The sequence below is a fragment of the Merops nubicus genome, unplaced genomic scaffold (genome assembly GCF_000691845.1).
Source record: "Merops nubicus isolate BGI_N331 unplaced genomic scaffold, ASM69184v1 scaffold5669, whole genome shotgun sequence".
Taxonomy (NCBI): domain Eukaryota; kingdom Metazoa; phylum Chordata; class Aves; order Coraciiformes; family Meropidae; genus Merops; species Merops nubicus.
In genome coordinates, this window is record NW_008631625.1 from 59,326 (window position 1) to 120,860 (window position 61,535).

The 61,535-nt window shown below is 40.8% G+C and overlaps 1 protein-coding gene across 1 annotated transcript; it reads right to left on the reverse strand.

Annotated features, from left to right (window-relative positions):
- Nucleotides 1-55,095: 55,095 nt before the first annotated feature.
- On the reverse strand, nt 55,096-56,345 carry LRRC3B (leucine rich repeat containing 3B). Its single transcript, XM_008947633.1, has one exon. The coding sequence runs from the start codon at nt 56,184-56,186 to the stop codon at nt 55,407-55,409; it is 780 nt and encodes a 259-aa protein (XP_008945881.1). The 5' UTR covers nt 56,187-56,345; the 3' UTR covers nt 55,096-55,406.
- Nucleotides 56,346-61,535: the final 5,190 nt, after the last annotated feature.

The window sequence follows — 61,535 nt, forward strand, 5'->3', positions numbered from 1 at the left end:
GGTTGCAGCAACAAGATCAAACAAAAGTGCTTTCTTTGGCAGCTCTAGTCATGCTCTTCAACTGGACAGGGGATCAGACTCTAATCAACAACAGGCAGAACCAAAGACCTACTCACCACTTCCCTCCAGTGACTCTTGTTGCTATTAATACTCTTCATCTGACATAAAGGGCAAGAAAGCCTTTAGCCTCAGATGAGTGGTGAAAGTTCATTGACAGCTGTGTACTGAATAAGGAAAAGTAACATTTATCTCTCTCTCCTGTTAATGCATCTCTGAGATTCAAAAGTTATTAGAGCTGAATTTTTCTTTTTTGTACCACATCTTTTGCATTTGTACAAAACTTACTACAATGAAGGGATCTATTTCCAGTGGTTTAGCCCAAGCTGCCAATCTTTATCAACAACAACAAAACTAGTTCATTGGAATAATTGACAACTTCCTGTAATTTGCTCATTATTTAACAGACTGTGACATATTCAGCTGGACTCCATCTTAAAGGTCTTTTCCAAACTGAACAGTTCTATGACTCTATATAGTTTATGGCTTTCAAAAGCAACTGTGAGACAGTCTTGAAGGCTTCGGTTGCTGAAAATCAGACTTCTGTAAGGAGACTTAAAGTCTGTAATAACAAATCATTTTGGCCTATATAACTGACTCCCTTTCTGTAAGTGATTAGTGAAGAGTTTTTAACGGATATTCCTGTGATTTGTAGCCGAGAAGTATGACCAGGTATTCTTTTCCCCTTGCTTTTCTTGTACTATCCTGTTGGATGAATCTGCCATTACAAGGGGCCTGTTCTCTCCACCAAATCATAATTTCTTTTCTCATCAAACGAACTTCAGTGAGTGAACTAGCATTTGTTTCCTGAGGGCAATTACACAAACTAAATTTTTCTTGTGCAAATGTTTATGGGAAGCCAAACCAGGGCTTGACTGAATCAAAATGTCTGAAGAGCAACCAAGGCATCTGAACATCTTTCTCCTGATCATCACTTACTTTCGCTGTTGATTGATCTATTACAGTAAGACCTTGTGCATGGCTGGACTCCAGGCATCTTCTGGTACAGTGTTTATTAATGCGTTGCCAAGATGAAACATTTCTGAAACAAGATTAGCATCAGTATTTGCAAGCAGAGGGTTAGCTCTAGAAATAGCTCAATCAAAAGATGTCAGAGCAGGCAGCTATTCATGGAAAATTATTTGCAAAGGACATATTCCCCCCTCTCCAGTTTTACTTAATGTTTTCCTCCCAGCATCAGGTTCACTCTCCAGTTCAAAGCTTAGATGGGGTAAATACATGTTTGCTTCTTATAGTATAGCTCTGTTTATTTTCTGCTACCTTTCTTCCCGCAAAACTGCCTTTTGATTTCTTAACCTGTGTTTTTGTCTTCTAATGACTAACTGCTAAGCCTTAATCTGTGCCAATACTGACAGAACAGGCTGTGCCTAGACCACCCTGAAGCCGACATAAGAGGAATTTTTTTTTTAATTAAAATAATTTCTGTTCATCTCTTGCTAAGGAGACTGCTCTTGTAAACAGCTGTGTGGGGGCAGGAAGGATGGAAAGAACTGTCCTGGTAGAACAGAAGCTTTGGAGGCTCACAGAATTTATGCTGAGCCCATACACTTTTGGCTAAGACAATTTAAGTCCATTGGACTTTTCCTAAATAAGAGCATGATTTTTAAGTCTAGCCTTCTACCCTTGCAGGGTGTGCTTTTGGAAGATGCAACAGCCCTCTATTTTCCATTCTGAGGAAACAACAACTAGTATCTTGGCTTTCAGAATGGGTATACAGCCAAGTCTTATAAATGCAATACAGGTGATTTGCAGTGTCCTGCTGTGAGCCTAGTGACACTGTAACCTGAACCCATAAGGGGACCAAAACTGGCCTCAGGCAATGTCTTTTAGAGGAAATACACAAACAAAAAGCAAAAACAGTACCAAAACCCAACAGCAACCCAAAAGCAACTTAAAAAAATGCATGGGGGAAAAGTGAGAAGAAAATGGTTATTATTCCTTATTCTGTTTGAAACAGGAACTTTTGCTGGGCCCTGATCTGTATTCTGCCTCTCCTTTTACTTCATGAGTTTTGAAACCCAAGACAAAAGTTGTTGGTTTAAAACTATTTTAGAGGATCGCAATCTAACCAAGAAATATGTTCTAAATCTGACTTGCTTTTACTAGCTAAAGGGATTTTTCAAGGAAGACATGCTATGGCAAACTATATCTTCACACACATTGTAGCTATTTATCAGCTGAAGAGTTAACCTGTATAGAAAATATGCATAACATAGACTAGAGTTCATGTGATTTTCTGTTTTCCTGTTGAATATGGTATCTGTGAACAACGAATACAATACATTGCTGCTATTAATGCTGTAGCCTGTCCCTTTGTTTAATTGCTGCAATTAATCTTAATCTGCCTTTGTTTGGCAACAGCTAGGTTAGGAAGAACCAGCTGACTGCTTTTAACAGAGGCTGCTGTTTTGATCACTAAACTCACAGTCCTTTCTTTGAGTGATAAAAATATTCAGTATTCTATTGCAATCTGAGTGGATGCTGTATGGTTCTTCAAAGTAGAATTGTGTATTAGTAAGGGAGTGGGAAAAATATTTGCTACAAAGGAGTATTTTTGTAAACACATTAAAAAAAAGAATTCAGTGTGTCTAGAACATTTTGCCCTGTTCTGTCTCTAAAAATGACACAGCTGTGTTTCACATTGTATGAAGCACTCACATAAGTATTTAATTCATCCATTGTAATTTGAGCTACATAAAGATGATGTAATAATTAGGTCTGAAACAGATGGAAGACCTACTTTAGATAATACACTCACTAAAATAGCATACGCTGCCTTCCTTCAATTCTATACATTTTAGTCTGTAAAGCTGTACTTTCAATCAGATGACTGTTACTCAAAATAATAGACTAGGCAAGATTTGCACAAAATTTTGTGACACAGAAGCTCTTCAATTTTGCAGTACTGCATTTTTGTAGGCATAGCTGTATATTCATAGAGCTCCATGTACAATTTCTTGGTTGTGACTCTAGGAAAACACAGTGAGTACCAATCTCACTGAAACAAGCTTCAATTCTTTCATTGAGTGTCAATGAGTTGAGTTTTACCCCATCTAGGCTGAAGGGCTGTGAGCTGCTCTGGTCTCACCAGGACAATGATCAGCCAAGTGGGTCATCTGGTTTTTACCCTTGATTATGTGAAGAGCAAGACTATACACACAAAGAGAGGATGGAGCACGCTGTCTGGATAGTCACATCTTCCCTTGCCAATGCTCCTTCTTTCAAGAGCCCAGTTAAGCAAAGTTCTCTACTGTTTTCAGCTCCTCTAGCCATAAACAAAAGCTGATGTCCCACCTGGCATAACAAGTCAAAGCCAAGTATGAGCTTCACCTAGGACAAAGCTGGGACCTAATGCAACATTTTGCAGAGCAGGTGTTGCCTCACTCCATGCAGCTTCATCTCCTGAGTCAGGAGGAGCTCAGCTTCTGTAGATGTCAGAGACAGCCTTGATAAGGAAATACTGGGGGATGTTGACAAAGGCATCAGGTATTGCAAATGCTGCAGAATAAAGTTGATCATGGTACATTTGCCATTTCTATGTGTTCAAGAATTTCTAGGGTTTATAGGGACATGCCAGTATTTGGTTGTGCCAGCATTACATGGAAGTAGCTAGTGTGCTCAGACCCTAGGATCTGGACAATTTTCTTTTTGGAATGGATGTATGCCTGACGTCTCTCTATTCCAAAAGTATTTTAAATGGTAAGAAGCCTTCTGGGTCTCTTGACCTTTTACATGTCTGTCATGCTGATGGCCAGTCGTGTCTCTCACAGTTCAGCCTGCTGCAAAGTGACTTCTTAATATTTACATGGTGTGCTACTTGCACCCACCAGCATGCAGTTCAGGTCAAGAGTAGTGCTGGGGAAAACTGAAATGGTTGCATGGCTTGGTTTGGAAAACATATCAATGTCTGTAAAAGCAATGTGCAGAGATTTTCTCATGCATGATTTTGTGTTGACTGGGTCAGGCACGCAGGGCTGAAGAAACCCCTCTTTGGACCTGTAGTCCCAGTCCCTTGAGCAGGGGCTTCTCTGCTCCAGCAATTACAGTCACATAGTTCAGACTGTTGCTCAGACTATTGTTAGCATTAATACCCTTCAATTTAATCAGTGCAGAGTCACCTAGCTGTGACTGGGCAGCCATCACTTGCTCCCTGAAGGCCCATTTCAGCAATGGAATACATGTGCTTGTGTTTTACCAAATAAACTGTACTTGCAAGATGTCTGTGCTTGCAAGATGTCCTCCACAGGGATGCAAGTCTAAATCATGTATATACATGTAAAATGATTCCATGAGTAATTAGTTCAGATCTTAAGAATTTTAAAAGCGAGATGTGGTTTTGTTCACTTGAGGAAACATTGTTTATTATTACAAACAAACCCCAGCCTGTTATAATTACTATTTTATTTTCTTATTACCGTGTCAATCAGGAATACTGGAGAGAGAAACGTTCTGTGGCCCAAAGAGCTTAAAGCCAAGCATAAGACAAGGGATAGCAGATGAATGTGGTGGAGATGTCTAAGTTGTTTCAGCAGTGAACCTCATAAATAAATGCGCTTTTTTTTGTTTGATTGCTATTAAAAGAAAAAAAAAAAAATCTCAGGATTGAAACAGTATTGCATCTGGCCCCAAATGAGAGCTTGTTTTGGATGCCTTTAAAAGATACAAAGGAAATGAACAGCTGGATTTTTCACAAAGCTGCTATAGATCCTAGTGCTGGCATTTCTCTTATCCCCTGGCTCACAAACGGGCATCTTCCTGGCTTGTTTCTGGTAGGAGTCAGGGGGTCTCAGCTTCTCTTTTCTCCCTGCTGTATGTGATATTGACAGGTAAACAGCCCCAGAGACCCTGGTGCTACAGGCCAAGGAGACTATAGAGATATTTTGTGGCTTGCTCTTTCCTTTTAATATCTTACATGAAATTAAAGTATCCAAACAGAGGGCTTCTGCAAGCCAAATTCCACACTGAGTTGTCATCCTGTGATGAAACTGTTCACCAAGGAGGTGGGAAGGGGTGTCACCACCCTCAGCACCTGGGCAGCATGTCCACTGAAGTTTATTAGGCCAAATCTGCAGTTCAGACACCACAAGATACTGTGGGTAATTCTGATGGCAGAAAAAACATGAAGACTCTAATTTAGCAATTGTGCTATGGAGCTTTGTGAAGTAGGCTGATCCTGAGATGAAAACAAAAATTATATATATACATACATACACACACAGAAAGAATCCTTACTCCTGAGGCAAGGCTCTGTGGGCCTTTGTATTGAAAATAAGCAGATTGTTTGAGATACTGAAGTAGGAGCCAACAGAAGAACTCAAAGACAGAAGGTCTTCTATTGAAACTGTCACCTCCCAGGAGCACAAGAGCAGAGACAGCCTGTGAGGTTTTGTACTAGGATAGGTTTGGGACAAGGGTGTTACCCATAAGAGAGGCTGAAATCAGACATCCAGGTCAACCAAAACAAGTTTTCATGCACCTCATAGACTACTCCACAGCATTTCTGCTACATTTGTGATTCATGTGCTGCAGGAAAAAGTATTTTCTGTAAGCTTCAGAAAGCAATCTTCTCTATTACTGCTCTTTTTCTTCCTCTGCCAATTGTGCTGTTAATTGTAGGCAGTGTGCTCATTTGGCATACTGCAGAGATGTGTCCCTTTGTTGGTTTACAGATTCTTCACCAAAACCTTGTTTATTATTTGATGTTATTAAACAGCTGATTTTCCAGGAGCACATTCGAGCTCTGGATTGTTTGCCAGCAGTTTGTAATAAGCCAAGAAAGAGCAACAACATATAATCAAATCCGTTATGACTACATTAAGATTACAGTAGAGAAAGGAAATTAAACAAACAAAAGTATTGCGAAAGTACAGCTAAGAACAATGAAGATATCTGAGCAATGCGGTAAACACTTATTACTACTTACTTGTCTGCTTACTCTCAAGCCTGGGACTGAACAGACTTTCCTTTAAAGGCTGCCCTCAGATAAGCTCAACCTCTGTTAATATGGAATCACATCAAATATGAACTTGTTTCTCAGCAGCTCTCTTAGCAATACCAAAACCATTCCTTAAGTGGTCAAAATCTTCTTTTGGTCCTGGCAATTTTTATTACTGAGCAAACAACGGAAATGCAGGTAAGATGATAAACTAGCAAAGGAATCCATCAACCTTATGAAAAATAAATATTTAATATAGATAAATTCAAAATTTTAAAGAAAATACTGATTTTCATAGACACATAATGGAGAACTAGTATTTAAAATGCACTAATGTGGGTATGCTTGTCAATGAAGAAAACAGGTAATAAATTAGGTACAGTGTCACTTCAGGCCAGAATGTCACCGTTCTTCTTGATGGGGAGAGGAAACAGAAGGCAGAAAAAGTAAATAAATGCAGGCAAGCTACTAGCAGAGGTACCAGGCTCCACAGAAGACAAACAGAAATAGTTTTGAAAGTCAAATCTGCTTCCCAGTTCTCCCTCAGTTGATGTTTGCTGTGGGAGAGGGGCTGGAGATGGCTGACAGCACCAGCCGTCTGCCCTGCACACCACGCTGCTGGCTGGCCCACGCTCTGCCAGCAGCTTTGTCTTCCCAAAGTGCAAACGTGAAGGGCAGTTGCTGAGATGTGCAGGCTCCGACCAGGCAGAGAAGTATGCTGCTTACTGAAAAGTATGTTTTTAAGGGAATGGTCTTATGTAATGATTGCTATAAAAATCTGTCTTTCTCTGCCAGCATCTTTATGAAAATCTTAATAGCAGACTTCAGATTATTGGGCCATAAAGTTAATTGGGACTTTGTTCATCCAGCTATTATGCCATTGAGATCAGTGTCTCTCCCAGGATTGAGTTTGTCTATAAAAGAATTATTCATTGTGTTGTCAGAAGCAAGGATTGTATTTCAGTATTTTTCTAGAGAAGACTGCTGAGGCAGAAAGTGAACAGAGAGAGGGAGAAAATACATGTCATGCTGTGCAAATGCTATGGTCCTCCTTTATTCTCTGCATAATTCAGTCCTCACCAGTTTTTAACAGGCAGGCTGCACTCAGTTTGCCTTTCAGAAGCTGATGATTTGGAATGCCATATCTCACCTGTTTCCTTGCCACAGCTCCAAACACAACAACTGATTCCCTCAGAACTGGTACTCTGAATAGCTGGAAATCATTACTTCCCCCCAGGTTTCCCCTCTCACCATTTTTCCATTTAGGGTTAAAGAAAACTAGTTAACATCATTGCTTTAAAACAGTAACTGGTACAGGTAAATTAGACTTACTGAGAGTGAAGAGACCAGCTCTTTTCACCAGTACCTTTACAATGAAATAAAGCTGGTGGGAAGTAGCTGTGAATCTATCCCACCAGGGCAGGCGTGGTCATACCAGGGGGCATTTCTGTCTGCTCTCTGTGGGGTTTTCTATTCTCATGCACCCAGGCAACAAAATTAGTTGGAGGAGAATTCTTATTCTCCTTAGGCACAACCCTCTTGATTACAGCCAGTATTACCACTACCTTCTGGGGATTAAGTCAGTGCCTTCATTAATTAAGTCACAGGGAGTGTTGCTGGTTTTGCAGCAGTTTTCAAGATCTGAAATGTGTTCCAGGCTTCACAAAATGAAAACCTCTGAGCTTTTCTTCATACACAGAGAATGGTGTAATGGTGGTTTTTTTCAGTGCAAAACCTGAGAAGCTCAGCTAAGAACATAGGTACAAATTGCCTGTGAGAGGGGTTCTGATAGTCAGCTCTCCAAGGGGGAGGGAAAACAATTGGAAGTCTCATGGGTTGGCAGTTGGCCCCAAAGGGAGGTGTAGGAGTTTTGGGCATCTGCAACCCAAAGCCCTGCCTGGTCACACACAATCTGTACCAAAAGCTACAGGATTTGCTGCAGAAGCCCTCCACAGCAGTATAGTGAGTGTCCAGAGTATGCCTGAGCCCTATTTTAAGTGTGAGTCCGAACTCTGTTCATCCATTGTGAAGTACCTGGGTGTGAGTCCTCTGTGCAGAGATGCAGGGACAGGATGTATAAAGCCTTGGACTGTGATGTCCCCTGCCTCTGCAGGATCAGGACATGTGTGAGCAGCAGCCAAAGTTGTCATCACTTATCCCATGCTTGTGGGAAGCACTGGGTAGCTGATGTCAGGTATGGTGCCCCTCTAGAGAGACCAAGCACTACAGGCTGCAGAAGCACATAGGTGGCATAAAAAAGGGGCAACAAATGGGCAATGGAGATTGTCTGGCTTCTACTCATGTAGTAGCCCCTACTGCTCTGCTCTGTGACTGTGCGTTCAGACAATATTGGTATTATTGAGTATGTATAAATTAGGTTAAAAGTGGAGAGATAAAGCCTGACATACAGGATGAGGCTGATACAGACATCTGTCCCAGTATCCTGCTCTAGGACCAACTGCTCTGAAAAAAAAGGCTCACAAGGCTCAGTAAGTGGCATGTAAGGGTACAAAATCCTTCCTAGCTCCTTTGTCATGGAGATTCTGCTCTGCTTGAAGCTTGGCTGCATTTAGAGACTATTCAGATTTTAATTTTTTTTTCCAGGGGGAAGAGTTTTTGTGTAACATTAAAAGACCAACTAATTAATGAAACATTTTTATGATGGAAATTAATTTGTGCTTAGCTATGTTTGTATATTTTGTTGTGAATATAAACATAAGAATCCTCCTACACATATTTACATCGAGATTTGTACATACTATATATAGTGCAACATGCTCAATTTCTCCCTTAACTTGCTATGGAGATATCTATCAATCCCTCTCTTGATGTCCTCTCTTCCTCTCTCTCATATCACTTCAATAAAAGGCCAAAATCCAGAGGAAGATAATAATGCTGTGCTAACATTTGAAATGGGAAAAGAACTGAGAGAAAAACAGTTTTGCTTGCCCAAAACTGTGAGGGATAAAATGAAGACTCGTCAGCTCTGTGTGAAGAAGCAGAGATTTAGGTCAGGTATAAACCTTTCTCAGTGCTAAAGCAGATCAGGTTGTGGAATAAACTGCCTGAAAAGATCACTGAGTCACATCAAAGGAGGGATTGCAGAGCTGGAGGCTGTGGAAATTGCAGTGGCATTAGGATGCAGCTCAAGAGTCCCAATAAGGCTATATCAGCTGCCTGACCCTGCCACCTCCACTTTGAAGTTACTTTTTATTTCATGCACAATTTAACATGACTTCTGGCTTATCTGCATGTAACTTAAGCTTTCTGTGCCCTTCCTGGTGTCCCTAGAATGAAGTCTGAGGTTATGGCTAAGGTTATCCAGCCTCCAGTGGACGGGGAGCCGGCCTTTACTCTGGCTCCCTGGGGTCAGCGTTGTTCCAGCGTTGTTGGTACGCAACAGTGCACTCCCAGTGCCTCTCTGTTCCCCAAAAGCCAAGGAGGGGCAGGACTTCCCCTTTGTAGGCAGGGGTAGCAGCAGGGGAGAGAGGAGAGTAACAGCCCCTTTCCACCCCTGCAGCTGCTCAGACCTGAGACTAGCGCGGTGGTCACATGGAGCCATGCCTTGTACCACTGCTGTCCATGTTGACCATCAGCTAATGAGCTGGAGAGAGCAAATAGACACAGGCAGAGAACAGCTGGCTTGGCGTGGCTGCGAGTGTACCAAGCACAAACACTGATCAGTCACCACCATTTCCTGATGTCAGCTTCACCAGGTTACCTGGTACTGGCAGCCATGCCTGTGGGAGGAGGATTCTTGCTTGACCACCAGTGATGACATTGTCCCATCCCTACTGCCCAGCCTGGGCAGACATTGAAAGCATAGGCAGGGAAGGAAGGGGTGTGGTCAGGGCAGGCACCCTGACCATAGAGTTTCTGGCCCTTGTGCCTTGCAGCAGGATAGATCAAACATCTTTACTTCTCTTTGGTACATGCCTGAGCTCCTCCACAGAGTGCTGTGTGTGGATAACGAAATCTTTATTTCTGTCCATGAATTACAGAGAAAGTCTTGAAGCAAAATCAGCTAGTCACCCAACAAAACTAACGAGCTTAGGTGAGGTGAATGATATATAAGAAACAGTTAATAACAAAGGCACAGGAGAAAGAACTAATTAAAACTTTTAAATAACTGAACTAATTTTTATTAAGACGGTTGACAATGAAGTTTTTCTAAGCTATTGTCCTAAGTACTATGAACACTTTAAGGCAGAAAGTGTTAGAAAACTCTCTTGTTTTTCAAATCTATTAAGTGTTTTATTACAATGGCAAACAGAAGGACAAGCTTTGCAGATTGGATACATCTGAAATGGAGGTTTGTAATGAAGACAGTGCCTCATCTGTGTTTCAGGTTACTTTGTTTTTTTTTTTTTTGGGTGGGCCACCAATGTATACATAGTCAATATAGAGGGTGTAGGAGGCAGTAATCTGGTGCTCATGGTTACCATATGTCATGTGCATTGCCAGGTGCATGCTTCTGCTGAGATGTGTTGGTATTACTGTAGCTGGTCTCCTAGGCTGGGAACTCAGCAGCTCTAATCCTAAGGAGATTTCCCTGTTTGGCTTGCATTGTATTTGCATGGACATTCGCAATTATATCAAAAGAAATAAAATCACTGGTAAGAAAATAATTTGAAAGTAGGTTCCAAATACTTTTCTGAGAAGGAGGCTGTACTAAAAACAAATACCTATTTATGTACATGCATAGTGTGAGGATTATCACCTCAGGAGAGTAATGTATAATGCAGTTAAATGTGTGTAATGCAGCTCAACACCTCTATATGCCACTGTGGGAATTAGCTTCCTTTGCCCCATAAACTCCATGCTGTGTTGGCAAAAGTGGATCTGTAAGGTAGCTGCAGGCACTAAATGAGTTGCACAACAGCCATTGCATACATCCCACTGGGCTGCAGAGACTTTCTATTTTCATGTTTTCAGCTTTTCATGCCTGTGATAAAACACACTAAAGCCCAAAGATGATTTACTTGCCATGGACAATCACAGCCTCACTTGGGCATAACTGTGTGTCTTTTCTATTTATCGTATCTTGTCTTAGGGTGAATATCTCTTGTTAGTGAAGAGCGAAGCTGAGTCCACTAGAATCACATGCCCTTCTCCTGCTAAAGAAAACCCAGTCACACAATCACCTGGAAAATAAGAACAATGACATAATTTATGGATCAATCATCAGGTCACACTAAGCTGTTGCCTTCTGTTCAGACTCAGAAAAAGCAGTGTGCATAAATATCTTCTGTGGGTAAAAGGTTGTTTTCAAAAGCTGAAGTAAGCATACATTCTGTGTGTGAATATGGAGCAGAGCAGTACATCATAATTCCAGCGGAGAATCCAACCAAGAACCCCCAGGCAGGGTATTACCTGAATGAAACACCTCATATAATATGCTTGAGAACACTTTCAGCACCTGTAGTCACAGATATGTGCCTGCCAAGTTTGCCTTTGTCTGAGCAGTAATTGAATTGTTCCCACCTTCCTGGAGACATATTTTCAGGCCCAATAAATTACATGGACCAGCAGGTAATTAGAGAACTAAATGCTGTCATTTACAATTGTATTTATTCAACCTACAATATAGAGAGCTAAATGCTGTCATTTACAATTGTATTTATTCAACCTACTATCTTACACTTACAGCTGTCTGGGCATTAGAAAAGAGGATGTGGACTCACAGACTATCTAAAAGCATTGGATCTGTGGTGCCTGACTAGGTCTAAATTCATGTAACACTTTCCCTTTTTTTTTTTTGTTGTCATGCTTTGTATCAGTCCCTTTTATGTCTCCCATTCTCATTTGATGGTGACTAAACCACTCTGCCTATCTCCTGCTAGATGGTTGGTCTGTGTCTCCTGTTCTCTAGCCCTTCTTTATTACTCCCTGTGATTTGAAAAATGCCTCATCCCATGTTTTTCTGCCCTGGAAAGGTGAGTTTGGTTAGGAAGCCATAGGTCTCAAAGCTTGAATACTTCACTGCTGTGGTTTGACTCCAGCTGGCAACTAAGCACCATGCAGCTGCTCACTCACTCCATCCCCTATCCAGTGGGATGGGGAGCAGAATCGGAAAAAAAAAGTAAAACTAGTGGGCTGAGGCAAGAACAGTTTAAAAAACAAATTAAAATAATAGTAGCAATGAAAATTCATATAGCAAAAAGAGAGAGAAACAAAACCCAAGAAATGACAAGTGATGCACAATTCAAGTACTCACCACCAACTGACCGATGCCTAAACTGTACCAAGTAATGATCTGCCCCTCCTGGCCAGCTTTCCCCAGTTTATATACTGGGCATGACATCACATGGTATGGAATACCCCTATGGCTTGTTTGGGTCAGCTGTCCAGGCTGTGTTCCCTCCCAGCTTCTTGTGCACTCCAAGCCTCCCCTGGCAGGGTAGTATGAGAAGCCAAAAAGTCCTTGACTTAGTCTAAACATGGCCTTGCAACCACAGAAACATCAGTGACTTATCAACACTATTTTCATCCTAAACCCAAAGCACAGCACTATACCAGCCACTGGGAAGAACATTAACTTTATTCCAGTCAAAACTAGGACACTCACATACAAATACATTTGCACTAAAGGTTAGACACTTGCATCATCCACTTTTCTAGCCTGGGGTGCTGGATAGTTAATATGTGCACTAGCTAAATAGCAGTCTTATTTGTTTTAAAGGTTACATTGCTTTAACTTATCTACATTATGTTGGGCATACTGCTACTGACATTTCGTGACATCAGGGTTACCTTTATTCTGACCACAGTACAGAAACACTCATAAGCTACAACATGGTTTAAGCTCTCTATGATGGTTATACTTAAGGCAGCCCTGTAGAAAAAATGCAGATTTCAGTTCAGTCAAAAAGGAAACTTTTTTCAGGTCTGTGGCATAATGTGACCTCTCTCTCTATTCCCTTCTAGCTGTTTCCAGTCACTTAGCTCAGTCTGAAAAACTATCGAACTACTTTCCATATGAGATAATCATAAGATTTTTATGATATATTTTAGGAAATCCTTTTTGCTGAGCTGTAAGAGAGCAACATAGAAGGTAGAGTACTTCTTCAGCTGTAAACTAGGGGAGGAAAAACAGTTTCTTTCTATGTGAAAGCAAATCTTTCTTAAAGCCACCCAAATGGATAAAGAATGCCCCCCTCTCATCCCTATCTCCCACCAAAAACAACCTACAAAGAAAACCCCCCAAAAACCCGAAAAGACCCAGGAGGCAGTGAGTTGCTGTTTCTATTTTGTGTCTCTGGGGAAAAACAACAACAACAAAACAAAACAAAACAAAACAAAACACAAAAACAAACAAACAAACAAAAAAACAACAAACAAACAAACAAACAAACAAACAAAAACCACCACTCTTTTTTGTTTTACTTAATACTTGGTTGGATCAGTTATCAATACTCTTTTCTTCAAGGTGACACTTTGAACCATATCTGGAAGACAGTTGAAGGCCTGCTAAATCTGATGAGATAAACATTTCTACATGCTAACTTCTAAATTAAGTTTCTTTTATCCATGCACCACACAAAAGCAGGACACAGCAATCTGTAAGCTTCAGAAAAGGTTTGCTGTACCAGGGCTTTCAGCTCCTTTCTTCCTGCTTCACAGTTTACAGGTAATTTGAGAACCAAGAAGATCTTTGGAGATGAAGCAGAGAAATTGGGCATTAATGTGTCACTGCAAGCAAGAGAAGAGTTGTTTGGTTTGATATTGTACAAAATCCCAACACAGACAAGAGAATTTCTTCCCCTGGAATTCACCAAGGCTTTTGGAAAGCAAAATACATCGAGGAACACTACTGAGCAAGATGAAATGTAGAGGTCAAGCAAACCACAGCTTCGACTGAGATTGCAGAAGTGAGATGCTGACATGGTTTTATTTAATATGAAATGGTTTGAAAAGAGAGGCATTTGCCTAGTGTCAGGAATTGAAATTGAGGCTGAGGAAGAGCACCTAAAATTATTGGAAGATGGGACTACAAGAAGATTTGCACATTATTAGAGTCAGGCCAGGTAGTTAGACCTGGAACAAAATGCTAGGAAATGTTGACTGGTGCATCAGTAGAGATTCTTCTGTGGGAGTCCTGGTGGACAACAAGCTGAACACGAGTCAGCATTGTGCTGTTGCAGCCACAAAGGCAAATTGGATCCTGGGCTGCACCTCAGGGACATTGCTAGCAGAGGTAGAGGGGTGATCATCCCACTCCATTCAGTGATTGTCAGGCTCTTCCTGGAGTACTGTGTCCAGTTCTGGTCTCTCCAGTGCAAGAAAGATATGGGCAGACTGGGGAGGGTCCAAAGGAGAGCAATGAATATGGTCAGAGAGGTGGAGAACCTGCTCTATAAGGAAAGACTGAAGGAGTTAGGTCTTTTCTCCTGGAGAAGAGAAGGCTAAGGGCAAACCTCACCACCATCACAGTGTTCCACTACTTAAAGGGTGACTACAAAGAGAACAGAAGATCTCTCTTCACAAGAAGCCAAATGGAGAAAAAAGGGTCAATGGGTACAAGTTGCACTAGGAGAGTTTTCATCTCAACATGTAAAAGAAGTTTTTTACAGTAAAAATAATCATTCATTGGGGCAACTTCTCCAGGGATGTGGTAGAGTCCTCACCCCTGGAGGTTTTCAAAATGCAATTGGACAGAGTGCTAGATAATCTCATCTAGGCTCCCCTTCCCAAGAAAGGTTGGACCAGAGGATCTTTTGAGGTCCCTTCCAACCTGTGTGATTCTGTGATTCTAATTTAGAACAGATACTTATTACTATGTAAGGATATTTATTGTGAAGGGGAGCATTTAAATATCTAAAGAAGGTTTATTTTGCTGTAGGATTGAAGGAGGGAGCGGTTAACATGAAAAAAAAAACAGTCATGGCTGGAAATAGAAAAGGAAAAGGTTTAGGTATGACATCAAAAGAAGTACCAAACCTCCTATATGACACTGACTTGTGAAATGGCTCCTTGAAAATATGGAAACAGATATTGCAAAGAGATCTGCAGAGAGAACACCTTGAGGGTTAATACCACTGTATATACCTGTTTGGTTGTGCCTGTTCAGGTACAGAAAGAGAAGACAGGAGAGGTTCTTCCCATCCCTTGACCTACTGTTGGGTACCAACACAGTAAAAAGGATTTAGCCAGCCTGTGCAAGGTTAACCAGGGACATCATGATGTCTATAAATAGCTCACTTGGTCATCACTGGGGAAATCTCTCCACTGGTGCTAGGAAACAGCTTGCTTTACATTTCAACTCTATGAAGCTGCTGCTTGGATATTAAATAGCAATAGGGTATCTTTAAAAAAAATAACTGGTTCTTTGGTTTTGGTTATTTTATGTTAACAGAATAGGTTAAGAAATATATTGCCAGAAAGAGGAAGAAAAGACCTCATGAACCCTCAGGGGGTAAGTGAATCATATGGTCCCTCTTGATAAACATACAATGGCTTATTCTTTGAAAAGGAGCATTCATCCATTTTATTTTCTGAATATTTTTCTCATTGAGTGGGCAGGCTATGATAAGGGGTATCTGCATATATTTATGACCTACAAAGCTTGATATAGATCAAAAAGAGTGGGTGGACAGAGAGAAAGATTGAGATCTGGCTCGGCAGTTGAATGTAAGAGACAAGAAGTCCCCAGTACTAATTGTGCTGCTACTACTGATTTAGAGGGTGGCCTTGGGCACTCTTAAAACTTAGCAAGTGTGTTGGGGTGGAAGAGAGCTATGTGTTACTTCAACGACCCTGATACCAGCTGGTAAAGTAGCACAGCAAGCTGTAGGCAGTCCAGGACACTCCTGGGATGGATTGAGGATAATTTCTTAAGCCAAGTAATAGCCCTAACAGAGGGGACGCGATACTGGTCCTGATGGTCACCAGTGCAAGTGGGCTAATCAGTGATGTCACCATTGGAGGTAGTCTGGGGTGCAGTGATCATGCACTGCTGGAGTTCACAGTCCTGGGGGATATGGATATGGATAAGGCAAAGAGTAAAGTCAGGATCCTGAATTTCAGGAAAGCAAACCTTCAGCTCTTCAAGGAGTTAGTCAGTAGGAACGCCTGGGAAACTGCCCTCAGAGACAAGGGAGCAGAACAGAGATGGCAGATCTTTAAGGACACTTTCCACAGAGTGCAAGAGCTCTCGATGCCCAGGGTAAGAAATCAGGCAAGGAAGGCAAGAGACTGGCATGGATGTGTCGAGAGCTGCTGGTCAAACTAGAGGGGAAGAAGGAACTGCACAGGCAGTGGAAGCAGGAAAAGGTATCCTGGGAAGAGCATAGGGACACTGCCTGCTTGTGTAGGGATGAGCCCAAGATAAAATAAAAAAAAGTTAGGTTTAGACTAGATATAACAAAGAAATTTTTTTGCAATGAGGGTGGTGAAACACTGGAACAGGTTGCCCAGAGAGGGGGAAATGCCCCATCTCTGGAAACATTCAAGGTCAGGTTAGACAGGGCTCTGAGCAACCTGATCTAGTTAAAGATGTCCCTTCTCTCTGCAAGGAGGTTGGACCAGATGACCTTTAAAAATCCCTTCCAACCCAAAGCATTCTGTGATTCTATAATGAGGCTTTAATTAGGGTAAAATTGGCTACTTCTCTGCTGAGATGGAATAACTATTGTGGATGTGAATATATAAATACATATTGGAGCCAAAATGAAAGTAATTGGACCCTCTGACATGAAATCTTGAGAATGGGCCTAAACCAATTTCAGTAAGTATTACGCTAGAGATTGCTTATGTTTTTGTATGTGCCAATGTTGTCATCAAAAGTAAATATACTTTAATTAATTTCCATTTATAATTTTTTCTCTTTGAAAAGATTATTTTCAGTCCAGTGCAATTCAATATAAATTCAATTCAGAACTATTACAGTCTCAACACAGGGGTGGAAACTTGGCAATATTTCCTTCCCACATGAGCATTAAGCCAACTTTGACATTTTATATGTTTTTAATTAAATCATTCTGATCTTTCCAGGCCAATGTTTGGTCTGGCAGTTTTTTAAAGCTTGCAATTCAAAGGTAAATTATTTTAAAAAACATGCACAAAGATTAAAAAATTAATCCCTTCAGTGTTGAGTCTGCATTGTCTGTTATCTCTGTTTTGAGTAAAACAGATGGTTCTTATTGCAAATGATGCATGAATAGGACTTGCCCAATATGATGCAAACGAATTGTTGCAATTGGCATTGTAGAGATAAAAAGAGGCTGATGTTAGTAGAAATTTCCTGGAAAAATACCAGTAGTGAACGTGTTCTTTGATTATGTTTCACCACCTTTTAAAAAGAAAAGCATGTTCAGAAAAATTCACCAGAGAGAAAGATGTCCTTTCAGTGACTGATTTTTTTCAAGGAGAATAAACCAGTTCAGTTAGTCAGCTCCTGGTCCTGCTGCTGATTCCCATCATCACCTTTAATAAGTGCATGTACTCAACCTCTCTGGGCCACCAGCTGTAACATGAGGGTCACAGTCTCCCACTGTTTATCATCTGTCTCATGCATTCAAACCATGTGTGTTTGGGGCAGATGTGTTTTTCCAGCAGTTCGCACAACCACTGCACACTGCTGTAGTCCAGAAATTGGAAACATTTGAGGAGCAATACTGTGATGGGAACAATATCTCCCTGAGCTAGAATGAACCTCCAAATGCACTGGATTGTATGGAATAGACTTGTTAGCTCTTATAACATAAAAAGGCCATTTCATCTGGGCAGACATTCTCACCTCACTGTGTCCATGACAATGTATTTCCTTGAAATACATCATTACGAGTATAAGTAAATGAGAATCAGGTCTAAGTTCCTCTTCGTGCTCCTAATTTGTAGGAGGATTTGATGAACTTTCAGTCTATTCCTACAGCTATCAATAGTTCTGTTCGAGTTATTAAAATGCAATACATTTGTAGGCTGGCAATGTGCTGACCAAATTTATACACTCTTCACTGACCAATTCTTCCCAGTTTTTCCTCCTTTAAAGGGTGAAAATTTGGATTTATCTCAGCACACCAGTATGGAAAAATGGGCTCTTGTCCTTAATTGTTGTATTAAAAGTGTACAACAGCCTTGTTTGAAAATGGAGCAACCTAGTTACAGTGCCACCAGATTATCTTTTTTTGTGTGTTTTATTTCATTGAGTATCACAGATCACAAAATGTATGGTGTTGGTTTTGCAAAATAATTGAATTAGTTATTTATTCTGGTGTTCGGGCCTGGTGGCCTAAGGGTTTTACAAACTTATGAAAATTCTGTGAGAACAGCTGCAACAGGTTCAGCTGCTGGATGGGAAAAACATGCTCATGCAAAACAAGATCCCTAAGCTTTTGCTTGTCCTAGTTGCACATCACACTGTTTTGCAGATTCTGACCATAAGGGTTCATTTTCCTGTGCTGATTGAACCTATCCCACCGGTGTTCCAGCATGGTTAAGATTTGCCTCTCATGGGTAAATGTAATAATTGATCACCAACTCCCGCCTTGAAAACTTTCCTCTTCCCTATTCAAAATTACACTTCCAAAAACCACAAGAACTACTGCCTTTGCGCAATTTCCCACTGACTTGCTGAATTTCAGCCTTATCTTCTCTGTGACTCTTGATTCAGAGCACATGGATGGAGAGGCCCAAGATTAACTCTACCATGAAGAATCTGAAAGGCCTTGGTGAAGCAAGTTGACATCCAGGATCACCACTTGAGCAGGACAGAGAAATCTGTGCAGGGCTGAGAAAGGAGTGTGACAGAGCATGTGGAAGAAGGAAGTTATAGAAATGTGAATATGTAAGAACAAACAGAAGTTGAAATGCCATCAGATGTTTGCCTGATTTTAGTTGTTGAACATTATATGTCATATTCTCTCCATGAGCTTGCAGGGGTACGCAATCCTGTAGCAATTACTGTTTTTATGGCATAGTGGGCACACTTACTCATATGTGCTTCAGAGTTCACCAAACTGGAAGCCACTGACAGGAGGTTTGCTCCTTGCCTAATAGGCAAATCTGGTCTTGAAGAGGGCTATTTAGTTGTTGTAGCAAGTGATGCAGGCAAACCTCATAAAACTAAACGCTCAATATTCTGTGTGTGGAATCATAACCACTTTCACAACATTTAGAATTATTCCCCTGACTTTTCAGGGCTATTTAGCCTAAATGCTCCATGAAGTCTGTGAGCAACTAAGAGTTGCTGCTTTTTCTGGAGCAGGAAGAGAATGTACATCTTTGCATCCATTTGTGTGGCTCCTGGGACTTTTTCTGCTTTTAACATTCTCTGGCAATGCCTCATGTTGAGTCTGGCTTTGACGGCAGCCACTGCACCGAGGGACAACGCAGGCAGAATAAATAACAAGGCAGTGCTGAAAGGCTTTCCTTGATACAAATTACTGTAGGTTGGGAAGAGAGGGCATATTTTCTTAGCACAGACAAGGCCCCCACGGCTGCTGCTGTAGGAAACTGATCCATTGTTGTTACTCTCTGTTCTGGGAAGGGACAGAAGAGCTGTTTGATATTCTTTGGTTTCTGCTGTATAGAATGCCACAGCAGTCAGCATTAGCAAAACCAGACTCATTCTCATCCATTCAAAATATTGCTGGTATTTCTGAATGCTGATTACTCAGGCAGGCTGAAAGGCAGACCTGTGTGAGTTTCAAAAGCAGGGCAACAAATCATTGTACTGAAGTGCCAATGACACGGAAAACGGAGGCAAACCACGAGCAATCCACTTAAGGGACCTGGAGAAGCTGCGGAGAAAAAGAATTGTGGCTGAAAGAGAGTAGTTAGCTGAAGAAAGAATTTACTCAGCACTGGCCAGACCCCTTTTTGAGTCCTGTGTCCAGCTTTGGAACCCTTGCAACACAAGAAAGGCCCTGATGATCCAGAGTGAGTTAAGCAGAGGGCCTCCAACATGATCAGGACAGGAGCACTTGCCCTGTGAGAAGAGGCTGCAGGAGAGGGGATTCTTCCAACAGGAGACGTGAGGGCTTTGGAGGGACTTAACTGCAGATGTCTGATGCCTACAAGGAGGTCATTGAAAAGACAGAGCCAGGCTGTTCATAGTGGGGCATGGCAGGAGGACAACAGACAGTCAGTTTTCAACTAGACAAAAAGAAACATGTTTTCACTGCAAGGAGAGTCGGGCAGCAGAGCAGGCTGCCCAGAGAGCTTGTGCAGTCAGTCTCCACCCTGGGAGGCTTTTCAAGACTCAGCTGGATAAATCCTCAAGCAACCTGTTCTGAGTTCAAAACTGACCTTGTTTTGAGCAGGAGCTTGGACTAGAGACCTCCTGTCCCTTCCCACCCACTTCACTCTGTGATCCTGATTACCAGCTGCTCCATCACACTAGATGCAATGGCAGCTCTGCACAGCTCACTACTCCTCAGACATCATCCAAGACTCGCAGTCAATACACTGACTCCTAACCTGAATAGGCAAATGCTCAAGCATCCAGACTCTAGGAGCCTTACAATACTTTAATTTTCCTAAGAGAGAAACCTTGAAGAGTTGACCTCAATGTCTTCAATAGGGTCACAGTAATTTTCAGCTGCAGAAAGCTGGAAGCAATGGTTTCAAACCATAAATTTTCCCTGCTTGTGGTATATTAAGCCTGAAAGCTCTTGCTCTCAGGACATTGGTTCTCTTAGGGGTAGGCTGAGGTCCAGTGGTCTACATGACTTGGGTGGGCCAGCAGAGACAGAGATTGGGGTGCCAAGAGATGATCTTTTCTCTCAGATGGTGGCAGAGGAAGTGCTGTTAATCTTCTTTGCACTCTCTCTGTTTATTATTTAGATATAATGGTTACCTGCTTTAAACATTCAAATGTAATACAGAAGTAAATGCAAGCCACAGTGTTAGTGCTAATGTAGCAGTGTTGAAGAGGGGAAAACAACAGCTATCAGCTAGCATTTAAGCACTGTAGAAAAGCCATGAAGGGAGGTAAGGAAATTACAGAAAAGTGTCTGCCAGGTTTAGGGCAAAAAAGACTTTTGAGACCTAGTACAAACAGAAGAAATAACAAAGACCATCTTTGCAAAGTGAAAACAGGACCATTCATAACTGCAGTAGAGAAAAGAAGTCATCAATAGATACTTTTGTTCTGTACTCAGAGCAAAGCAGATGGTATGCCTATGACACCTTAAATGTTTTCCAGTCCACTGGAAAGCAAGGAAGATGCTACTATCTCTTTAAGATGAATGCTTATAAAGCATCCAACTTGGGTAACCTGCGTCAAGGGACACAGACAGTTAGTTCAACCTCCGGTGATGGTACAGTACCATGGAAGAATGGGTTATTATAGGCAGTCACCTTGCTAGCCTGACATATGTCCCTTTGCAAAATAATGGAAAAACTGAAACAAGATTTAATTAATAAAGATGTAAATTGAGATAAAGGGTGTAAACATAATTTCATGAGAGCCAATACGATGCTGTTAAAAAAAATCTTCTCAGAACAGCCTGATATTATTGGGAATTATGTGTTTGGCTGATAAACACTGTTGTGTAGACATAGAAGATTTCTATGGTTTAATGTGTTCTGTTTGCTGCCATAGGATAATCTGAAGCTTTAAAAACTGAGCAACTGCATGGCAAGGTTGCAAAAATGAGCAATTAGTGTCAATAAAGCTTGGATAAAATGAGTTCAGAATTTGCTAAGTGGCAGATTGCAAAGCTGTTGCTAACATGAAATTTTCTCTGTATGAGTCTTTTTCTAGTGGAGTTGCGTGGTGTGGTATGTACTAGAAACAGTGTTGACCAACCATTTCATCAGAGATCTAGAAATAAATGTAACTTTCTTGTTGATTTAAAAAAAATCTGTGAATTTCACATATGCTGGTGGAATAGAAACAATGATGAGGACATGACAACTACATGAATCTTAAGTGCCACCATGAGACATATACAGGACAATCGAAGCTTCAGGCCCAGTCAGCCTGAATTTATAAAAGGCAGGTCCTGCTTGACCAACCTGATCTCCTTCTATGACAAGGTGACCTGCTTAGTGGATGAGGGAAAGGCTGTGGATGTTGTCTACTTGGATGTGAGTAAAGCCTTTGACACAGTTTCCCACAGCATCCTCCTGGAGAAAACTGACAGGTCATGGCTTGGATGGGTATACACCCCACTGGGTGAAAAACTGGCTGGATGACCAGGCCCAAAGAGTGGTGGTGAATGGAGCTAAATCCAGTTGGTGGCCAGTCAAAAGTGGTGTTCCCCAGGGTTCAGTACTGGGGCCCGTTCTCTTTAATGTCTTTATCAGTGGTCTGGATGAGTGGATTGAGTGTGCGTTCAGTAAGTTTGCAGATGATATGAAGCTGGGCAGGAGCATAAATATACTTGGCGGTAGGAAGGCTCTTCAGAGGGACCTGGACGTGCTGGATCAATGGGCTGTGGCCAATGGTACGTGATTCAATGAGGCCAGGTGCTGGAGCCTGCATTTGGGTCACAACACTCCCATGCAAATCTACAGGCCTGGGGAAGAGTGGCTGGCAAGCTGCCTGGCAGAGAAGGACCTGTGGGTGTTGATTGCCAGCTGCCTGAACATGAGCCAGCATGTTGCTGGTGGGCCACATCCTGGCTTGTGTCAGAAATAGTGTGGCCAGCAGGACTAGGGAAGTGTACTTGGCACTGATGAGGCTGTACTTTGAATACTGGGTTCAGTTTTGGGTCTCTCAGTACAAGAAGGACATTGAGGTTCTGAAACATGTCTGAAGAAGGGCAATAAAGCTGGTGAAGGGTTTAGAGAACAAGTCTTATGAGCAGCAGCTGAAGGAACCGAGGTTGTTTCCCTTGGAGAAAAGGAGGATTCGGAGAGACGTTATCACTCTATACAACTATGTGAAAGACGGTTGTAGTGAGGTTGGTGTCAGTCTCTTCTCTCGAGTAACAAGTGATAGGAGAAGAGAAAATGACCTCAAGTTATACCAGGTGAGTTTTAGGCTGGACTTTAGGAAAAACTTCTTTACTGAAATGTTTGCAAAGCATTGGAACAGGCTGCCCAGGGAAGTGGTGGAGTCACCATCCCTGGAGGTATTTAAAAGAGGTGTAGATGAGGTTCTTAGGAACATGGTTTAGTGCTTGGCTTGGCAGTGTTAGGTTAATGATTGGACTCAATGATCTTACAGGACTTTTCCAACTGAAATGATTTTATGATTCTATGAAATGGCAATTGGGTGTGTGGAGTCTAATCAAATGAAGTTTTTTAATATGGATGAGTTACACAAGCATAACTGTAGGCTGTATCTGCAGAGCTGGGGAAGCAGTAATGCTGAGAAGAGTCTCAGGGTTGCCACAGTGCGAACAGAGTCCCACTGTGATGTTCTGGCAATAGAAGAAAATGTAATGCATAGCTACATACAGATGAGATAAACAAGTAGGAGCAGGGAAGTAATTTCACTGGAACTAAAATACTGCATGAAGTTCTGATGATGGCAGCTTGAAAAAGATGTTGGAAAATTAAAAAAGTGCAGAGATGACTTGAGGCCTGAAGTTTTTTTAAAATATTTTATTCTGAGAGGGTTTGATCTCTTTATTGTGAAGTGGTTTGATAACAACTGAAGTAGGGGAAAAGGGAAGATAGGGCACAGTGAATGCTTAATCTAGTGAGAAGAGTTCAACAAGAGACAAGAACAGAGGGTTAGCAAGCTCAGATGTTGAAAGCCAGAAAAGGCTGTGGTAGAAGAAGTCACATTTTTTTTTAACAGTGGGGTCTGAGTCTTTGAAAGACATTACTAAAACAGGTGATGAATCTGTTTGTGGATTTTCATCTCTGGCAAGAAGAAAATATTTTGAAAAATAGGTTTTAGTCAGACAGAGGTCACTTGGTGTGGTAGATGAAAAACTCCTTAAGCATTAATTTAATGAAACAGACAAAAGCCACTATGAGATCTTCCCTCCAATTACCCCTAACGTCTCTTGGAGATGTCCCATAGATGGGCTTCTGTAGGTAATTTTGTACTTGTAATTGTTTTTAGTTTAACTGCCTGTAGGTTTTACATTCAGCGGTGGGGCTGGCTGTGCTATAGCAATGCTGGCCATACTTGTATGCTCTGTGGTTACCACAGTCTCCTTTTTCTGAAACGAGAAGAGGCATGTGTATCTTTTCCCAAGGTCTCCTCTGCACAGTGCAGAACCACCAGGAAAATACCCTGCAAACAGAAATTTGTTTTCTGAAAGCTGGAAGTAAGAAACAATTTGGCAAAGAGTATGGGCCATTGTATTTTCTCCCTGGAAGGAGCCCTCTCGATATTACTGACACTGGCCTTATTACAGCCATCTCCAGCTGGCAAGAAAGTTATGTATGTACTCAATAACAGAGAACATCAATGAAATGAGTCTTTAGAGCTACCCTTACCGTGCTTGACTCACCTTTATTGATGCAGTGGGATGCAAACTGCATTTCCAATAGGAGCAGCTGATGGATCTCAGGGCCAGCAAGGAGAGGATGTCTCTCAGATTGAGGAAAGCATATTTAAACTGTTCCCAGGTGCCCCGGAACAACCTCTCAATGGGCCATGGTTACAAGAGGGCAGGCAGAGCTGACACCAGTATGAACATTACCCAACCAAAGTGCACTTTTGGACTGGCACTTCATCTGCCTGAATAAAATTAGGATAGGAGTCATCTACTTAAATGTAGGTCATCTGGGCTGCCTGGTGACAAGGGGAGGTCCCTCGTCAATAGTGAATAGAGCCCAAAGCATGATTCAGCCCACACTAAAGCAGGCATCTAAAATAAGACAGAGGTAAGCTCCCTAACAGTGTCTTCTCTCTCTTGGCCGTGTAGGGCATTAGCTAGGTAGTTCAGCTACAGACTACTGTGCTGCAGATGTCTGCCTTCATTAGCTTTTGGGGTCTTATGAACAACTCAATTTCTGCCATCTGTCAGTGCTGGGAAAAGGCTCTGATGGGCCACAATCACACTCGTCGTGTACCATGAAAAGGAGCAGATGTGATTTCATTGTCTTCCACATTCACAAAACGCACGTTCACATTGGCTGATGAGTACTTATTGCAAGCAGTCCAGGCTCTGATTATCAAGCCTTTGTTGATGATCTTTGGACACCACTTAAAAGTGAGTGAAAGTAATTTATAATTTTTTTTTTTTTTGGTGCTAATGACAAATTAGTATTTATCCAGCACTGACATCAAAAGGCATCAGGCTCATTCCGCATATTAACTGAGGGCAAACCAAGAAAACCAGTTTGGACTTTGCACCAGAGACACATGGGTAATGTGGTGGTACAGTTTTTCTGTGCTCTCTGATTATAGACTGCATCATAAAGTTGAGGTAGGGCTGCCACATTACCAGAACCAAAGTGTCACCAGTGGCATTATCAGATGACTGAAGGAGAAGCAATGGGCTGGGTCTTGTTGCGGTTCAGTGCCAGGAGATGATAACAGCATTACTGGAAAATTGGCACTGAGCTCTGGGACTATCCATTCTCTGTGAGATGCAGTGTTACTTTTGAGAGCTATAAATCCAGTCAAGTGTTGTGAAAGTGTCTCATTATTTCATTCATTGGGAAAAATATCCTCTATGTCAGAGCTAGATTGTGAAGCAGTATAGCAGAAGCCAAGATTAGTTCAAGACTCCTGGCATTTGTAGGAGTTGCATAAAATGTTATTTGTATGAGAGTGTTCCCTTGCAAATGGAAGACTGTAGTTACAATATGATGAAAAAGAGGGGAACTGGCACTTGACTAACAGACCATAATCTGATAGTAAAGCAAAGCCTGAGACTTGCAGATTTACACAGTTCAAACAAATGATCAGCTGCCCAGTAAGCCTCTCAAAATGACAAGTGCTTGAAATGGGCTAACAAATGAGTTGCCATGTAAATAATGACACTGTAGGTGACACCAGAAGCAGCCCTTTGAGAAACTTCAAACAAAACCAGAACACCAACAAATTTTTACATGAAAGAGGACCTTAGCTTTCTAATACAGAAGCAACAAATGGCATAAAAAAATTTATAATAAATATTTTTCTCTTTCCAACCTACAGTTTCTGTCTTGCATTGTGATTCTTGCTTTCACATCTTGGATAAGATGAAATCAAGAGTCAGTTGTAAATATCTTTTTTCTGTTGTCACATGCCACATAGGCAAGGAGATGCTGAGTGAGTGCTATGCTTAAAAATGTCTTTATCTTCTGAGACTAGACACAGAAGAGGCGTGATGGAAAGAACCCAAATGTATGCGTTATTCCTGCAGTGAAATAAAACCCGCAGTAGTCCTACTAGAGGGAAGCATCCTGTTGATGGTATCAAATAAAAGGGGACAGGTATATATGGCAAGCACAGAATGTCTAACAGAAACGTGAAACAGGCCCTTTTGACCCACACTCTAAAGTGAGACCCAGCAGCAGGCGATTGAGAGTACACAGGGGCAAACGAGCAGAGATGTGCAGGATCCCTTCCAGAGGAACTGGGTGTTGGATGGGCCCTTGTTACCTGCAAGCACATTGGATTAATCCAAACTGCACTCTTGTGGACTGTGGAAACTGCTGATGCAACTCATGTGCGAGGCCTTTACTGTCTGAGTTTGTTCCCATACACATTTGCTGCTTACCCACCTGCAGTGCAAAGGTGACAGCACCTTTTTGCCTGGGAATTGGTTTACTTCTAGTTCATGCTCCCAAAGCTCTGCTCTGTGCAATTTCCTCCTCTGCCATTTTTCCTCTGCATATTCTTCTCTCTTCCCCAAGTTCTGCAGTATCACTGCTGTGAGATCTCCAGGGTGATCTTACCCAACATTATCCTGTCTGGTCTATCTTCCTGACTGCCACTCACAGGAAATTCTCACATGAAGGAGGATTCGTGAAGAGGCCGTCATCAATGAGCGTTGCCTCTGACTTGTTTCCTTTTTTCAGTTCCTGCCACAGCTCCTTGCTGCTCAGTCTCAGTTGTCTGATGAATCTGATCTGTGTCTTCACCCTGCTTCTTGACTGAAGATACCTTCAGAGCTGCTGCTCAGCATATAGCAAGGGAGACAGCTCCATTGTTATCTCTTATTATCTCTTTCTTATTATCCTCTTTTAGAAGCAATAGCTCTGTGTATAATTTCTTCCTTTTTAGGTCACTCCTTCCTTTGCAGTGTGAGGTGTGATCCTCAGTTCCCAGGCCAGCTTTGGACCCTGGGGCTTGGAGAGAACTGACACATCTGTCATCTTTTCCTCAGCTACCAAAGTCTTGATCTGGACATCTTATGTTCTCTATCCTGGTCAAGCCCAGTAAGTGCCTTCACCCTGGCTGTGTGTGTCCATTCCCAGTGAGGTAAGAGCTTGAAGGTAGGGGTCAGAGAAGTCACTCACCTGCCCGCACATCTCCCTCTTTCCACCGCGAGACTCCAGAAATTCCCATGCTTTATTGCAGACCCTTCCCTTGGCTGTGACTCCTGTCAGGTCAACTGGCCTGTGTCTCCAGCTTCTCCAGTTAAAACCCATTTATTTCATCAAAGAGTTTGTTAGCATGAGTCAAATAACCCCTTTCAAGACCTTCTTCAGACTATTTCTCATTGAAGAGATCTCTTCTCTCCTTCTAAAGAGGAGATTTCATAAACCCTTTCACTTCTTAGTTGCACAGCCTTTGCTGGCAGGCCCTTCCTCAGAGCCAGTGCCATTTCCCAGTGTAGATGTGAGGGGACAACTGTGCTCTTCAGGGTCACATGGCTCCCAGCCAAGATGTGCAAACTTCACTCCCAGCTCCACTCGAATGCTGAATCATCCATTACAGAGCTGGTAGTTGAGTTCCAAGGGGCAAAAAATCTGCTTAGCTAGGTGTTCTGTGAACAAATTTTTCCCTGCAACAAAATAGAAAAGATACTGAAATGTGAAATGATCCTCACTGCTCCTATTAGGGTTCACAGTATCGTTGGACTTTATTTATAGCTCTCTACTTCTTTTTTATTTATTTATTTTTTCCATTTATTTTTTATGTCACAGCTTTGGAGAGGTCACTCTTGCACATCAGTCTCTGAACTTTGAGGTAGTCAAAGACTCCAGCTCATGCCTTTCCCTGCTTCAATCAGGTATGGTCCAATAAGTTAGACTAATGCTGGCAGACTCCCAAAGCTTGGTTCGCTAGAAAATCAGCCTGAGGCCCATTATTTTATCCTCAAGGTACCTTAACCTTCCAGACAGCTTTCAAATTTGAGATTAGGAGGCACAAACAAGCCAGCTGATTAATTACAAGAGGTATTTTATGCATCAGATTCCATTTTTCAATTGCTAAGGAAGAGGGAAACCTCCTCATCTGCCAGAAGTGTGCCTGTTTGCTCAAGTGGCTACTTAGCACAGGAGCAGGCTGCTCTCTCTTTAAAAACTGCTAAGAAAGAGGAAATATTTTCCAATATTTTTTTCCTCCTTTACATGCACGAGAGAGTTACACCTTAAAATCACAAGTACCTCATTCCTTCATGTGTGCATGGAGAGTGGGAAGAAATTACAGCCCCTTTCCTTCAGTGGGAGCCAAGATCTTCTACCTCAGCCTAGAAAACTAGCTTTGAATTTCTGGTGTCAGTAAGTGTGCCACATCTGCCACTGCATAGAGAGCACCATTCAAGGCGGAATTAGAAGCAATTGCATTTTCTGGTATTTATGACTCGCATAAAAGGAGGATGGTTTGTGGTACACTCTGAAATGCTAGCCCTTAGAAGGAAGTTTACTTTACTTTTGCCTCCCTAATCTTTTACTACACAGTGAAGACTTAGTTCGGTATCTAGGGATCTCCAAAATAAAACATTTTAAACCCATATACAGAAAGGCAGGGGGACTGAAAAAACCCTTCCCTCCTTTTTTTCCATAGCAGATTCTTCCCTGCTTACAAACACTGAACCCCTACTGAATTGACTTCATTAAAACCATAAGAAATGTCTAACTAATTTGAAGAAACAATGAAGAATGAGCAGCATGAGGCTAAGGAGCAACATGCCCACCCCTACTGTCCTTACCACTGGTTCTTCATCTCTGCATCCTGGATGACCACCCAACAAACCAACATGCCTTTCACACATTGCTCTTTATTTCTCTCAAGTCAGTTTGTTGGAGGATAATAAAACTCCAGCATCAAAAGAACACAGCCAGAGTTCATCTTCACCAGGCTGGGTGGGCAAGACTTTCTCCTGCTTTCCATGAGGGGATGTCAACCTGTAGCTCCAGCAGTCATTTCCAAGGTCTGTGTTGTTTCCCTGCTGCCTCTGTAGTGGTGTTTCACTCCAAGGCTGCTCAGCCTGCTCACACAGGTGGCAACCTCAGCGTAACTATGGCATTAGCAGTGGCATCAGCAATGGTATCATGGGCATCCCTCAATGTCTGCCAGGTTGCTGTCAAAGCTGCTAAGGTCCTAAGCTTTCCCCCCTAACATGGGTCTTTATGACTCCTGCTAGTACAGACTTCATGGAGTTGGGACACCATTCCTCTTCATGCAGGAAGGCTGTCTTTGCAGGTGCAGGCTGTGCCTGCTGCCCTTCCTGCATTTTACCAGCAAATGCCCCCGCCTCTTAAAGTGCCCCTGTCCCAGATGTAGAAGGAGAAGAAGGGAGGACTATGCCTATAAAAGGTTTATCTATAGCATTTCCCTAACAGCATCCTATTTATTTGAGCAACTTCTTGCAGCGTTTCCCATGGACAGAAGTTTTCAGTTGTCTTGTGAGAACATAATTTTTTTCATTAAGTGAATTGGTTTTACTATCAAAGCAGAAGAGGTGGCAAATGAATGACATGTGTTAATTTCCATCCCTGTGTAATTCTCAGGTGCTTAGAAGCCCTGAGTGAAGAAGCCAGCAGGGAAGGGGGCAGGGCAACTGAGCAATGCCACAAAAAATGAAAGCTATCTTGATAAAGAACATAAGCGTATAATTGAAAGCAGCTGCACTTTTTAATTTAATGCCTATCCTAGATTCAAAATGAAAACAGTATCTACATTTGTAATAAAATAAAGCCTTAAAACAGTCCTAAGAGTGATATGCCCCATATCATTACAGACCTGATCTTTTGCTGGCTTCTGAAGAGAGGTACTGGGTCACTAAACAAGTGTCAAGTGATTTCATATCCAAACGTTTCTAAGAAACTCTAGTACTACAAAGGTTAATACTGCAATAGATACAAAAAGGTGTCTGAAAATGTTATGAATCATTAAATGTTTAAAGCTGGAGATCTCAGGAGAACAGGTTAATGGTCTATATATAATGGTGAGACATACATGTAGAAAAATCAAGTACTGTAAAAAATGAAGTTAAATTAAACAAAATTCAAAATCAAAGAAGAGTTTGCAGTAAAATCCACACTTCGCTCCACACCCCCCCCCCGCCCTGTTCTGCTGATATAAGTGTCAAAAACTGGAAAAAAAATCAATGTCCTCTAAAGCATGGTAGCAAGCCAGACATGGGAGACTGTGCCAGTGAGGACACAGCATCCATACTTCAAGTGTTCTCATGACTGATCATGCTAGATCCCTTCCTGGGTTTGAGTGATAAAAGAAAGGACTAATTTTCTTTGGCTTTCCTTGGGCATACAGAACACAAGGCAGCGAAGCATAGATAATATGGTTGGCAGGTGTCTTCTCTGGATATTCAATAGGACAGATCATTAGCTTGCATATATCAGCATAGCATCATTGCTTTTATATTAATTAAGCATCTGCCTCAGTGTATTAATGGTTCTGTTATTGTTATTTTTTAATGGACACTCATATATATTCTAACAAAGACATCCCCAAAAGAGCTGTTTTAATCCAATGGACTAAAACAAACCACTCTATAGTGGCAAGAAATATCACAATGCTGTTCAGGGCCTCCAGAAACAACTTAAGTAACTCAGTCTGGGATTTGTTTGCAAGAAACATGAAGATTCATGGCATGGTTTATTTTGTCTCTGCCAGGACATGCCTGGCCATTCTTGCACCTCTAGCCTCTATGCTTGCATGCCTCTGTGTACCAAATGAAGCCCAGTAACAGTATTCAAAATCACTCCCCAATATGACAGGACCGTGAGTGCTTAAATTAGATTAACCATCACAGAGCAAGCATGTTTCTAATCCTTTACTTGGGTTTTTCTGTTGATCATAATTTTTTTTTTATTATTATTCTTTCCAAATATTAATTTAAAATGCTGTGTTTGGTAGGGTCAGATGAGGAATCAGGGGTTGAGAGTAGGGGCTGTTGCACATCTCAGTAAGAAACTACTAGCTGGATATGTTCCTGCCTCTTCTTGGACCTGAGAGCATTCCCTCCCACAGGCCCTGAAACCTGCACATTTGGAAGCCATAGCAATAAAGTCTAGGGATAAACCGTTTTATTTTAGATATTGAAGATATCCAAAATAAAGATTTATTTTGGATATCTTTAAAGTCCTCAAAGATCTACATCTTTCCTATTTTCCTACTTAACTATTGGCTGTACCTTGGCTCTCCTGTCCTTCAGTCCACTGGAAATTCATTTGCTCCTAATAGGGTGTCAAAAATGATTGATAATGCCTCTGTAATTATCTCTGTTTGCTTTATAAGAACAGCCAGGTGAGACTATCTGTCCTTGCTCATGTGTGAGCATTTAGTTTGTCAACATCATTTTCTTCATTCTTCTTCACCAGCCCAAACAACTCCTTCCTTAATTGTTTTCTCCCTTTCTCACCAACTGTACTGAAAGTACAGCTTCAAATACAAAGCAACAAATCCTGCACTTGAACATACCTTGTTTGTGAAGCCTCACTAAGGTCAATGATAAGTGCAAGAATACAAATCAGAGCACATGTTAGCCTTAGAGGAACGTACTCTTGTGTGTTTTGATCTATTACTTCCAGTTAAGATGTCTGGATCCCAAATAAGCTTTGAAACCTGTGTTTTCCTCTAATGTGCCAGTCTGCTGGCCCAGTTTCTGTATTAGAAGACAGATTCTACACTTTGATGGACACAGGCTCACTTTTGAAGGCTTTTGTTTGAACTCCATGCACAAAGCGGGTGACAAAGTCAGATTTACACACCAGGACTTTAGTTTGGTGTGGATGGAATGCTCTAGAGCACTGAATTTGCAATGAAAAGATAAAATCATTTGTTTTTCAAATAGGTAGGAAACTTCTAACCATTTATTCAGACTATGATGCCTTGGAAAACATCATTACAAATTAATTCAGAAGTGTGAGTGGGGCTGATAAAGTCCATTTTCACTGAAAATGAAGTTTAAAATAAATGTTGATGTATAGCATATCAGAAAATTTATTGTGAGTTTTAACTTCATAGGAAAGTGATAGACATTCAAACACAAACAAAACTATTCAGTTTTATTTCTCCTGGTTGTAGTTAAGAACCTTACAAGTGCATCATTTTTTCACTGCCTTTTTAGGAGTGTAAATTGGTGTTTAAGTGAAATAACTGAAATTGAAGGCATTGAAATTGAACAGCAAAAAATACATGACATAGTTTTAAAACCACGAGATACAGTTCTTAGGAACCATTAGAATTCTTTCCATAGACTTTAATGCACAGAAGCACCTATCCAGTGTATGTGTTTATGTGTAAACATACCAAAGCATATGTAGAAGGCTTCTCATCCTGGTATTAGAGAGAAAGCTTCACTGATCATGTTTTTTTAGGTACTCTCCAAGTAGGTTCATCTCACCCAGTTTTACATGTTTAAAGCATAGCTATCTATAAGTAACTCACTGTAGTCTCCCTCCAGTAAATAGAATCAGACAGGCATGGCCTATTTGCCACTTAGGCATTACCTTCAGAAGCAGAGGAATCATGCTTTAAGGCATCTCTTTTCCTCTCACTTGGGAGATAACTTCATTTGGCCAAAGGATGCCTTTAGAGTCTTCCTCCTCTGCACTTGCTTCGCTTTGCTTTAAAATCTGGGCTGGTCTTATAAAGACAGGATTTTCCTTGGTTTCTTCAGAAGTCTAATAGGATCAGAAGAAAGATCTGGATAAGAAGCTAACAGTCTTCTCTTTTTTTTTTTTTTTTTTTTTTTTTTTTTTTTTTTTTTTTTTTTTGTCTTACTTGTGGAATAGGAATGCTTCTACCGGTAAGAGATGCTGCCATTCTAAAGGGGGAATCACTGCTACAGTGCATCATGCTGTTTCTTGTAGCTCAATCCTAATGAAATGTGCACTAGAGTTTATTACATTGATCCTTCCCTCTGTCCCTTTTAAGATGTTTTTGCAATTCAGATGGAGCACTGTAAAGAATGGCTACACTTTCACTGCCATCGTTACTTTTTCATTAAATTCACCCACATCATGCAGTGAGTTTCCTGATTTGGAGACCTGAAGGTTTTCAAGATTCTTTCAACCTATCAGTCATGCTCATGTCCATACCCAAATACAGCTTGTCCAGCCACTGGCACAGATTACTATGCACCCTGCACTTCTGCCCTAGGCAAGTCCCTAAGCTCCCCTTCCATCCTAATCCAGTTACCCCCAGCACAGATGAAACTTGCACCCCTTCTAACTACCCAGTCAGTAAGCAGAGAAAGATTTAACATTGGCACCAATAGGAATTTTGTACATACCACGTTTTGTTCCCCATAACTGGAGAAAGCACGTTAAACTACCTTTTTTGGCTGGAAGGATAACATCCTGAAAAAGTATGCTGCCATTCACTTTGCTCTGCATAAGCAGAGGGACCTGTCCAAAGTGATCGGTTTCCAGTTTGGTAATTTTTGTGATGTCAGTGATGTTCTTTATAGCAGTTAGCCATGCTGGAAACATGATCACATATATACCAGGCACTGAAGAGGACTGTCTAGATGATTTTTCAAAACATCCAGTGATCTTGACTTCTATAAAGGATACCCAGAATGTTTTGTTCACATGAAGCCAGGTCTGGGAACATACTATTTCAGGGCAAACATAATAAATACCACTTTTATGTACAAATCGGGTAGTGATTTTTTTCTTTTTTTTTTTTCAAGTGCAGAAATACTCAAATCTACATTGAAACTTCTAAACCCCTCAGCTTAATGCTTAACATAGCTACCTTAATGCTTTCTTTATTCATTTCAAGTTTTGCTCTTGAAGCAGACATCGTGAGAGGTGGGAGATCTTTTCATATGTTTTTTTTAAGTTAGATAAATCCAAATCTAAGTATGAAGAGCTAGTACCTGTTAAATTGGTGCTTGTTATATCTTCAATATAAGCAAGAATTTTCTGAAGCATCTGAGCCATGAATGCCAAACTGTTAGGAATCAAAGAAATTCCAAGTAGGAGGAAAAAAGATGCACACACGTATCAGCACAACGAATCCCCCACACACCTTGTTCACTTAGCCTGAAGCAACTACAAACTACCTCATGGTTGCCATCGGTCATAACACCCACACAATTACTGCAGGGCCCTTGCAGTATGGTAGCTAATGAGGTGCTGAAAACGTATGTTTAGAGAGCACCACCTCATTGAATGTGAGATTTCAGGTCCTTCTGCACAGGGAACATTTGCAAGGGGAAGGTGGCTGCTCCAGGCACTGGGGCACAGCTCTGCTGCCTGCTTTTGGGTAATCCCCCCAGTGTTCATGTGAGGATGTGACTGCAGATCAGTGGAGCAGAAGCTGCCTGGCACTTCCCAGGCACAAATCCCTGGTGAATTATTGTAGGTATTTTTGAGGTGCAAAGACGAAGCTTCCTCTCTGCCAATTGCAATTTATTTAGCTTTTGCCAGATGATTGCTACAAAAACAAGCTTTGGAAGCATCAGCAGTAGAGAAAATAGTGCTGTTGTGGTCTAACCCCAGCCAGCAACTAAGCACCACATGGCTGCTCACTCACTCCCCTCTCCCAAGGGATGGGGGAAGAGAATCAGAAGGGTAAAAGTGAGAAAAGTTGTGGGTTGAGAAAGAGACAGTAAAAGTTCTGCATATAAGCAAGGCAAAATAAGGAATTCGTTTACTGCTTTCCATTGGCAGGCAGGGGTTCAGACACCTCCAGGGCATCAGGGCTCCCTCATGTGTAACGGTTACTTGGGAAGACAAATGCCATTAACTCCAAACATCCCCCCCCCCCTTCCTTCTTCTCCCCCAGCTTTATATGCTGAGCATGAAGTCATATGGTGTGGAATGTCCCCTTGGTCAGTTGGGATCAGCTGTCCCAGCTGTGTCCCCTCCCAAGCTGTTGTGCATGCCCAGACTACTTGCTGGTGGAGTGGGAAGCAGAAAAGGCCTGGACTCTGTGTAAGCACTGCTCAGCAAGAATGAAAACATCCCTGTATTACCAACACTGTTCTCAGCACAAATTAAAACATAGCCCCATAGCAGCTACTGTGAAGAAAATTATTCTTACCAAAACCAGCAAAAGTGCTGAGAGGGCAAGAGTGTTACCCTGAAAAAAATAGCATGGTATTCAACTATCAGTGTGCCTGAAATATTGTTTAACTTCAGCACTTTCTTGTTTTAATTAAACAGGTCCCTTTCTTTTCAAACTTAATGTTGGTGAGGAAGCATAATAATTAAAAAAAAAATAAATTATTATTCAGATTTGCTGAAGACAAAGAAAGGTTTCCTTCTCAGTCAATTTACAGTGAGTCGGTCTGCCAGGGCCAAGAATTAGCACTAGGTGAAAAGAAACCCAAGTGGGTAATTAACAGCAGTTACAGCAACAGGAGAGATGGGAGCTCAAAGCACCAGAACATAAATGTTCTTCAGGTGCTGTCTTTGTTCAGACTGGCTGGAGAACAGCATTGCACTCTTTCTTCAGAAAATCAAAGTGAACCATTGACCCTTGCCATGTAACACACTCCAGCCTTACTCTCAAGTCTTAATCTGAGACACACACCTTCACAACCAAAATTCTAATTGCATAACATTGTTATTGAGAAGTAGGTGATTAGATACAACATTCCCAACATGTTAAAATCAGTGCCATATTTGGGAAGAAGGCTTCAGCTAAAATTTTATATCCATTACTTACTATTTTATTCTTATTTTCCTCACCATTGTTTATAAGGGTAGTAGATGTTAATTTAATTGTGAGATCCAAGAAGTCATGCTAAGGCTGGCAAAGCTCAAATTTAAGCTCAAAATCTATAGGAATGACACTTTATAGGTAAAGTGAGGCAGAATCAAAGGCATAAGAAATGATAGCCTTATTTTGATCATATAGATGGAATATCGATGTGGAGTACGCTGGTGCTTGAACATCTTGAAATCACCTGAATTATACTGTAGCCCATCCTAGCACAACAGAAGATTTTGGAGAGCTTACATTCCTTGAAATTTCAGTTTCCTCAGGCATGTGAAATTACCCTATAAATCATACTGGAAATATATTTAAAACCAGCCACACTTGTCAGTGATTCTAGTTTTTCGCTGACACAGATAGATCAGTAATGCTTGTTTTTAAGGATAAACTATAATAATTAAAGAAAAAAAAATCACTGCACAAATTAAGCCATGTATGACATCTGACAAACTACATTAGAAAAGGTCAGATGAAAAAAATCCTGAATACCTGCCAAAACCTCCAAATACTCTTTCAGTTATTAATTGGGTACTTCACGCAGAAGAGCCTTGGCTCTTGGCCATTACACTTGACAGTACAAACTTGTTAACTTGGAGTGAAATTATTTTGATGGTCAGATGGTTGCTGCCTTGCTTCCCTTCCCACTTCTGTCACAAGCAGCCAGTCCTACTGCAGACAGAGACCAGAGCCACATTTGTGGCTCTTCTGCACTCTGCCAGCATCCCGTCATGCTTAGTCGGCAGCCACCTTGTGAATCAAGTGACTTTGTCAGCCCTTCTAAAAAATGGATAAACTAGATATTAAGGAAGGGAAGGCAGCCTTTTGTGTCCCATCCTGGTGCTAAGGATCGGTCCTGGAGTCGGGCAGAACTTGTCTTTCCAGTAAATAATCTTTTAAACATGGTTCTGCTCTCAGCAAAGGTTGCCAGAGTAACAGTTGATGCACAGTATTCGTTAATCACCTCATTTAAAAAGGAAAGTATCCTTCTTAAGTGTTTGAGGATTTTGCTTGGCTAGGGTTAACCCATAGGTCTCCCGCTAGCATTTTCTGCTCAATTAGTTCTTTCAAAGGGATTACTGAATCTACACAGACATTGTGTAATCTAGGTTAAATCAGGAAACAGTATAATGAGAAGTATATGGGTAAGGGAGGTCAAAAAAAGCAGCAACAGGAAAATATGAGGATATAAATAAAAGGACAGGTGCTATCTTCAGTCTTGTAATGTGATGGGGACTCAGTAATTGACCTAAAAATAGAGGAGACTAAAAGAAAACATTCTGAAAAACACAGTAGAGGCCACAACCTCAGCTGGGGTAATTCAACGTACTTCCACAGAAATGAGTACAGAAGCAAATCACTACAGCAGAATAATAAGAACTTACATATTTATAGGAGAAGTGGCAAAAATAGAACTTGTCAGAAAACATTACTCAAAGCTAAAGAAAAATGCTTATTGAAGTAGACCACATTTTGTGAACAGAGCTGTGATTACTATATTATGCTTACAGTAAAGGCAGGCAATGCATAGACTAGGTTAATTTTAAATACAAGTTAAGCAAGAAACATTTGGTAACTATGACACAGATGGTAACAATCTTAAAAAAGAAGGGATCATGTTTATATTTTCCTCTGTGGCAGTATTTTTGGAATGACAATGCCTAAATCGGAACAAATACTTAAGTGGATCATGCTCAGCTGGGTGTGTATCTGATCAGATTTCAAACCTTGCCAATTTTGCCTTGGATATAATTAACTTGGGCTCTGGAGAGTTACTTGAAGGAATTGTACTTCTCAGAAGCAACTGGTGATTTTAAACCATGGGCATTCTTCATCAGTCAATGGGCAAAAGGACAACAAAGGCTAAGATTGCCTTAGACAACCTAAACCTGAATTTTAGCTTGCTTGCTTTGAAGTGAGATATTAGATCTCCATTTTTCCCTGTTTCAAAACTTTCCTAAAGCTGGAGAAACTCTGCTCCAAGAGGAGTAAACAGGAGGAGAAAAATGCTTTCTGGCTGGAATCATGCAGACCAAGAACACTGCTAAATCTGTGCTTTAATCACTGTCATTTTATGCAACCGTCTATAATTAAAAGCATGTATCTTATGCAAGCAACATATGTTTTATGCAATTGAGCTTAACTGTTCCTATCCACTGAAGGAACAACTTCATTACTGGAGAGCTTAGAGCAGGCAGTTTCCTTACAATGCTGCTCTGCTCGAGGAAACCAAGCTCAGTATTGCACGACTGTAAAGACTGAGAGTGACACCCTTCTCGCAAATTAATGTAGCACCATGAACTTCCACAGTACTGCACAGATTTTTGCCTGCTGAGACCGTGGCTCCCATTTACTCAGGATCATTTGACTGCTGAGAATCCATGCACTACCAGGATAATTGCTTCCAAAAGTGTTTTTCTCCCACGGTGGCTAAATGTAAAGCCCTGTAATGGCGCCATCTCCTCAGATGCATTGCTGGGTCATTGCATCCATTTTGCACATTTGCAGGTGAGCAGTCTTGTATGAACCATTTCAGGATAGTGTACTTTAATACAATGGGGTAATAGAAATGGTAGAAAGTGCTCTATTTTCAGTTTCATTAAGGCTACAGAAAAATGTGATAGCAGAAAAATCACACTCTCTAATTGACACTTCTAATAGCTTTGAAAATGTGTTTATTCATAAAATAGAGTTTAAGCCTTCCCAAAGATCACCCAAAATATGCGTGTATTATTTCTTTGAGAACTAAGCACACCTAGAAAGTGTTATGGAAGCATTATGGTTATTGGCTTTGAATAGAAGCCAACAAATTTTAAACCACCTAAACCAACAGCTTTGATTCACTAGGCTTGTTTTGCAGATGAATAGGCTAAAATGAAGTAAAATTAATATATACGCCTCAAGGTTACAAGATAATTTTTCAACAAAGCAGTGAAGTAATATACACACTTCAAACAAAGGAATAAAAAAATAAAAGGAGTAAAATTTCAACACTACTTGGAGCTGTTCGTGAAACATCAACAACTTCTCCAGAAAGTATTTTTTTTTTTCACATAATTTTGAACCAGCTCTTCTCAAATGCTTAGAAATCTCTTTTAAGAGCCAAGCAGAGAGTTGGCACCAGCTTAAATTCCGTGCTGCAACATCATGAAACAGAGTGCAGTACGATAATATAATGATAACGATAACATTCCTTGTTCTCTTGGTGGTTTGTTTTGCCCAGAAAGGTCCTAGATACCTATTTTTCCCCCCATTATTTTCCTTTTTGCTTGAAATACTGATCTGTTGCTGATTTGGCTGGTGAACCAGCTACCTTATCTTCCAGTAAAAGTGTCATCAGCTGTTGCTGCAAAGCTCACAGGATGGTGCAAAGTGCAACTAAGTCTAACAAACACCAAAAATGTAATGACAGTTTGATTATTTATATCTAATCACTTTAGAAATACCTGAAGCCATGCAATGAATCACACACCATGTCACCACTTTTATTATATCCTATTAATGTACATTTTCTTCAGCTCTTTTCTGGAATGAGCCTGTATGTACGTACATGAGTATACTCTGCTTTCTGTGCACAAGAGTCTTCCTGTTCCTCACCGGAAACTCATCTGCCAACCTTGCAAGCAGTCATAAGAAATGTGCTCAGGATCATGAAGTGGCACAGGAATGCTAAGGAAGCTTCACCATGTGTTTGTTTCTCTCCTAGTAGAGGCAGGAGTATCTCAGGCTCTGCAGTAAAACAGGTTGCAAACCCTGACTGCAGCAAAGCAAGGTCTGATTAACAAATCAGCACAAAATTCTTTGGTTAATAATAGGAAAATTCTTCCTGGCCACCTAGTGAGAATATTAAAATTGGATTGTTTGAAATCCCACTTATGACCTATTTCTCAGTCACTGAGTTCTCCATTTTGACAGAACACCCTGTATTAAGTATTGACGTTGCACTAGAACAAGGTTACCTAGCAAAGTGGCCAGTGGACATGGGGATGTTTTGAGAGAGGTTTTTAAAACAAGTTGATTAGTAACCAGTGTTCTTCTGTGAAGATATTGCCATTAGGAGGATCATGAATATTATCTGCTCTCAAAAGCTGAAAACACTGCATTCATTTAAACAACAGCATTGTTTTAGCTGTCATAATATAAGGCCTCTGGCAAGGTATGTGGGAGGAGCTGACATGTTTTTGTAGACCAGCTGACATAATTGGGAGGAAAAAAAACCAAGTATTTTTGCAGTTTCTGCAGTTCACAAGAGCTTGTCTGTTGGGTTTCCCCCCCCCCCCTTTTTTCTTTCTCAGGTATATCCACAAGTCTAAGAAAAGACAGTACCTTTCCACTTTCATAACAGGCACACTAACAGGAGAGACAGAAAGTGCAAATGTGCTTGAGGACTTGGAGAAATGTTGTAACTTTGATAATTTGATTCAAAACCAACTAACCAGAAATCCTTGTATGAACTTTAGTCATTTTTTTTTTTATGGTAGATAGAGATGATCAGGAAGAGATTCTGCATTCCCCCTTATATGAAGTTTTGCACTTGCTCTGCTCAATGGCATACCCATAACCAGCAGCGGAACACCTTAGCAGATGTTCCCAACATGAAGAGATCTTAGGTGAGAGAAAATAGTCTAGACAGTAGGGTAAGTTAGGGGACCACATAAAACACAGTTTTTGTGAATCCTAGAATCCTGCCACAAAGTGCATTTTTTATCCTAGTCTCTCAAGGTTTTCTGTTGTTTTTCCAAAAAAATCTGTCCCTGGGTAAGTGCAAAAAAAAAGAAAGGAAGGTGAACTCAGAGCCTCACAGACCATGTAATAAGTCACAGAATTTTGTCTCTGAGCACAAGCCATTCTGCCATCAGCTACTTTTGAAGAGGCTGCAGATGCACAAATTGATCTTCATGTTGAATTTGATGAGCAAAATGGAAGCACTTCAGTATGTCACATATTTCTAAAGCTAGATTTTTGTAGCTGGCTGTTTAGTACATACTCCCCTAGGATATGATGTCTGACACCAAGACCTTTAGTTGTAGTGAGTGGCCAAGCATTCAGTTACTCTGAGCCCCTAATCCTTGTTCAAGTCACTGAAGTAAATGTAGTTTCTTTCTGGAGACAGTCCTAGAAAACACGATATAAAAGTAATGTGTTCTCTTTAAAAGTGGACCTTGGCAAGCTCCATGTGTTTTAGAGAAGCTCTTTAGGTCTTGTTTTCACAATACCAGAATCCCTCCAACCGCATGCACGAGAGGTATAATTAATACATTGCATTTTAAAAAAAAACCTCAAAACACACAACTCCTTTTCCAAACATGCTTCCTCTCGTTATGCATCTGGCATGAATGGGGAAGACAAACTGGTCTGCAGCACTTGGATTTGCATATATCTGCAGAGCACATCCCCCCAGGCCTTAGACCCTACTGGGCCTTGTCACTGCTCTCCATTGAGCCAGAAGACTGAATCTTGCCTTCAGCAACTGGCAGGAAGAAACAAAGCAAAGTGAAAAGGGAAGAAGCATTTGCCACAAATATCCCCACACCAGGGGCTGAGCTAGATGAACTGGGTGAGCGCCACACCAGCCCTATGGATGGTGGGGAAGGCTCAGGGCGTGGAGGCAGGAGCAATGCCAACTCTTGCTTATGACCAGGTTGATAACCCACTGCACTGGCTGAGACCCCAGCCAAGCTCCTGCCTGCTCAACTCCCACCCCGCCAGCAGCAGCATCCCCATAAACCCTCACTCAGCATCTGTGAGCACCGTAGCTCAGCACAAGAAGAAGGGGCCCTGGGCTTGGGGTCACTCTCCTAGGCTGCCCTGGATTTTTGAAATTACAAATTGTTTATATTATTTTAACAAAAGATGCTGTGGTTTCTGTTTTTTATCTTGTTCTTAAACAGGCATTTCTAAACTTAGGTTCTTCAGAAAGACGATGCTAAAGAAGTCTTGATCTTTAAGACAAATTTTTCATCTTTAATCTTTTAATCTTCTCGGCTTCCAGAACAATCTGAATAATCCAGCTCTAAGTCTCCTCATTAAGGAAAGCTTAAAAATCTCAATCAGACTTTTATTTTAGGTGTTGTAAATCTGGTCCTAATACAGATACTTAGAGCTGCAACACAGACCAGCTTGAAATTTTTGGGAATTAAAAGAAATTAAAGCGGCAGATAAAACCTGTACAGCAAATATTCTTTCCATTGTAGTTGACATGAGAGAATATATATATTTTGTACGGAACTCATCTTCCCCAACTATTTGGTGGCTAAATTACAGCTGCTGGGTAAAGGACAGATGGAGACTATAAAGCTAAAACCTTCTTGATTTACTTTTACTTTAGACCTATCTGAAGTACCTTGAGTTTCAGTTTTCAAACTTTTCAAGGCTTGAAAAGGATGCACCAGGGATGTTTATTTTGAGCTTTTGTATCTCTGTGAAGAAGAAAAATTGTTATTACAGACTTTAAAATGTTAATCATCTGGTGTTAATTAGCCACTGAAAAAAAAATGGCATGCTAGCAGTTTGAGGTAGTCTAACTTAAAAAAAAACAACTTTTCCCATCTCTTATTAGACATCATTTCATTTGGCTGTAGCAATTCATCACTTTGCTATTTCTCCAGTCACTATAAAATTTTGCAGCCCTAGTAGGACTTCAATTTCAAAAGTGAAAAACAAGCAAGGAGGAAAAAATAAAACCAAACCATTTGTTTTCTGAACACCTTTCCAGGCATCCTCCATACATCTTTATCTTCACAGGTGACCTTTAGCGAGGTATATTTGTCTAACGGTTAAGTAACACTCCTGTATTTCCTCTGGAGTTTCTCAGCCTTTGTTGATATCAAGCGCCCCAGCAGATAGGTATCCCATCCATACTATTCACATCTAAAAATTATTAGGTCCTAGAAAAGGCCAGCAGCAGGCAACAAGGGTTTACATTTATGGTACTTGACAATACTAATTGGAATTACAGTGATAACAGCCCCAGAAGGCTTCTCATTTTCTTGACAGCTATAAGAACCTTAAATACAGGCAGGACCTGTGTCTAAAACATGTTACATATGCCTGCAAAACAAGGTTATTTTTAAATGCAGGATGCCTGCTTGTAAACTATTTCCCTGTAAATTACTCATAGAAGCAAAGGACATAATACTAGCATTATAACCACTAAGGTTAGTTAAAGTCAGGTTCAAAAGTATTTCTTTTAAGTTAAAACATAGTTTGGGACGTACCTCCGAAGTGAGAGGTAGGTGCGTCTTGAGTCAACTGAAGAAAGTTTTGGTGTTTTAGCATGAAAGGCACAGCATCTCACAAGTTCAGTTTTCGAAACTTGTTCATCAGTGTTCACTAGCAAACAATGTGCTGTGAAAAAAATTCAGGGAATATTTAGCTACAGGAGCATGCTAGGAATTGGTGGGAAGATAAGAAACTTGGAGAAAATTATCAGGAAATATGGTTCAGTACATGTCATCTCTCACTCACAAGACCTCACTCACCCTGCCATGTATGTGTATGTATTGACATACAGAGAGACAACTATGTATGTATATATTTGGATGGACTAATTGCTCTGCTGTCAACTTTCCAGAGGATAAATACATAGCAAAATAACATAGTCATAATAGACCTTCTGAACACACAGAGGCTGCTTGCTGCTTCTGCCTCCATGTCTTTGTGGAGTACCACCATACTTCTACAAGAGTAAGGAGCACAAGCCTTCAGCTGTCTCTAGTACTTTCTAGTTAGATTGTAACTGCTCTTTATTAGCTCTATTTTACTACCCTTGCAGTGAAACAATGACATTTTTAATATCGTACCAGATAATTCTAGGGACAAAACCAGAAATTGCCCTTCCCAGGTTGTGGGCTAAAATCCAACAGTGCTACTACCTCTAAGGTGGGAGAGGAGTTCATGCAGATGCTCCTTGCCCTTCTGCACACTGATGAAAGAATACAACCTTTTCAAAATTCACTGAAGATCATAATTACAATTAGATTTTCTTTGTTCTCCACAAAGCCTTGAAGCTCTCATCATTTGAGTGCTACTCTTCTTGATCTACTTAGCCCTGACAGCTTAAGTCAATGCTGAAATAAACTCATGCCAGCCCTAACCCTGATATCGGTATCTTTTTCTCTGATAGGAACCCCTAGGCACAACTGAAACAGGAACAACATGCACCTTTAAAATAGATGAGCTAAATATTCACCTCAAATTACCATGAATTTCTTTCCCTCATGCTCTGTGAGAATGCTAGCAGTTAAAAATGAATTCTGCAAGAGGACCTTCACTGTGATAAATGAGAACAGCTCCTTTGATTTTAATGGAATTACATTAAACCACTGCAGATAAGGATCTGACCCTCTAAACTATTGGATTTCACCCAGGCAGGTATTACAGTGGGGTGGGTGGTCTCGAAGCTCATGAATTCTTAAAAAGCCAGACAAAGCAGGGAGAATCATGCAAGGGGTTACCTGATTTATATACCCTGCTCCCTTCTTCACTGCATTTTCCATGCATTTTGAAAGACATGTGCAGCTGGTTTAAACACCCTTCTATGTGAAAGCAGAGTAGGAACGTTATTTAGTTTGTCGCCTGAAAAGAAAAATATCTTTCCTCTTCAGAGTGGATGAGCTCTGGGCAAGGAAAAACCAAGCACCAGGCAAGCTGTGAGTGGCAATATGGCAATGGCTGATCAACTCGGCAGCCACCACAGCAGTTAGCATCTTCTCTTCCCCACCCTACTCAGGGGGAACCAGCCTCGCACCAGGAGCACAACCAGTGGTGGAATGCTTCCTGCCAACCCAGGTCACCATGCCACAGATGCCTCAGAGGCTGCAGGTGGCAAGGGAGAAACATTCTGGCAAGTCTCATTGGGACTGAGGAACCAATTTTTACATCAGAAGTATAAGCATCCTAACAGCCCTCTCACCCAGCTCAACTTTGCCACAATGGCCTTTCCAGAGCAGGGAGCAGCATCAGTTGGTGTTATGGGAGGTGGCAAACAAGTCATGGTGTCAGCAAGGGTCATGGTGACTGAATGGGGGAATTCCCTCTGCATCTCCCTCTCCCTCTACAGCAGCTGCCTGAATTAATGCATATCCCCATGCAGAGAAATCACTCCAGGTAGTTATCTTACCTCAGCCTCTCCCATCCCTTCTGTCCCTCTGGGCACACAGATCAGACTTCTTCCCATATACAGACTAACAGGTTTCTGGGTTTTATTGGCTTTTCCAGGCATTCCTCTAGTGTCTTGCTTCAACTTGGGTCCCTCATCCACCTCAGCTTCTCCTTTCTCGCTGGGAGCACAAGGAGCAGATTCACATCACCCTTCACCCTGCTCCTCTGGCTGACCTCTGCTCTCCAATAGGAAATGAAGTTTACACCATGTCTGGGAGACAGGCAGATAGTTTGTCATTGAAGGACACATAGAACCCCTCGGAGCATAGCTGTCAGGTGAACAAGGAGTGTTTTGCTAGGAGGCAGGTGCCCTGCAGTTGGGCAGGGATACATTGAGAACTTGGCTGATTTCTTGCCCTGGGGAAGTGGCCTCAGACAAAAGCAAGCTGGAAGGCTCTGACGTGACATATAACATGCAATGATTAAGTACTCCTGCATTATGGCAGTGATAAGTAATGATTTAATTACTCTGCCTTCATTTTTACAGAAAAGGTTCCAGTATTAGACCAGTAAGAGAACAGAAGACAAAATTAATCACAAAGCTTTTGTATCAACACTGGAATAGAGCATGATCTCTGTGAGCACCCTCTGACCTTCTGCCACCCACTCTCCAACAAGCCTGTGAATAGCTTCTCTGGGATAGTGCTGCCATCCAAGCCCACCATCTGTATACACACTAACCCACAATGTTTGGCGTATAAATTTCCACTCTCCTACCAGCAAGCCCTAGCTGAGCAGAATGTTACTGCACCCATGCAATTGCACACACACATGCATGGGCACAGGAGGCTGGAACAGCTGAAGTCCATGTGTCATGAATCAACATGGTTTTCCACAAGGGATGAGAACTGCTGTTTCAAGTTCATCCTAAATAGGTTCGTCAGGGCTGCAGTGAAGGGTGCTGTTTGCTCACTCTTCAAATCTTTAGCCAGACCATGTAGTGCCTTTTGCTGTCATCTTCTCGGTTTGTGCGAAAAAAAAAGTTGGTTCTCTGTTGTGCTCAATCCAGTACCTGCAGCAGAAGGAGCACACTCGTCAGACACACAATACTGTGCTCACATAACGTGAGCAGTCATCATCCATAAGCCTCTACCAGCTAAAACTGACTGCCATACCTATAGTCATCAACATGCTGTGTCAAAACAAATCTACTGGCATCAGAAGGAAAAGCATTTCAACACTGATTGAAGACTTGCCTGCAGGATTTTCCAAATGTAAAGCCTATTTAATCATTGCATTTCCTTGGGTTTTCAGGAAAAGCAGCTCAGTTCTGAATGACTCACCCTTCTCAGCCCAAACCATTTGTTCTCTGTGCTAAGTACAGCATCTATTTACTCAAGCAGTCAGGGGTTGGGCGTGTATGTCAGGTCTTCTCAGATTCACAATTTTGTTTTTAATTGAGGAGGATTCCATGAAGGAACTTTCCTCCACCCCCTCAGGAAAGTTTGAAAATCAAGCACTTTTTCTTTTCAAGACAACTTTTTTCTCACCTCCACAGTAGTGCTTACAGAGGACATAATGGAGCAGAACAGCAGTAACTGTGGAAAAGCACGGGAATACAAGCATTTAAACAATAATGGTAGTTATTTTCCAGAAGACTGCTGAGTTCAGCAATTTTGCTATAAAGTAGCTTTGTGGGTGTTATTGGTTGAACAGTGACCCATTACTGGAAGATAATAACATGCAGTCAACCCACTTCAATACTGGTTTGTGTTTTTTTTTTTTTCACACTGAAGAAGCCTGCTCTCGTACACACATTTACAATTTCCAGAGAGGTCTGTGTACAGCCAAACGCAAAAAGACACCATCTGTCTTTTATCATATAAACAATAAAAAGACAATTGTCATTGCTGTTTGCCACCAGCATAAGGAAAGGATAATTCCTCATTGTCACTCCAGAAGTCTGAGGGTGCACCACTGCAGAGCTGTGTGATGCCATTATTCAGAGGTTAAACCCACATTAACCCCTTGGGTACAAAAGCAATTGCCAGAACAGTCACTCAGTTCACCCTGTATCAATAACATTTATTGTAGAAATGCTGATCTCATAGCAATTCCAAAATTTCTGTTTTACATACAGCCCAAAGTGCATTCCTGGGTTTGGGAAGGAAGTCTGCTAACAAAGAAAGCACAAATTCAGGTTAAGCAAGAAATTTGGTATATCATAATGTGAGAACCCAGGATAGAGACTGATTTTCTTTTATTATCTAGAAGTAAATTCTTTTCAAATTTCCATGTAGTATGATGCTTATAACTATCGTTTCAGGCTTGCCACAGCTTTTTAAGAGAAAGAATAAGACACTGAAGAGCTTATCTTTTGAAAGAATATATTACACAGCCCTTCAAGAGAGTCTGTCTTTTTCTACTTCAGACCTTCAGTATAAAATACAGTAAATTCCACTTTGTTTCAAATTGTTCCAATATGATCAGCCATTTTTTTAAAAAAGCTTGTCTATACACATTATATCTAATTTTCTTTGTAAAAAAATCCTAGTATATTAATCAATTCACAAATCTTGTAAAAACCATGAGAAAAGACCCAATCTATGACCACCCACCCACACATTTCTCAGTGAGGTCCACCACTCATAGCAACAGAAAGCAATTTTTGATAAGTGAAAACAAGCTTGCTGAAGACTCAATATGAAGAGCCATGAAGATTATTCAACCACCAAGGTAGTATTAAACAACAAAAGAGAGGAGAAGAAATCCTAACATTTTGAGTATAGCTGCAATATGGTTAGCCACCGCGTTCTTGAAAATCAAACTGCTGTGCTGGTGGTTTTCAGTTTAGAGTGCTTGAGAGTTTCATGCTCCAGAACTAACTTGTGTCATTCTGTAGAAAAGTAGCCATGAAATTGTCTTATGCAGAAAATTTGGCTACATCAACATGTCAATATGGCCCATCGGGGAAAAAAAAAGTTCCCTATGATTTTAAGGGATGAGATGTCTGGGATCTGTAGCTATGGTGTATCTCTAGTAATGGTAATCAAATTACTTCAGGAGGGTTCACAGATGTCATCCCAACAGCAGTTTTCCTCCTTTTACATATGCCTAAAGCACTGAGGCTACCTGTGCTGACACAGGACCCTGAGCAAACAGCTCTCAGAGTGGCATCTCCCAGGCACGGTGTTTCCTAAAGCTCTCATCCTTAAGTGACTACACAAAGAAAGAGGCAAGAGGTCTATGTGTTCTGTAATAGCAACCAGACCTGTAGCTTTTGAAGCAGGGTGGCAAAAAGGTGTGTTGGCTGCCCCATATACAGCCACATTAAGAATATAAAAGCCAGCACCTACTTGAGAATATGAGATCTCTCTAGCATTACATTAATTCAAAAACAATTCTTTTTCTTTGCCACTAAATTTAATTAACAGGGTATAGAAACATTATCTAGAGAGTTTATTTTTTGCAGTCTCAGCTTTTTTCAGCCAACACAATATGCCGCAGTATTCTCTGTTGCTAAGAACCTTGTTTGTAAGAGATTTTGCTGAAGGTGAATGTTAATCTGTCTTAGGTACAGAAATAAAAATTAGTAAGCCATGAAATGCAACGCTGAGCACAAAGCTAATCCTCAAAGGAAGAAACAAGAATAGGTTGTGCTAGGGCTTTTTTTTTTTTTTTTTTTCCTCTCCTTTTCATCTATCTTTGATTTATGAAGAGGACATGAAAGCTCTGGAGTCAGTTTTTCCTGTTTTTTCCTTGTTTTTTAACATAAAATCTATCTGAAAGAGCATGGTCTCATAGCCACATCTATGTAAGGAAAATGTATAATTGTTAATATATAGCTAACTTTTTTTTTCTTTGGTAGATGCGCAGACAGGCATACAAACAGACCTCAGTGCAGACAAAGTTTAGCTAATATGTTAAACTGCAATCACCTTTTAAATACTAGTATTGTCAGGTCAGATATAACCAGTGTTGAGGCAGATCTCTCCAGTCTTTGGAGATTGTTGCATCTTCATGGAATCTGCTTGCAGCCTGCCCCACCAAACCAGAAGGATGCTAACAATGTGTGCTTGAAACTTCACAGCAGAATTAATAATAATGCAGATGTTTGAATTCCTAAATACTTAACTGCTTCTCAAGTTCCCTTGCAATAAGGAAAGCTTCAAACAATCTCATTTGACATTCCAGAGCTTTTGTTTGATTTAGCAACTGTATTCAGACTCCCAACCATCTCAAGAAATCTCCTCCAAGGGACTTAACTATCTCCTAGGAGAAAAACACATCCAAACACACTGTAATGCCAAGAACTTTAATAAACGCAGAAGAGGACAGATCCAGGGACACCAGCCACATTTGCACTCTCTGGTTTTTACAAGCAGTACTGTTTCTGATGAGCTAAAAGGCATTACATCATCCACCTAATCATTTTTCTTTCTAGAAAATCGTATTGCTTTCTGTGAGCCAGAAGGAAAACAAAAGGTTGTTCACAAAGGTCTGTAACAGCTTTATATGGTAACCAACAGATTTGATGAAGTGTCTCAGAAAGACAGTAAGCTGTGCCAGCGACACCCCGTTTTCTTTCACATTGCATGCAGCTGGTGCTGGGACCAGGGGGATGCTATGAGGCTGAGGACAGAGGGGTACTTGGCTCAGCAGCAGTGTGATTCATGGCTTCTAAGCAACACAGCAACCTGTTTCATGATTAAGTGAAATGAAAGCATCCACGTGTATGTATGTACACATATCTGGCGCTCATGGACACACCTAACTGCAGGGAAGTAGGAGTGAACTGAGAGATGGATGGATGACCTACACCCACACACATTCACGTGTGTATCGGCATGCAAAAAACACCTACCTCATATATTGCCATGTTATGGCATGCGTACGCTGTGTTTAATGCATCTTGGTTGGTTCCACTGCACAAATTAACTCAGGCAAAGCAAAACTACAGATGTCAGGGTATTTCTCTGTCTTAAGTAGCACTGTGAAGTACTCATACTTTCATTAAGTCACGCACCAATTTTCACTTGAAGAAGCAGAAGATTAAAGGATTTATTTGTGAAAAACAAGGCTTTAGCCTTGTTCTAATCAAGAACCAATAGGGAAATCCTCATCCTTTTTATATGGACCACCAGGTTAGCTGTAAGAGTAGTATCAAAGGCACCTCGATGTACCAGGGAAGATGTCTGAATGACTTTCCTACAGGTCCCCAGTGAAAAGCTGTCACTCCTTTAGTTATCACAGTCTTGGCAGAACTCGGCGTGGAGCCCACACCCTGCCCGGCTGTAGTGCTGCAATTCACAGAGGAGACGCCAACAGTTAAACGGGATTTTACTTCTCCTGGGCTTCAGTCCCACGCCACACACGGGAACCCTCCTTGTCTGCACAACAAGTGCCCCTTCCTGCCTCTCAAGGAGGCCACTGCAGCACTTGCATGGGCTGCATATCCATGCTGTAAAATGAAGCCCACCTTCCCTTCTTCAGCAAACACCTGCAGCAGCACCTCGGAGAGAATAAAGGAAGTGTGGATTTGTGACCCCTTCCTCGGGAAGCCATCCCTGCTTCCTGGGATGAGCACGGGTTTTCCTTCTTGAGAATTTTATCTACATCAACTTCTGGCAACCTTGATGTCCATGAATTTGTGTAGTCCTCCCTCTGGATGTTTTCTTCTCTACAGTATACCATCTTTACCATTTAAATGCATGCTAACAAAAAGTACTAAAAAAGCAAAACCAAACACCTGCTGCCCAGTACTGTCTAATCATAGCTGCTCTATTTACTGTTGCAAGAAATGCAGATCTTCTCAAGTTACCTTTTGTGTACCACTGCAGTTATTACCTTGTCTTCTTCTGGCATCTCATCTCCATGTTTGTGGATGTTTGATGTCTTCTCCTATGGAAGCAACTTCATATCCTTGATTATCTTGTTGCCTTTCTCTGCCTCTTCAGTAGTTTGGAGATAGGAGATCCTCTTTTTTGAAGATGAGGAGAACCTGAGCTGAATGCAATGTTCCAGATTGGGGCTCATCACAGATTTTAGTCTTCGGTTTATCATGCCATTCCACCATGCTGCTTGGCTGTCTGCTTCCCTCCTAACGGTTTCTGGTGTTTGTCATCGAAGAGCTTCATACTGTGCGTCCAAGATGGTTTTTTCCACTTTATTATAGCCAATTTAGAGAACATCCTTGTGCTCATAGCTAAGGATGTGCCATCTGCAGTACTTTGCAATTATTCACACCAAATCTGACCTTCATTTTATCATCATCTGCTAACTTAGAAATGTGAGAAACTTCTGTATTTCTTCACGGTTAGCTGTAGGTTGCACTGCCCTCACTAACTGTTTATCATCCACAAATGTTATGAGCTCATTATTAACTCACTTTTCCACATCACCCAGAAATACATTGTACAGCACTGGTTCCATTCTGAGATCTCTGGGACATAGAATCTGGGACATCTTCTCAGAAATTTCAGTAACCATCCCCCTTCAATAAAACAATCGGTATCTTTTTACATTGTTTCTTATCTTCTAACCAGTAACTAATTCATAGAAAGATTTTACCTCTTCTGACATGCTAGCCTAGGTTCTTTCAGAACATCTGCCCAATCTATCCACAGAATTCCTTCAGTACTCAGCTTTCGGCCCTTGCTAAGGTATTATTCCCATTTCTGACTTTGTCAGGGAAAAAAGTTCCCATTTGTTTTGGCCATACTATGGCTTCACATCTAACTCCACCAGAAATCTACATCCTCTTCTAATTTCCTTCTTCAGATTTCACCAGAAACTGCAGTACCACCCATTCTGCATGTGCTCTGCTCCTGAAAGTTACAGCAACTGCAGTGCCAATTCTTGCTATTGAAGACTTAAACATAATGTACATTAATAGTAAAGATATCTGTATTTTAATTCCACACAAAACTGAGAACAGACTAAAACTATAGAGTATGAGCCTAAATACAGAGCACCATCACAGATCTTACCCACAGAGCGTAATAACACTAGAAAATTAGCAGAGAAAAACCAGCATTAGTTTAAAGAAAAAGTAAATGTTGAGAGAGTTATCTTTTACCCTTTAGAGACAAAACTAGGAAAGTTTTTTCCAAAAATCAGGGTAAAGAAATTAATCACACAATGTAAGTTGAGGTCTAGCTCTACTTTTTCTGAAGCAACTTAATTTAAAAAAAAAAAAAAATAGTTAAGAACTTTTATGTGTTATAAACTTCCCTCCTTATTTTCTGTCATATGCTATCTCCTGTGAATATGAAAACATCCATTTCCTCTCATCTGTATTTATATGCTAAGGTAGCACAGTTAAATGTATACCAATTTACAAATTTCTGACCAAAATTTGTTTTGTAAATAAAATAATTCCTCAAACTACTACGGAATCAAAGTTTAAAAGCCTGTGTCATTGACTTCAAAAGGCAGGATGCAGGCTTTTCTCAGACAGCAGTTTTGGACAGAAAGATGTGCAGTAAACATGATAAAATCAAGCATCTTCTTATACTAAAGGTTTCTATCTTTCTTTTCTGTTTCTTTCCATAGAAACAAAGAGCTATAGCTCAAATATTTGAGTTGACAGGAATACTAGCACCGTGAAGTCCACATAGCTGAGGAAGAGTAATTTAATTCATTTTTCTTGTCAGCTAAATTCAGCTTGAAGAGTTTGCATGTATTTGTTGTCAGAGCACTGCCTTGATTCTCAGATTTAAAACAGAGATTTCAGCATTGGCTTTAAAAGAAGAAAGAGTAAGTTCTGCAAGGACATTTGTGAGGATGCTTGACAGGGAATCATTACAAAAATCATTAGATCTGGAGAACTGCTATGAAACCATTCCTCCAGAGCCTTTCTACAAACTACTGCTTAACTTGGTTTAAATTAGTTTTGGTCAGGTTTTAAACATGTAGAGTCAGAAGCCTAGCTGGGGCAAAACTGTACTGGCTCCAGAACCAGGCTTACAGATCCAAGTAATGAAGTGAAAAAATGGAAAAATTAAAGACAAATTATTACAGTTTTGTAAGTCAGTTTTGGGGAGAGATTTATTAAAGAAAAAAAAAATGCTGTTTGAAAGAAAATTTTAAAAACCTGCATGTGTTTAAGTTTTTTAAGACTCTCCATGTTTTTGTAAATGTTGCTATTTAAATAATTTTGTCCAAATGTTGTGGAGAAATTCCAGTACTTAGTTGTGAACAAACAGCACTGAATTCTTTACTAAATTAGTACCTCCTCCAGCTCAGTCCCTTCTTTTATCTAAGTCCTCCCTGCTTTTTCCAAAAGTAGCATACTAGCTGGGAACCAAAATACTGCTTGGGGAACACAGTGGTAGAAACAAGACAAATTTTACCCATAAGGGCATTTTAGAGAAAGTACAAGAAGTAGACAAGGCATGAACTTGGCTCAGCCTACACAGAGGCACTATATGTCCCTTTCAGAAGTTTTTTTTTTTTTTTTTTTTTTTTTAATATTGCCAGTAATATATAACATCTTCTCTGCCTTCTTCAGATTCACATCTGTATTTAGCCTTACTGCTTTTGGCTCCTGCAGGAGGCCATGCAGAGCTCAGGGGCCTGGAAGTGGCACTTTGGTGATGCTACAAAGTCCAGCATGATAGAAATTGAAAACAGGAAGGTGTGAAATCCAACCTAAGCAGGGTGTATAATCAATAGACTCCTCTCTTTAGAAAACAAAATCTTTCCTTAAAGTTGGGGGTGAAGGGGATAGAGAAATATCAGAGAGAAGACATTTTTTGGCCAGACTGTGCCCTTTACAAACATGAACATTCTCTTAATATGCCCAAACCTGTTCATCAAGATAAAACAAAGCACATAGCTAAGACAGTCACAAGAGCAGGTGCTTGGGTAGGACTCAGCCCGCAAAGACGACCGAAAAGCTGACTCTGCACATTCAAAAAAAAAAAAAGCCTTTTTTTTTCCCCCTGTTCTTACTTGCTTTGAAGCAAATTTTAGATTTCTTTTAACAATGTTCTGAAAGAAGTAAGATAAACAAGCTTATGCCCTCTAAAATATAAAAGAGAATAATTGTAACAACAGATAATCTAATGGGAGATGGGACTCCGGAGTTTTCTGAATTTGTTAAGACTTCTTGCAAAACAGCATCTTATACATTTTTTTTAATCCACCCTTCTGCAATCCATATTCCAATGCCAGTTAGACTGGATCTGTAGGGACCCAGAGACAAGTACCTTTTTATTATGGTAATGAAGGACAAGAGGAATATATTCCTGTGAATTTGTTCCCTTTACCTATGAAAACACAAAATGCTCATGTTTTTAAAGACAGCAGAGCTTTAAAATATCCATTTCATATCCAAGGCTGAGTTTAACTGCATGGGGTTTATGTTTTCCTAAGCATTTATCCATAAAATCATACAAAAATATTTTCTAACACACAATAAAATATGCCCAGCCCATACATTCACTTATTTCAATTCTGCTTTCAAAAAAAGTCTGCATCCTAAAAAACAAAGCCACTTTTAGTTATGAACCAACATAGTGATTAAAAAAGAATAACTTCATGTAACTTTTTTTTTTTTTTTAAATCACTAGTGGTACTTAGTTTGAACAGTACACTAAGTTAGCTCTTGCCTTCATGCTGTCCTCCCCAGAGCTGAGGACGCCTGCCTGAAGTTCATGGCAGACAGTAAGTGGGTGTAAGATGGAAACCTGCTGCATTTCCCCACTTACCTCTCTTCAACATCCTGCAGTACAGGTCCTTCATGTTGGCTCCTCCCCAGCACAGCGGAAATGCACGCTGGGGTGTTAAGCAAACATCAGTCCCTTACATGCGGAGTCAGGGCACTTTGCTCTTCCCAACACCATGCCCCTCTAATGTGACGGCAAGCAGCTCCTAAAATGGGGTGCAGTTCTCCTCCTCTCCACCTTGCACCCCAGGGAGAGAAGTGCCCCTCTGCTCCCAGACCTCTCACTGTCCACTTTGTCATTGCTCCTCTCTTTTACCTCACAAGCACAGATCAAACCAAGTGTGCTCTGGCACTAGACAGGTTTCTGATCAATAAGTTACTCTGTTTTACATGGTTCAAATTTAAGCTTTTATTTGTTTTTTAAATTAAAAAAATAAATTTCATTATTAAATAGTGGAATGGGTCTAAACTAATGTTTACATATTAATTCACTTGTTTTAGGATACCATCAGAGAAATAAAGCATACCACCCAGACAAAACTTTCTTTTAGAAAGCTTAACAGTGGCATAATTCAGTTAAACAGGAAAAAAAAAAACCCAAACAGAAGTCTTAAAGTTTACAATGAAGGTTAGAAGTAAACCTCTGGTATTAGCGTCATCCAAATCTAGTTTCCATCGCAAAGGCAGTCATTGTACTATACCACAGTGCTAATGTCATCAGCTTCATCTGGTTTCTTTTGCCTGCTTGGCAGGGATTTCAAGTACTCAAGGTGCCTCCTTGCATCTTCCTGGTTTTGCCGGACGTAATAAACCACATACGAGATCACCATGGTGAACCAGCCAAACATGGTGACCAGCATGGCGTAGTCAGTAGTCTTTTTAGGAAGGTTGCAGAGGTCAGCATCGTCGGCAGCATTGAGGAAAGGTCTCCCCGCGTGCTCGTCCAGCACAGAAGTCTTGCAGATGACATTGTTGGCCGTCTCGTGGTTGGAGGCCATGCTCCTCAACACCTGCTGCAGCGTGCAGTCACAGTGCCAGGGATTGTTTGCAATCCTGGCTCTGGCCTTTAGGTTGTTGAAAGCGTTTTTGTGCACGCTTTGAATCCGGTTGTCAGACAAATCCAGAGTCTGCAAGGTTTCTGCCACCCCTTTGAAGGCATGTTCATCTATAAACTCAATCCCGTTTTTTGATAAATTGAGGACTCTCAGTTGGTGCAAGTCCTTAAAAATTTCGTTGGGGATGGATGTTATCTGATTGGAGTCCAAATAAAGTAGTACTGTTTCTGGAGGAAGATCTCTGGGTATTTCCTTGAGGTTTGCATTGCTACAGCTGACGTTCAGACCTCCGGAGTGAGAACAGAGGCAGCCTTTCGGGCACATACTGGCAGAATGAAAGCACAGTATCATGAGGACAAAACTTTGTAAGAGCAGACACATGGAGAGGGAACGAGTTAACCACAGGTCTACAAAATGCATGCTGGAGTGTCAGCATAATCACATGACCATTTCTCATTCAGCCAACAGTGGTGGGAAAAGGATCGGCAACGCTGAAACTTGGCTTCATTTTCTTCAGTGGGATTAGTAAGAACTGACTAACATGTGGGCTTCTTCATGGTCAATACTCTTCTTAGAAGCACACCTAGAGAGGAAGGAAAAGAGGTTCCTTATACTGTGAGCTCCAATCCCAATTTTGTTTTCATTAAAAAAAAAAAAAAAAGTTGAAGTCAAAATGAAATGCAGCACTAAATACATGATCTATTACCTATTAGTGCACCAGAGGATTTATTTAGGTAACTCCTGTTAGCATTAATCTGAGTTTAGTACATAAATCCCTGGGACATTTTTAAGAGGATAGACTACACTTAATACAAATTGCACAGGTTTAGGCTTTAATACTTATTAGAGGAGGCACTTGTTTTTATCACATGCTCTTCTAAAACAACTATAAAACTAAACTACATTTTCCCTTGCTGAAATGGAAGATGCATTAACAGGAGTTAAGAGGTGGATCTCTAGCAACAGTGACAGGTAAGTGAGGAATTTGTGGTATTTAATGTGAACTTATTTCAAAATAACGTATCCTGGTTTAAGTCCAAATCTGAGTACTTCAGCAAGGAAATATTTTTACTATATCAAGAAACAAAAATTAAGTAAACCAAATGCTACTGCAAGGCACCACAAACATCCACCATCTCCTTGTTTGTCTCCCTTCTGTTCTGCTTTTGAATGCTGTATTTCCTGCACCTCACACAATTTTGTGAGATTCACAGAAATCATTGCAACTTCCTGTTTCCTTGAAAACGTTCTTTGCATTTAACACAGAGGGGAAAAAAAAAAAAAAAGTTTAACAATTGCCAAAAACTCACACAGCATGCCTCCAAATAAAACTCCCACGAAGCTATGTATGCTACAATCAAAAAAATCTTACTCACGGCAAGTAGTTTGCTAATAGAACATATGAAAAAATACTGTTTCTGCTTCTCCTCCCTCAAGCTGGCTTAAAAGTAGTAAATATGCAGAAGCTTTTCCATTTTCTCCTTTAACTGGAACACAAATACAGAATTCTGAAATGCTGACCTGCAGGGTTTCAAAGACAACCTCATTTATTTTTTTCCCCTATTATGGTAAAATATGAATTTCTAACCACAACAGGTCTATTTGTTTTCATCTACGTGGCCCCTGTCTTTGTAGCAGCTTGGATATTCGAAGCCCTCAGGTTGTATTTACATAGAAATGATTTTTTATTTTCCCCCAAACCCACACTGTAGTCCACTGAAAAACAAAATCCTTCCAGGGAGGCGATGTATATGATTTTACATGAAAAAGAAGCAATTGAATGGCAATCACTTTTGCCCACAGAACTCACATACTAACTGCTCTTCCTGGAACATTGCAGTAATGTAGATCAGATATGTCATGCAGAATTTCAAACCCATAGCTCAAGTTTTATTTAACCATTTTGCTGAGACTTAATATGTCAGTAAACCCACAGAAAAAAAAAAAAACAAACAAACAAAAAAAACCCACAACCCCAAACCGCCACACAATTCAAACACATCTTGACAGCATGTACGGCATGTGCAATTACTCCTTTGCTGCGGCTCAGGAATGGCAAAATCTCCCTCAGCACACACTCACTGCAACTACTGCAAAGACTAAGTGACTCGCCACTGCTCTACAACTTCCTTGCTGGTCAAGAGAGAGATTGCCCTAGAATCTAAATAGAAAGTTTACACTTGGATTCCATAAAACTTGTATTCTAAAATTAAAAATAAAGGAAATTGTTAGCAATGAGGAACTGTGAAGCTGACCCTGGAATTGTGAAACCATCAAGAAGGGAAGTAAGCAGAGCATGAAAAGCTTCCTTTGAGGGTAGAGAGGTTAGATAGGACCTGCACAATCAAGACTCCTGCAGGACCTCTATGGAAGAAAGAGGGTTTACATAAATGAAGCCTACTGCACTGGGTGCATCCTTGCTAGTTCTCCCTGCAGCTCTTTGGTCACTGCAGTGTCTGGTCTTCAGATCAGACAGGAATCTGTTACAGAAGGAGACAAGCTCCAGAAGTTTTTTCCCAGCCTGCTCAAAAGTGCTAAGTACTTGCTAAAATGCACAGTCCAATTGGAGGCCAAGCTACAGCTGGCAGCTGCTCCCTCTGGCATCTCCAAGTTGGCAATCTGCTCCTCCCCCCAGTAGCCTTGTGTGCTGCCCCAAGAAGGCCTGTCCCCTGGAGAAACAGCCACCAATTTTCATTTCCCTTCACGTTTACATGTCACATTACTGTGCTCATTAGATTACTACTCATTAGATGCGTGGTCCCGCTCACAGAATGAGCATTATCTCATCACCTACTACTTGCAGACAGTGGCTTCCCACCAACAGTACTGGAGTTCTACAACAGGAATGACCTGGGGTGAAAGAACAAAGACCTGAGGTAGTTTCAGATGCTTAATTTAGTCGAAGCATACTGTTCTCACAAGAAAGTGACAACTGAATATCATATTTGCTTCATTACAGGCTAAGTAGGAAACTCCTGACAACCTGGCATTACACCATAGACCTTGCCAAATCCTCCACAGTGTAGCTGCACCCCCAAAGATCATGTGTCAGAGCCCTCAAGCAACAATGTGGAACATCTTCATCCCTCTGAAGTCAAATGAAGTTCTTTACTATATTAATGTGTTTAAAGTGGAAGAAGTAGGTTCATTACAGACTAAGCAGGAAAGTGTTTAATGAAGCAATGCTTCTTCAAACGAGATAACTAAGTAAATGGATAAAGAGGGAGAAAAACTCCCAGTGTTTTAAGTTGTTAAAGTAAATACAAGTTCAAACCCATAATTAACAATGCAGTCAACAAAACTTAGCTGTTCAAGAATAAAGCTGAGCAAATTCTCAGTAAATTAACTGGAAGCAACCCAACAGGACTGAACATCTATCAGGGGAGAGAAAGCTTTGTTTACCTCCATAATCAGAGTATCTGATCCAAGGGATATCAGGTTTGGGTTTCACTAACAAGCTTATAGCAAGGACTTTCTTGACTCACAGGCTAATGATTGAAACAAGTGAAAAGAGAACTAGGATCTGAACATTTGTAATGCCAAAAGGAAGATATTTGGTTTCTTGAGCACCTACCTAATTTTGTCTTCTTGAGCATCTACCTGATTTTCTCTGCTTAGAACACAATAAATGCAAAGGAAGATAAAGTTGGAATAAAGACAAGATATAAATACCAGAGAGAAACACTAAAGACTACAGAGAAAGGAATGGAAGACACAGAATTAAAATAAATGTATGAATTAATTAGAAATCTGCAAATAAAGAAGAAAAACAAATTTAAAGGTGAATGATGTAAGGGAAATTATAGCAATACTGTGAGCACAGGCAACAGCATCATCATGCAATAAGGCTTTTTGTGCACATTTCTAAAATACAAGTATAAATATAGAAAACCTAACATGTAAGTCTAATATTGCAGAGCAATAAAACTACGGAGGGAAGAATTCTTTACAGTATTGCAATTTAAACAGGTTTTCAGCTTTTGTCTTGTCAGGTTCCCCCAAGATTATTCACTCAGTACAAACATCTAAGAGTACAGGAAAACGTACAAATCCTGAAATCCTTAAGGTAAGCATATTTGTTTAGAATACACAGTGCGATTTCTGCTGAGCTTCAGCTGTCAGGTATTTGCACATTTGCCTTTCCAGCAAGTAAGGTGCAAAGACTGTACCTTAGCACCTAAATGCAATACTAATAAATTAAGTATTTGATTAGTAACTCTCGCCAAAAGAAAAGAGTGATGTAAAGAAGCATTAGTGCCTCCAACAACCCACCTGGAAAAAAAAGCTTGCAGATTTAGCCAAGTCACACAGAAAGTCCATGGCAAGACTACTTGCAATATCCATTTAAGATGTTGTGTCTCCAGAGCAAAATACAGGACACAAAATCCTATAGCCATCACACAGTACAGCATAAAACCGACACAGACTGAGACTTTTGTTGTTTAGGACAACGCTAAGACAACAAAAGACACATTACGAAAGAATCAATTGTATGTATAGTTAAAAATGTTGACTTAACAAAAGAGAAGGAGAAGGGCAAGGGGAGGTAAAAACATTTTCTGTAAGGTGTAGAGCCTTTCACAGTCCACATAGCAACTCTCCAGTCCTTATCCAAGTGCTCACACGTGTGAGTAGCTCCTCACAGGCCCTCCACATAGCTTCTGCCTCCATAAAAAGTGAAAGATATTCAGTGATAGCAACTCCATTTTCCCTATCGAGAATGTAAGGTACTAGATTAACATCTCTTCTTGTCTTCAGAGCTGGATCCCCTGATGATTGCATCTGCTACTCCAGCAATGTGAAAGGGGTCACAGCTAACTAGAGATGCTCAGCATCTGCATGCAGTTTGTATTTGTGGTTACTGAAGGTGCCATGATTAGAGAGGAATTTCTTGTTACTGTAGCTTATGTGCTCAAACAAGCAGGAACAGAAAGAGGAAAAAGGAAGAAGTCTGAGATCAGCCACAGATGGTGGCCTGTTGGCTGTGTCACGATTGCAAGCAATCTGACTGGTCTGTCACTTTTCAGCCTCCAGAAAAGTTAGAACAAATTATGTACAACTCAGCTTCCAAAGAGTGTGGATCTTTGGGTCTGGTGCACAATTCACCTTCCCAGCCATACCACGCTTCTGATGTTGTGCAGTTGAAAAACTTAAACAGGCAGAGTTCCTGGAGAAGTCCTCATTTGCAAACAGACCCCAAATGACACCACAGAGCTCCACACAAATCACAGAGTCCACCACAAATGTCACACTTTTTTCAGTTAATACCAAAGGCGTCTCTGTGAGCAACTGTTGACCCTCCACACCAGAAGTGCACTGCACGTGTTGAGGTGCCTCCTGTCCTCCTCACGTACAGCTCATACGACTTCCATATGAATCTATAAACGCTTTATATCCATGTATGCAGCTCTACTGCCTTCCAGTGAAACTCTCAGGTCCCAATAAGCCCTCAACAGATCCCTAACAAAATAGTTTGACTCCTGAAGCTCAGTCTAAACAAACTCCTACCCTTCAGACTAAACAACCTTGCATGCTAACAGCAGAAGTTTGATAGGGAATTAGAAAAGCCCAGGGAATAAAGATTTGTATGGGACTCTTGTTTTAGGCACTCTTTAGAGCAAACTGGCACTTTGAATAACTATTAAAATTTTTTAACTAAAAATCTATTAAAAGGGAACAGTATAAACCCACCATTCTTTTATTTGACTTCCAGACAATTACTGAGGTGTTTTACAGTTTTGAAAGACCTGATGTTATTATTAATAACTC

What these genes read in the sequence shown, in the direction of transcription:
- LRRC3B (XM_008947633.1), bottom strand. Translation starts at nt 56,186, where the DNA reads ATGCATTTTGTAGACCTGTGGTTAACTCGTTCCCTCTCCATGTGTCTG.